Source organism: Brassica napus, chromosome C4 (genome assembly GCF_020379485.1).
Source record: "Brassica napus cultivar Da-Ae chromosome C4, Da-Ae, whole genome shotgun sequence".
NCBI lineage: Eukaryota > Viridiplantae > Streptophyta > Magnoliopsida > Brassicales > Brassicaceae > Brassica > Brassica napus.
In genome coordinates, this window is record NC_063447.1 from 27,855,549 (window position 1) to 27,927,637 (window position 72,089).

General features: G+C 33.9%; 3 protein-coding genes, 2 long non-coding RNA genes and 1 other non-coding gene across 8 annotated transcripts; 4 read left to right on the forward strand and 2 right to left on the reverse strand.

The window, feature by feature from the left end:
- Positions 1-18,698: 18,698 nt before the first annotated feature.
- On the forward strand, positions 18,699-18,805 carry LOC125586536. Its single transcript, XR_007323072.1, has one exon. It is a non-coding gene; the product is annotated as a small nucleolar RNA R71 (small nucleolar RNA).
- A 5,486-nt stretch (positions 18,806-24,291) lies between these two features.
- Positions 24,292-29,244, forward strand: LOC111205032 (homeobox protein HD1). Its single transcript, XM_048753797.1, has 5 exons — positions 24,292-25,489; positions 26,358-26,478; positions 27,968-28,167; positions 28,312-28,443; positions 28,905-29,244. Exons 1-5 carry the CDS (start codon positions 25,199-25,201, stop codon positions 29,043-29,045), a joined length of 885 nt encoding a protein of 294 aa, XP_048609754.1. The 5' UTR covers positions 24,292-25,198; the 3' UTR covers positions 29,046-29,244.
- A 9,856-nt stretch (positions 29,245-39,100) lies between these two features.
- Positions 39,101-39,472, forward strand: LOC106420867 (bifunctional dTDP-4-dehydrorhamnose 3,5-epimerase/dTDP-4-dehydrorhamnose reductase-like). The gene has a single exon (XM_048755701.1). It carries the CDS (start codon positions 39,101-39,103, stop codon positions 39,470-39,472), a length of 372 nt encoding a protein of 123 aa, XP_048611658.1.
- Positions 39,473-41,747: 2,275 nt separating this feature from the next.
- LOC106420911 lies at positions 41,748-44,217 on the reverse strand. Of its 3 annotated transcripts, none has more exons than XR_007322119.1 (4): positions 43,062-44,217; positions 42,889-42,966; positions 42,478-42,658; positions 41,748-42,038 (listed from the first exon to the last, which is right to left on the reverse strand). It is a non-coding gene; the product is annotated as an uncharacterized LOC106420911 (long non-coding RNA). The 3 variants fall into 3 exon arrangements; XR_001284081.3 differs by having other exon boundaries at positions 41,748-42,658; positions 43,062-43,483; positions 43,613-44,213; XR_001284077.3 differs by having other exon boundaries at positions 41,748-42,658; positions 43,062-44,216.
- Positions 44,218-46,190: 1,973 nt separating this feature from the next.
- LOC125585194 lies at positions 46,191-47,051 on the forward strand. The gene is made up of 3 exons (XR_007322120.1): positions 46,191-46,702; positions 46,776-46,843; positions 46,930-47,051. It is a non-coding gene; the product is annotated as an uncharacterized LOC125585194 (long non-coding RNA).
- A 5,808-nt stretch (positions 47,052-52,859) lies between these two features.
- LOC106420995 (DNA-directed RNA polymerase IV subunit 1) lies at positions 52,860-59,970 on the reverse strand. Its single transcript, XM_013861840.3, has 19 exons — positions 59,837-59,970; positions 58,808-58,904; positions 58,578-58,698; positions 58,376-58,497; positions 58,255-58,293; positions 57,946-58,164; positions 57,698-57,850; positions 57,510-57,605; positions 55,563-57,440; positions 55,317-55,486; positions 55,183-55,249; positions 54,986-55,104; positions 54,751-54,899; positions 54,410-54,672; positions 54,159-54,332; positions 53,958-54,095; positions 53,619-53,875; positions 53,436-53,547; positions 52,860-53,360 (listed from the first exon to the last, which is right to left on the reverse strand). Exons 2-19 carry the CDS (start codon positions 58,889-58,891, stop codon positions 53,178-53,180), a joined length of 4,344 nt encoding a protein of 1,447 aa, XP_013717294.2. The 5' UTR covers positions 58,892-58,904; positions 59,837-59,970; the 3' UTR covers positions 52,860-53,177.
- Positions 59,971-72,089: the final 12,119 nt, after the last annotated feature.

The window sequence follows — 72,089 nt, forward strand, 5'->3', positions numbered from 1 at the left end:
TTGGTTGAAAATCGATATTCATATTTTTTGGGATTATTAAAGTGATAATACAATGTAAATAATTTATTTTATCGACTTCATAAATTAAAATTTTAAATAAGGCATGGGCATTTGAATGAACTCCAATATAATTTGTACATCGGTAAAATTTTCTTACATACGTTATAGACGAATGGTTCATGGATTTAATAAGTTGGGTTTACACTTCACACGAAATAGGCTAAAATTGTTGGGCTGAAATGGTGCTGATATTTTGATTGGTCAAGCTTACTCTTGTTTCTGATTGGTCGAGTTATAAATGGTCGTAATTCATTTTTTTTTAAAGGAAAGACAGTGGCATTCCCTTGTAATTAACTTGAAAAACTAAAGGCATAATCCTTACTGGGATTCTGCCTTTAATAGTATAAATAGTGTATATGTTGTTGGGAGTTATGGGACATACGTAATTAGTTGGTCTTTTTTTTAATATCATTAAGTTACAACTTACAAGTCACAAATGAAATTATAAGGTAACATTATTAATTAGTGTAATCTTTTTTCCTCGATTTAAATTTCAATTGATGATAAACTAAACATTACACAAAAAGGTGATAACCAAATCCGACGAGCAAAGAACGCCTCCAGAGAAAAAAAAGAAAAAAGAAGAAGAACATTTCCTAGAAGCTAAAGCCAGCGCCCGAATTAAAAGTCCTAGGAAACCATGAACAAAGCTAAGAACTTAACAATATAGATCATATCACACAAGATAGAGAAAGATAGTGTCAACTATAAACTGGAAGTACGTTAAATAAGGCCCAAAAACAATAGTAGTAACTTTTTCCCCAAAATCATCTTAATAAAAGAAGAGATTCTTTCAGATCTCTATTTTTGTCTAAAAGGAGATAAAAACAAAAAAAATGATATGCTAATTTTATATAGTTTCTAACTGTTGTTCAAAAAAATATAGTTTCTAACTATAAAGGCTGTAACACATTACTTTTATTGGCCCAATAGGTCCAAACTCAAAATATTATTAGGTCATCTATAAGTTACTGATGAGTATTGTATTACACTAATATTAACCCTTCTTATAAAAAATAAAAAAATAAAAAAAACTTTCTTTTTATTTGGTAGTGGTTGCATTATATAAGTTGAGAAGTAATTTTCACTAGGAATAAGACCACACACTGTTTTAGATGTGAGATGTCTTAAATCTTAGACTTACGACACCGACAATACAGTCCCATTTTTTATTGGGGTGAATTTACCAAATAACCAAGTTTGCAATAAAAATTAAGCCAATAGCATTGATTTTGACATTGTTAACCTAGTAACATTTTGTCCATGATTAATCGGTTATACCATCTCTTTGGACAGGTACCCGGTGAAAAAAGAAGAGTGTGGATGACATCATCAATTATAGTTATGGCTAGAAATGAAACACAATTATTATAATTTCATCACGTAGTGAAAACTACACCAAACATTTATTTACCACATACTTATTTATTATAGTATGCAATTTATGACAGTGCAACTAAACTTTACTATAAACTAGACCCCTAAAGTATGCAATTTATGATAGTGCAATTTATGATAGTGTAATTAACCATGCACAGTAAAGCGTGAATAAAATTAAAACATCTTTGCAATAAATGGTATATTTCATTACTTACTAAACAGAAGTGTTCTATTTAGTATAACAAAATAGTATAAGAGAACAACTCTATCCCAACCCCTAAATAATAAATTTTATCCCAACCTCACCTACTCCAAGCCTCTAAATACTACACCCTAAATACTAAATCCGAAATCTAAATACAAACCCTAAACCCAAATACATAATGTATTTCATATCACCGAAATAGTATAGGACTCTAAGTCTCTAACTCAGCACACAACTCCTAAATGCTAAACCCAGACCCAACTTTTGAATACTAAACCCTAAATTGCTATCACTAAACCCAAACCTCAACCCGCACCTTCCAAATACTAAACCCTAAATCCTAATAACTAAACTCTAAACCCAAGTATATAACCTAAACCCAAATAGAATAAAACAAAATACATAGTATAGTACATATTGGTGAACAAAATAAAATATTTTTTATTAATCATCAAATGGAACAATACATGATAGGGTCACTAAACCCAAACTTCAACCCCACTTTCTACATACTAAACCCTAAATCATAATCACTAAACCCTAAATCCAAGTATAAACCCTAAACCCAAATAAAATAGAACAAAATATATAGTATAGTACATACTGGTGAATAAAATAATACATTCTTTATTAATCGTCAAATGGAACGATACATGATAAAAAAGTATAGTAATTATATACTATTTTGCATTACATAACATGAATAGCACATTCATAATACATATTACAACTCTTAAATACTAAACCCAAAACAAACTTTAAAATACTAAACTCAAATATAAACCATAATTATCATCCCAAAATCCAATTATCAAAATCTGAAAATAGTATATAATATTGTGTAATATTAAACTAAATCCAAACCTAATTTTTGAATAGTATAGGCTCTAACCCAACACACAACTCATAAATGCTAATTCTATATCTAACTTTTGAATACTAAACCCTAAACTGCTATCACTAAACTCAAACCTCAACCCCTAACTTCCAAATACTAAACCTTAAATCTTAATCACTAAACCCTAAACCCAAGTATAAACCCTAAACCCAAATAGAATGGAACAAAATACATAGTATAGTACATATTGGTGAAGAAAATAACACCTTCTTTATTAATCATCAAATGGAACGATACATGATAAATAAGTATAGTAACAGACTATTTCACATTACATAACATGAATAAAACATTCATAATACATATTCTTTTACATTTCTATTCCATACGCATAAAATAGAATAGAACACAATGTTACAAAAACTGTTCATCTTCTCCGATCAATTCAAGGACATTAACAACGAGAAAGATATGTGTAACTGGCAACATCTGTGGGAATAGTACATGTAACCGCCTCGTAAACTGAAAAGATTAAGGCGATTGAAGGAAGAGTTGACGAACCTCGCGGCGGTGCCGTTTACGTTGTCGGCGACTCTATAGATTTCAGATACGCAAAGCTTCCCTTCGGTAGCCAAGCGAGCCGTTGTAGATAGCCATCTCCTAGGCAAAGCTACTCCAGAAATGGTTTTGGTGGTTACACAGCAAATCAAAAATGGAGAAGAAACAATTCACGTTGTACAAGGTATGTGATTCTCCAAAGGCCACGGGTGTGTTAGGTAAGTATTATTAATTTAGTTTTTTTTTTGTCTACAAATTTTACCGGTTCTGTAAGAAGGCATAGTAGTATTATTATATAAAAGACTAGGGCCGGGCCGCCCTACGGGCGGCATATATTTTATTTGTGATCTTAATTATTATTTTTATATAATTTTGTGGTTTGTGTTTTAGATTTGTATTTGCAAGTGATGTGTATGATAATGATTTTTGTCTTTTTGAAAATTTTAGGTGAGAATTGATTATATATGATAAGATGTATTTTGCTTATTTACAATAGTTGTTTTTTATATTAAAGAGTTGTGACATTGATATGATGTAAAGGTTTCAAATGGTCTTCATATTGTTTCCTTTACAAAAATTTAATCCCATATTTGGTGTTATTTGTTGTTTGTAATATTTTAGGCTCATAAAGTTTGGATTGTGGGTAATTTTTTTGTTTATGTTATAAGAGTAATTACTGTTTATGTTGAAATCATAGGTTGTTACTCTGTTGACATGCTATTGGAGTGGAAGAGTTGATTATTTGAAGTTAGATAAAGTAAAATGTTATCTTGAATGCAAAAAAAGTAGTAAAGCAAAGCTAATCAAAATTAAAAAAAAAATATTAAAACTGGAAAATGTGAAAACTGAATAGTCGTTGATGAGTATAGGCACTTGTTAGCCACTGTAAATCCAACTCTAAGAATTCTCCATTTGTTTATAGTAATAACAATCACTGTATTGATTTTCCAGATGATTGGAATGACACTTTTTGTATAGATTAAGTAGATATTTTTTTACTCAGTCTCATACGCACCGATTTTAATGGTTAGTGTACCTAAATATTAGTGAAATTAAGGGGAAAAATAGCATAGTTAAATTTAATATTTATTCTAGGAATTTTCATTTGTTTGGTTTATATGATAAATTTGGTAATTATTTAATTATTGATTCATGTTTTGTTAAGATTAGTGGAGAATGATAATTGTTATGAGATAATTATGTGGGTTGAGACTTGAGATTCTCTATTTTAGTTGCTTTTATGATTTTTTATTTATTTGTTGAATGAGAATGAAAGATGTTTTTGTGCATGACATTATACAGTAACGTTATTACAAAATTCAAATCTCAATGAAGAAAATAATATAAATAAATATTTAATTTCTTTTCAATAAAATTTTAAACTAACATTAATCTCAATGTTCACTACTTATTTTATTATTTTTAAATTATATATATATATATATATATATATTCTGAGAAAGAAAAATTATATCTTTATCATTAAAAATACATGAAAATGTATTTGTTTCACTTTAATATAGAGATTTGTTATATTTTGAATTTGATAGTAAGTACATTGAATTTTTAAAAGTATAGCTGATTGTGCTTAACATGGGAAGATGAATAATTTTTATATGTTTATTTCTTCAAATTTAGTATCACTTTCTCTTTTATAGATCTTCCTAGAAAATTATTAATTTAAATAGTGAAAAAATAATAGTTAATTATTAAAATAAAAAATCATTTATATTATGTGGGAAACATGAACAAACCTTCCTTCATCCCTCGATAATCACAAAACAGATGTTTCTGTATATGGTTCCAAGTGTTTTTTTTAATCATGGGCCGGTAATCTTTTTCAGCCTATTAAGTCTCATTTCATATAAAAGAACTTCTATTATCGTAACATTATTTATTCTAGACCTAGTTATTATGAATTTTGTTCATCTAGCCTCTTTTACGTTTGGCCCAAACTCATTTCACCTAATATGTACATCGTTATCATCGTTCTCTCGCGAAATCAAATCGTTTTCTTCTGCAAAACTAATATAATCTTTACAAAGAACTCATTTTATAAACAACCCACCTTCCTTTTTTGGTTTAAAAAAAAACATGTTCTTCTATCCATCCATAAACACAAAAAATGAATACCAATTTTCATTTGATCCAAAAAAAATAATACCAGTTTTCTTGATATACATTTTAAATTGAATCATTAAATGGTGAAGGAGGTGGAATGATCATAGGGATTAGCGGTGAGGGACGACGAAGAACCACCGCCTATTCTGTCTTTTGATGCGGATGAGCTGACCAAGTGGTCTTTATACAAAGCTTTTGTCCCGGAGTTCTTAGCCACTTTTCTCTTCTTGGCGCCACTGTTTTGACTGTCATCGGCTACCAGATTCAGTCCGATACTAAGGCTGGTGGCGACCACTGTGGAGTCGTCGGAATCCTCAGCATCTCCTGGGCTTTTGATGGCATGATCTCCATCCTTTATACCGGTTCGATTAATATCTTTCTTAATGAAATCGAAACAGAAAATAAGAAAGGTTTACTGCCAGATCTGATTTTACTCTTGAAGAGGAGCATGTCGACACCGAACTTCGACGTTGGTGTTACATTGGACTTCGACGGTGGTGTTACAACATCCTGTCTTCAAAGCCGCTAGCGACCGGAAAAGGTTGCCATTCCGGATCATGGGATTGCAATGATTTTGAAGAAAGCGATGATCCTCACAGCTCCAAAATTTGCTTATTTATAGGCTCAGATCGGCAAGCAAAAAGTCGAGAGGTGTATGAGACGTCATGGGTTAAGTGGTTCGATGATGTTAATGACAACATTAATTTTGTTCATTGAATCAAATCGACAACCGTTATCGTCGTGACTACAAAGGTATTGGACAGAACATCTAACGACATGAAGGCGGCGAGGTTGTTTAACGGGGAGAAAGAAGAAGTGAGTTAACTGCACGAAAACACATTCTTAAGAGCCACGTGTCGGCTTCACAGATCTTGATTTTATGACGTGTAATCCAATATGTACCATCTGGGAGTGAAGCAAATCTCTACTTTATATAATTAGATACATGGTGTATTGGTGTATTAGGATATTTGGACATATAATGAATTATAATTTGTTTGATGGTTATACAGCCAAATTTTTTTTTTTTTATTTGTCTCGACCAACTATGCCCCCTCTTTATCGTTGTTTCTTTCATTTTTTCGACATCCAACGCATATTGTTGATTTCATAATTTTCATTGCGTAAAACAAAAGGTATTTTGTAAACAAAAGAGAAAAGGAAGTGAACTTTTCACTACTGGTAGAAGGCGTGTATCTTTTCTCTTTCTATTTAATTAAAAACCAATGCAAAATCATTCTTTTAATAGATGGTCTTTATATTTATGTAATTTACTCACAAATTTTATGCTATTGCTTTATTTCAACCATGTTCTTGTTGTTTTCTACCAAATTCTCCCAGACACCCTCATCAGAAATTAGAATGAGATTTATAATATATATATATATATATATATTTATTGTAAGGAAATTTCTTTATAAATAATTGATTTTAGTTGAAATAAATAAAACTCAACATTAATTTTAGAATAGAATTTTATAAATTTAAAATTTTAAAATACTGATGTTTTAATTAAAAAGTTTTTCAAATTTTAAAACCTTTCTGGAGCTTTTATAATTTTTGAAGTTGTATTTAAAAATATATATATATACATATATAATTTTTTCAAGTTTTTATTATTTTTGTTGTTTTATAACGTTTTTATGATTTTATTAAACTTTTAAAGATTTTTATACAACATTAATTTTAAGTTTTCATAAAAAAATGTTAAGTTTGTTATAATTTATAAAACGTTTTCTGGTTTCTAAAGTTTATCAAAATGTTTTTCACTTTTTTAAAAACTTTTTCAATATATAAAAGGTTTTTATGTTTTTTGTTAGATTTAATAAAATGTTTTTCAATTTTTAGAAAACGGTTTCAATTACAAATTTTTTTTAAAAAAAACTATTAAAACGTTTTCTCTTTGTCCTAAAATATTTTCAATTTATAAAACGTTTTATGTTTTAAAAAATTTATATAAACATTTCTTATAAACGATTAAAAATTATTATATTACAAAAACGCTTTCTAATTTTGAATTTTATTTTATTTATATATAAATAATTAAAATATTTATTATACACGATTTTTAAATTTTTTATTTAAGTAAACAAATTTTAAATAAAATTTGTTTTATTTTTTTTTTAATTTCCAACGGATTATATTTCCGTCGGAATTTCGTAGGAAATTTGTCCGTCCGAATACCATTGAAAAATTTTCCACCGAAATTTCGTTAGAAATTAGTCATAAAAACCGACGAAATTCCGACGAATTTTATTTTCCGACGAAATAGAACCGATGAATTTTTTTCGTCGAAAATGACTTATTCCGACGGATTTTTGACGAAATCGTCAGTAAGAAACAAGCTGTTTTCTTGTAGTGTAAGTGGGATGAATCAATGTTGAAATTAGATAAACATGTTAACATTAGGGGTGTCAAAATGAGTTAGCTCGCTCAATTCAGCTCAGGTCATAATAAGCTTGAATGTTTCATCAGTTCAATATCATATTTTATTGAATGGGCAGCCGCGTGGACATATAGTTCCTCAAAGAGGTTTACGGCAGGGGGATCCCGTATCCCCTTATCTATTTATCATGTGTAATGAGGCTTTGATTGCAAATATTAAGAAGGCTGAAAGGAGTAATCAATTCACGGGAATGAAGGTTGCCAGAGCTTGCCCTTCGATTTCTCATCTGTTGTTCGCAGACGATAGTTTTTTTTTTGTAAGGCACAGAAGGAAGAATGTCACACTATCCTTAGGATTTTGAAGGAATATGAGGTGGTCTCGGGCTAACTGACTAATTTTCATAAATCCTCGATTCAATTTGGACATAAGATTGAGTCCACTAGACAGGAGTTGAGAGACATCCTAGGGATACATAATTTAGGAGGGATGGGATCATATCTGGGTCTGCCGGAGAGTCTTGGGGGATCCAAGATACAAATTTTTGGATTTGTTCAGGACCGTTTGAATAATAGGGTGAATGGATGGACGTTTAAATTTTTTTCTAAAGGTGGGAAGAAAGTAATCATTAAATCAGTAGTCACGGCTTTGCCTAACCATGTGATGTCGGTTTATCGGTTACCAAAGGCAACGGTGAAGAAATTGACGAGTGCGGTATCAAAATTTTGGTGGAGCCCAGGGGGAAATACAAGGGGTATGCACTGGAAGTCATGGGACAAAGTATGTACAAATAAGGACGAATGAGGTATGGGTTTTAAGGACATAACGGATTTCAATACGGCTATGCTTGGAAAGCAATTGTGGAGGCTGATAGAGAAGCCTTCAACTCTTTTTGCTAGAGTTTTTAAAAGACGGTACTATAGGAATGCCTCACCGTTAGAACCGATCCATTCATACTCCCGTTGTATGGTTGGAGGAGTATTGTATCTGCTAGATCTCTGGTTAGCAAATGACTAATCAAAGGGTGGGAATGGGGTCCTCTATCTCTGTATGGAGTGATCCATGGCTCCCAACCACTCGCCCGAGACCAGCAAAAAAAATCAACATGACACTTATCAGGACCTCACAGTGGACTCTTTGATAGATCCAATTTCACGAACTTGGAAGTCGCAAGAAATTCGGGATTTGGTGGATCCCCAGGATGCTCAAATTATTGAAAGTATTCCTTTGAGTAAGACTCAGATGGTGGATAGGAATGGATGGCACTTCACATATAATGGGAAATATTCAGTTAAATCAGGATATCAGTTAGAACGGGTCTATCCGGACAAGGCAAAACCATCAGTGTTTTATGGTCCCACAGTGGATATTCTGAAAGCGTTCTGCTGGGAGGTGAGATGCCCTCCGAAGATTAAACACTTTTTATGGCAAATGGTATCCGGATGTATAGCTGTTAAGAAGAATTTGCAAGCAAGAGGAATGAAGGGAGATATTTGTTGTGTTAGATGTGAAGCTGAGGAGGAATCAATAAACCATGTGTTTTTTTAGTGCCCTCCTGCGCGTCAAGTTTGGGCTTTGTCAAAGATACCGTCTAACCCAGCCTACTTCCCCACTAGTTCTCTATTTACGAATATGGATCATCTTTTCTGGAGGGTACTCCCGAAAATGGAAGATCATCAGTTTGCGTGGATATTATGGTATATTTGGAAATGAAGGAATAATAAGGTTTTTAGTAATTTGGATATTGATCCAAGAGATATACTTACGCTTGCAGAAACTGAATCAACACTTTAGGCTGAGGCTCAGGTGATGAAAACTAAGCAGGTACCACAACAGACTGAGGTTTTAAATCGCCAGCCGCGGGTTGGTCGTTGGTGCTTTGTAGATGGTTCCTGGAAAGATAAAGAACCTTATTCAGGTCAAGGATGGTATAGCATACTCGAGGGCTTTCATGGATTGATGGGTGCAAGGAATTCTAGGGCATGTATTTCACCTCTTCATGCAGAGATGGAAGCACTGATATGGGCTATGGAATGTATGAGGAAATTACATCAGTTTCAGGTTACTTTTGCTACAGATTGTTCTCAATTGGTGAAGATGGTTTCGGAACCAGAGGAATGGCCGGCGTTTGAGAGTTATCTGCACGACATAAAGCTATTGAAGACACGTTTTACTAGCTCAGAGATTATTTATGTACCCCGGACGGAAAATCCAAAGGCGGATAGTCTAGCACGATGTGCCAGAAAACAATCGTCTTTCGTCGTTCACATGGATGCGGAGTTACCAGATTGGTTCGCAGAGTCTATATGAGTCTGTTTGTTGATGACCAAAAAAAAAAAAAAAAAGCTTGAATGTTTCATGAGCTAACTCAGCTCATCACATTTATTATATGAGCTTCAATATGTAAACTCGAACTTAGATCATATAGATCATGAGTTAAATGAGCTAACTCGCGATCAAACATAAATAAAATAAAATAATTTTCATAATATATTTAAAATTCAAATACTAAAATCTAAGACATTAATATTAAATACTAAATAAATTAAACACCTAATAATAGGTTAACTTTAGAAGATAATATGATTAATATATAAACAATTTTTCTTTTACATAAAAAAGTAGATGTCATCAATATATATATATATATATATATATATATATATATAAGTATATATAAAAACAACCAGTAAAAAGTATATGTTTGAAAACAACCAGTTATTAGGTTATAACTCATTTTACCACTCCTAGTTAACATCACAAAACTAGATATAGATATTGATGAAATGTTTGAAAATGTTGGAGAAATGCAAACCCGTTAATAAAAAGTTTCTCTAAATTTATTTTAAATAAAGCATTCAAGTCTAAAGTTAGATTCAGTCATTTTATCATTTAGGGTTATACTCTAAACCTAAATGATCTGCATCCACAAGTTTTTAATATGCATATTTCAATTTGGTTATTCTCTTATAGTTTATTGTTGTCTTGTCCAAATATATCACCAAATTAATATTTCAATATTACTTGAAATAGGAAATTATAGTACATCACCTTTTGTTTAATCGTTGTTGCTTTCTAACTAAAAGGGGAAATTTTATTTTAACCACTTTCATGGTACCACTTCTCATTTTTTACCACTACTAAAGGGATATTTTCAAAAATACTTTATTCATTAAGTGGCAAAAGACTCTAATACCCTTGTTATCTATATATATAATAAATCATTATTTAAATAAATAAAAAGCAAAAAAAAATTTAAAATTAAATTTTTTTTATGTATTCGAATTATACTTTTTCAAATTCGAACTTTTTCTAATTTTTTTTTTTGATTTTTTTCGAATTTTTTTTTATTTTTTTCAAAATTTCTTTTTGAAAATCGAAAAATATATTTGAAACTATTTTTAAATTTTTTATATATTTTTAAGCATTTATTTATATATTTCTTAGAAACCTAAATTTTACATTCCAAAAACCTTACTCCACCCCTCAACTTTAAACCCTAAGTCTAAATTAGTTAACCCTAGGGGTATAAATGTCTTTTACCCTTCATTAAAAGTAAGGATAAAATGGATTAGTGTAAACATGAAAAGTGGTACTATGAATGTGGTATTTGTGGCAATTTCTCTAATTAAAACTAGTATTAATATGTATTGTTATTAAAAAAATGATTAAAAATAAATGCATCAATTACATATAAAAAAAATGTTCACATATCTTAAAATTTTATGATACCAGATTTTAAATTTGGATTTGTTAGATCCAAAATAACAATTATTCATATCCAGATCTGCCTACATAAAAAAAAAAGATTTGCCTACATAAAGATATCATATATATAAATGAACATAGATAATTAAATAATATTACGGAGTTACAATTTTATCTTCAAAAGAGAATATAATGGTGTTGATTGGTTCGACTGTGCCTGTAAATTTTTTGATATATAAATTTAGTTGTAGGTAAATTAGTTGTTAAAGTTTTTACTGTATGCTTTTTTTTTGCATAGACTTTTGTTGTAGTTGAATTTGTTGTAGTTGTAAGTTATTGTTGTAGATATTTTAAAATAAAATATTTTAAATAAAATATGTCATGTATATATATAATAATTATTTTTTTAATTAAGATAATTTATATTAATATTTTTTTATAAATTATCAAAATTTACTGTTATTTAAAATGCAATATTTAAATAGTATTTATGCTATTTAAAATATTTCAGTAATTTAAAAAAAACCTAAATTAAATTAAAATATTTATAGATATCTTTATCATGATTATCTAATTTATATGATATTATAGATAATTTGTTCATTTTACAGATTCTACAGCATATATAAAAGAAAATGTAAGTTTTTGGCCTAAAATACATAATAAAAAGTTTGCTTTTATTTTTTACTGTACCTCTAAAAGTTAAAGTAAAAATGGTTAGTAAAATTTAATAGAAACTTGATATTGGTTTTAACTTTTAAAAATAAAGCTATATTGTGATTAGTAAAGTTCAGTCACTTAAAAATAAATAAAACTAAAGAAGGAAGACAAAACCCAACTAATCTCCCATTCACCCCTAGTACGTATTTTTAATAAGTCAATGTTCACCGACCAAGCAAACTAAAATCTAAAACCAACGTAAGTTTAATGAAGTATTTTTTTCATTTTTGGAGAATATTGACTTTTCGTTTGCCGTCCAGAAAAAGGAAGACTTTTTTATAGCAGTTTTCTACGCCCAATAACTAATTACCAAAAGGTCCAAAAAAATTAGGATTTTCTTGTCATTTAAAGCGTCTATGGATGTCCAAAGAAAATCAAACCCATGACGGAAGCTCTAGCTGGAACCCCTTTACCACTAGCCCAAAACCACTTGGTTAAAAAGAAGACTTTTCATGTCGAAAAAAAAAGAAACTTTTCATTTGATCATTCCATTAGGTTTCTTCATTTCAAACAACGATGCCAGAGAACACCTTCATCGGCTGTAGTTGTCTGAAAAGCGGTCACAGTCTCAATCCCTCGGAAGTGGTACAGTCCCTCACTCTCACGTTCACCCGCTCCAATCAGCGTCCTCGTGGTGCGGTCCTGCAAAACCACAAGTCTATTAGTAACTTGGCGAACAATAGATTGATCAGTTAATAGTTATCCGAAAGATATCAGGTTTGTGTGAAACCCATCCACATAATACACGTTTTTCAAGTGTATATTGGATGTTAATTGAATGGTGCCTTGTTGATTAGACAAAACGTCGGCTCCGGCTGGTAGTGTCACGGGAACTGGTGCAACTGGTCGAATGTCTTTGAGAAGGTCAAAGCGGCCAGTCATGTGATGTGTGGCCCTTGTATCCAAGATCCAAAGAAGTTCATCGTTCTTACCACTCAGACGTGTATCGGATCGTGTCTTTTGCGAGTTCATGAGAGTCACAAGCGTATGCCATTGTGCGTCGGTTATGCCAGGAAGTCCTTGTCGATCTGTTTCGGTTAGAGCAGAGTTTACTTTGATTTGAGTCGGTGAAGCAGCTATTTGGGAGGAGTTTGCTTGTGTTGAGTTTGTTGATTCCGTTGATGGTGTAGTGTTCTGTCCTCCTTGGTAGTTGTTTCTGTTTCTTGTTCTGGTTCCCCATCATTCTGGATATCCAATTATCAGAAAACATCATGTTGCTCTATGACCAAGACGGCCACAAGTGGTGCAAGTAATGTTTGCGTCTGGATTGACATATCGAGGTCAAGAACCATTGTTGTTTGAGTTTCCTTGTCGAGAGCTGTCATAGCTCTGGTTCGATTGTCGAGAGGTTGAAGATGAAGTTGAATGCACTGGTGTTTGAGCTGCGAAGCTAAGCACGCCGGTGGTTCTTTATGTGAGTTGATCTGGACGGTCTCGTTTTGTACTATGGTCAGATAAACGGTGTCAAGATCCGGAATAGGAATTTGAGCGCAAATTTGTGAACGAACTGGATCGTGAGTTGCGTCATCAAGACCGAAAAGAAAATCGTGTACTCTGATAATATCACGTTCTTTTTTTTGAGCTTCCATGAGATTGCAGTCGCACTTACCGCACTTGCACGAGCTAACTGTTAGACACTCAGCCATGGAATCCCATATTTTGGTTAGTCGACCGAAATAGTCTTCTAACGAGGATCTAGACTGTCGACAGGTTGCAAGAGATGCTCGAAGTTGCTGATATCTAGCTCTGCTTTTAAGTCCGAACCGGCGTTTGATGTGATCCCATAGGTCTTTAGCTTCTTCCTTATGAGAGATGTTGGACCGTAGCTTGGATTCGATAGTTAGTTTGATCCAAGTGACAAGAAGATGATTATTCGCCATCCAATCTTCATAATCAGCAGAGTCGGTAGTTGGTTTTGGTATGGTGCCATTGATGTTAGGAGTTTTCAAGGCTCCTAAGACAAATGTTGTAGTATAGTGATTGTCGAACCAGTTCTGAGGGATATCAAAGCACTGAGAATGCAAGTACTCACTTAATCTAAGTGCAACCAATGATTTAGATGAGTTTTAAACTACTACTAATACTAGAAAGCAATAACAAAATGATACTATCTTGACTAAGGGAAAAGAGAACTCATGGGCATAGGGATTAGACCTTAGGTGATCAAGTATCGAACTAAGGATGGCAAATGATCAATCAAACTATCAATCTTAAGCCTAGACACAATTCTAAGCAAGCTCTATGTCTAGATAAATGCTCATTTGCTAACATATCTCAAACATCAAATGTCTTTGGTTGAATAATATGAAAGCAATCATTACTAACAAGTCTATTAGCTATCTTAGCACCTTTAACAACAAATGTCTTTGGCAAAGTATACTAAAAGCCTAGGAGAGTTGTCTCAGGCATTTCATCAAACACCTTTCGGGTGGGAAATGCCTATTGATCAACTTTTGAGTGGCCAACTCAGAAGATGCATTAGGAATACTCTACTAGCAAGGAACAAGAATGATCTACACTAAAACATTCTAGAACTAACCTAATCACCCTTAATCTCCCTAACCCATGAATTCAAAAGGTGATTACTCACTAATCTCCATGATTCCTCTTAAACCCATATTGGATTTCAGATTAACCATGTAGAGAAATAGATAAGAAATCAACAAGAACACAAGATGAAAGCAATGAAATCTGAATCAAAAGAGGTTTTTTACTAGTTCTTCTCTCCAAAAAAAAAGAGATTCTCTCTGGTGGCTTACAAAGGTCCTTAAAAACATAGGTTTTCAGAAGTAAAAACGTGCATAATGAAATGACCAAAAGGCCCTTGAGAAATCATGAATTCGCCAAACAAATAGATGCGGAGCGACCTCGGCACGTCGCTGCGAGAGGTCGCTCCTGGGTCGTTTCTTCGTGAGCGACCTGGCTGTGTCGCTCTGAAGACGTCGTTCTCGGGTCGTCTCCTCGCGAGCGACCTGGCTGTGTCGCTCTGAAGACGTCGCTCCGGACCTCGTTGGATGTCGTCTCGCCATGGAAACGCGAGCGACCTTGAAACGTCGCTCTGGCAAGTCGCTCAGGGAGGGGTGTCTCGCGATAGAAACGCGAGCGACCTCTCTACGTCGCTCTGGCAAGGTCGCTCCGAGATATGTGTCACGGCGACTTCATGTAGTCGCTCCGGGAAGTCGCTCCAGGCAGTGCTCGTCCAAAGATCACTCTAATCACCTCCCTTGAGTTCCAAATGTACCCAAATGTCTCCAGGAACTCCATGTGGTACTCCAATACCTAATAGAGACATATGTATGCAAAATGCAACCTAGACATGGCTAAATCCTAATCTATATGATGAAAATGCACATGAATAAATGGATAAAGCAATGTGAATATGCAAGATATCAACTCCCCCAAACTTATTCTTTTACTTGTCCTCAAGTGAACTTTCTAGAACTCATAGGGAGAGAGGTTTGAAGGTGGGAGCTCATAGCCAAAAGAAACACACAAAGCACTCAAATCAACATTTACATTCAGCATTAGTACACCCTCTCTTATTATACTCTAGCTTCTCTAGGCCTATCTCAACTCTTTTCATCCTTACATTCATCATCATGCATTCACACATGCAAATCAGCCAACTATCAAGTTCATTAAGCATAGCATCAAGTGAATTCTTGCAAATGGTCAATTGGTCCAAATCATTTGGTTGAGTAAGGGAAGGTTTTTATTCAAGTAGGTCAAGAGGTTCAAAATCCATGATCTTTTAAAGTGGTTTACTCTCAAAACAAGTAGTCTTGACATTGCACATAATATATCTAAGAAAGGGACCAACTCATGCATACAATGCTCAATCTCCATTGTTCTACCCTTTTTCCAAACATACAGGTTCCACAATCACTTCCCAATGTCAAAACCCAACTCCCATCTCTCACCAAAAGATCCCAAGAATACTTTGCACATAAAACTCTTTTTCTTTGAAATCTATAAAGGATTTTCTCAACTTCTAAACAAATCTTAACTCTAAACAACTTTGCTAGCTCCTTTTTTCTTTCTCTTTTTTTTTTTTTTTATATATATATTTTTTTTTTTCGGGGCCAAGACTTTTCATAAACTCGAGCTAGACGTTTATCTATTAATTCCAATAAGATTATCTATTTGAACACAAAGAGTCTATTCTTTTCCTTTGAAATTTTCATGCTTCCAAACCATAGTCACCACACTCACCCCCACCTATAGCTAGACAATAGAGTGCCTAATCTAGCAAGAATGAAGACCAAGCATTGTCGTTCCCGATACTCTCAACATTATGCACATGTAAGGCTTTCCGAAAAAGGCCTCACTCATCAAATAATGAAAGCTTAAAAGAAAGGAAAGGTTTTGGGAGTGGTCTACCACTAGAGTTTGTCAAAATAAGATTGGCATAAAGGATGTGACAACTCAAGTGTGTATAGCCATGACTCAGTACACAAGGGACCATGAGCAAAAAGCATTAAGTTCGTTCAGTTCAAATAAGGTTGTAGTTGGCTTCAAAGACTGAGTTTCAGCAATCAACAAGTTTCAGGAAGAGTCTTCAAGGCTCGAAGCGTACAAGTGTTTTTGAGAGGTGCATAAGCTATTCAGGTGCAAAGTAATGTTCTTTACAAGGCATTTCAAATCATTGCTCCCAATGCAAGTAAATGCAACCTATATGCTCTAGACTCTCCTAGAAATGCCAATGATGCAAACTAAATGAATTTTTTTTATGCAAATATATATGTATAATGCAATGCATGAGACTCAAAATCATCAAAGCAAACGTGATCAAATACTTGGTACCTCCCCCAAACTTAAATAACACAGTCTCTGTGTTGTCAAGGAGAGAGAGATACCCAAAAAGAGAAAACTAATATGCAAAAATGAAATGGTATATACAAGGGAAAGTAGTGGGTTACCTTCTATGGAGAATGAGTAGAGGGAGATGATCCCTCCTCGTCGTCCTCAGGTGGTAACTCTTCAAGGTGCTCATCAGTAAGAGTGCCCATCTCTTCAATGTAGAAGGCTTGCCCGAACACAGTTGGTTTCTTCATTTTCTCCTTGATGTCAAAGTGGAGAACATGCCCTTTACCCAAATGGAGATCAATCGTGCCCTCTTTCACCTTAACAATTGCTCCTGCTGTAGCTAAGAATGGCCTTCCAAGAATCAATGGGTCCTGAGCCTCCTCACCCATCTCAAGCACCACAAAATCTGTAGGTATCTCATACCTTCCAATCTTCACAGGTAGGTCCTCTAAGATGCCCACAGGGTACTTCACTGAACGATCAGCTAACACCAGAGAGAGTTTACACTTCTTGTACTGAGTGAATCCAAGCTTCTTTGCAACAGACAAAGGCATCACGCTGACACTAGCTCCCAAATCGCAGAGACATTTCTCAAATACCATAGGTCCAAGAGCACAAGGTAGTGTAAAGCATCCTGGATCCTCTAACTTCTCTGGAACATCAAGCCTTTGGATGATGGCACTGCACTCATGGGTAAGAATCATCATGCTTTCCATTTCCTTCTTCTTTGCAGCTACAACATCTTTCAGGAACTTGTTGTATTGAGGAATCAACATGAAAGCATCGATGATGGGCATTGCAACCTGAGCTTCACTCATTTGCTTCTCAAACAAAGCCTTGTACTTCTCTAGCAGCTGCCTCTTGAATCTACCAGGGAATGGTAGTTTGGGTTCATAGGGAGGAGGAACAAAAGAATTCTCACTTGCTGGAGCAAGAACTTCACCATCTTTCACTGTTTTCTTCGCTTCCCCAACCTTTCCTTTACCCTTGGCTTCCACAATCTTCTCCAAGATTTCATCATTGATTTTCTCATCAACAATCACCACTTCATCATCTAAGTTGATGGCCACCTCTTCACCTAGTTTTCAGCATCCCTGGTGAGGGTTGTAGGAGGTAACTGCTTACCACTCCTAAGGGTGATAGCTTTGGCCTCCTTGGGGTTTTGGTCAGATTTTCCAGGTAGAGATCCTTGCTGGCGAGTCTGGTGAGTGTTCATGGAAGCAAACTGATTCTCTAAATTCTTGACTGTAGAAGCAAGATGTGAGAACTTGTTGTTGAGCTCATTGTAGCTCCCATCAATCTTGGAATGAAGGTTCTTCAACTCATAACCAACATGCTTCTCACTTCTAGTCTGAGACTCCAAGATTTGTTTCAGCAGGGTGTCAGTGCTGCTCTCTTGAGGAGCAGAGGAACCAGATGAGGGGTTTTGCTGAGGTTGATAGCTGCCTTGCTGGTTGTTTCGAGGCGGATAACCACTCTGTTGGTTGTTGGGATAGGATTTCTGTTGGTAGTTGTTGTACTGAAAGTTGGGCTCTTTTTTGTACCAGCTACCATTGTTGTTGATGAAACACAGCTCTTCCTGACCTTCCAAACCTTCAACCTCATGGACAACAGGTGGTGTCTCTTGGCTTGGGTTACCAACAAAGTGCAGCTGCTCTTGTGTGGCTTTATCAGCAAGGAGGATGTCTATCTTATCCTGTAGAGCTTTCAACTCCTTCCTCGTCTGCTTATCATCTGTTCGACTGCTTCTGTCGTGGTCTCCACTGTAGACTGCATCACTCTTTACCATGTTGTCAACCAGCTCCTCTGCATCTTCCTCAGTTCTCCCCAAGAAGAACCCATTGCTAGCTGTATCCAGTCTGGCCCTGTACTTAGGAAGAGCACCACGGTAGAATGTGCTCAGCAAGCTCTCCTTAGAGAAACCATGGTGTGGGCATTGAGATTGGTAGCCCTTGAATCTCTCCCAGGCTTCACTGAAGCCTTCTAAGTTCTTCTGTTGGAAACTTGAGATCTCATTTCTCAGCTTAGCAGTTCTTGAGGATGAGAAGAATTTCTCCAAGAATGCTCTCTTGCACTCATCCCAAGTAGTGATAGAGTCGCTGGGTAGAGACTTCTCCCACTGACGTGCCTTATCCCCCAAAGAGAAAGGGAATAACTTCAGCTTTAAGGCATCCTCAGACACACCATTGGTTTTTGACAACCCACAGTAGCTGTCGAACCTATCCAAGTGATCAAATGGGTCCTCTAGAGCCAAGCCATGATACTTGTTGTTCTCGATCACGTTGAGGAGTCCTGACTTGACCTCAAAGTTGTTGGCTGCCACAGCCGGTGCTCGGATTCCCAGTCTATGACCATGAATGTTGGGCCGGTCATAAGCACCAATGGGTCGAGCTGCCCGTGGTTGGTGTTCTGCCCCTTGTGGTGGATCTGCCATATCAATATCCAAGTGTGCTTGGTGTTCTTCTTCTCTTCTAGCTCTAGCACACTCCCTCTCTAAAGCTCTGATGTCTGCTACTATTGGAACTAGGTTTGATGGACCCCTGCTCCTCAAGTTCATAAACCTGAAACTTAAATGTAGGTGAAGAGGAAGAATCAGTAACAAAACAAAATTAAAATGACTTAGTCTCAAGCAAGTGACTAAATCTCAATGTTCAAATCTACTCAGAATTTGGCAACGGCGCCAATTTGATGTTAGGAGTTTTCAAGGCTCCTAAGACAAATGTTGTAGTATAGTGATTGTCGAACCAGTTCTGAGGGATATCAAAGCACTGAGAATGCAAGTATTCACTTAATCTAAGTGCAACCAATGATTTAGATGGGTTTTAAACTACTACTAATACTAGAAAGCAATAACAAAATGATACTATCTTGACTAAGGGAAAAGAGAACTCATGGGCATAGGGATTAGACCTTGGGTGATCAAGTATCGAACTAAGGATGACAAATGATCAATCAAACTATCAACCTTAAGCCTAGACACAATTCTAAGCAAGCTCTATGTCTAGATAAATGCTCATTTGCTAACATATCTCAAACATCAAATGTCTTTGGTTGAATAATATGAAAGCAATCATTACTAACAAGTCTATTAGCTATCTTAGCACCTTTAACAACAAATGTCTTTGGCAAAGTATACTAAAAGCCTAGGAGAGTTGTCTCATGCATTTCATCAAACACCTTTCGGGTGGGAAATGCCTATTGATCAACTTTTGAGTGGCCAACTCAGAAGATGCATTAGGAATACTCTACTAGCAAGGAACAAGAATGATCTACACTAAAACATCCTAGAACTAACCTAATCACCCTTAATCTCCCTAACCCATGAATTCAAAAGGTGATTACTCACTAATCTCCATGATTCCTCTTAAACCCATATTGGATTTCAGATTAACCATGTAGAGAAATAGATAAGAAATCAACAAGAACACAAGATGAAAGCAATGAAATCTGAATCAAAAGAGGTTTTTTACTAGTTCTTCTCTCCAAAAAAAGAGATTCTCTCTGGTGGCTTACAAAGGTCCTTAAAAACATAGGTTTTCAGAAGTAAAAACGTGCATAATGAAATGACCAAAAGGCCCTTGAGAAATCATGAATTCGCCAAACAAATAGATGCGGAGCGACCTCGGCACGTCGCTGCGAGAGGTCGCTCCTGGGTCGTTTCTTCGCGAGCGACCTGGCTGTGTCGCTCTGAAGACGTCGTTCCCGGGTCGTCTCCTCGCGAGCGACCTGGCTGTGTCGCTCTGAAGAGGTCGCTCCGAGATATGTGTCACAGCGACTTCATGTAGTCGCTCCGGGAAGTCGCTCCAGGCAGTGCTCGTCCAAAGATCACTCTAATCACCTCCCTTGAGTTCCAAATGTACCCAAATGTCTTCAGGAACTCCATGTGGTACTCCAATACCTAATAGAGACATATGTATGCAAAATGCAACCTATACATGGCTAAATCCTAATCTATATGATGAAAATGCACATGAATAAATGGATAAAGCAATGTGAATATGCAAGATATCAGCCATCAATGAAAGCAAACTTCTTCCGTGCGCTTAAAGCAACACTTAAGTTTTGTGCCCATTCATCGTAGTTTCGTCCGTTGAGCAAATGCTGAGAGATAATAGTTCCAAGATTATCATTAGTCGATAGATCATATGGAGAGATCGTTCGTCGGGTTGTTGCAAGAGTTTCTGCCATGATCGAGTATGTCGAGGTCGAAGGTCGAGAGAATCAGTTTGATTAAAGGTCGTAGAGTCGTGATAAAAAAAGATCGTTCAGGAAAAATCAAGAGAAATCGAGTTTTAGTTTCGTGGCTCTGATAGCATGAGAAGTTCTATAATTGATAATCATTTATGTGTTACTAATCCTTGACCTAAAGATCTGTTTATATACAACCTATAGATTTTTTATAAGTGATATCGAAAGGATATCTTTCCATTCCTATTGTCATTAGGACATTATTAGATATGGAAATATTACATAAAACATTATAGTTATCCCAATAAGACTTGGTAAAACGAAACTAGAAAAACTGCTATCATGTTTGGTTCCACGATATTCTCCTTCGCGTAAAGTTATGATGAGGAAAGTACTCGTTGATAACGTGATTTATACAACTATACTTGAGAATCTAATATTTTATTAGGCAAATCTTCAAAATAGCACTTTTTTAAGTTTATATCACAAAAATAGCACTCAAAAACTAAAATAACCAAAATAGCACCTTTAAGTTTATCCTTTGAAAATTTTAATTTTTTTATTTTTCAAAATTTTAAATCTTATCCCCAAAACCTCATTTCTCAACTCTAAACCCTAAACTCTAAACTCTAAACTCTAAACCCTAAACTCTAAACCCTAAACCGTAAACCCAAAACCCTAAACCCTAAACCCTAAACTCTAAACCCTAAACCCTAAACCCTAAACCCTACACTCTAAACCCTAACCTCTAAACCCTAAATTCTAAACCTCACCCTTTAACTCTAAACCCTAAGTTTGTGACTTTTGATAAAACATTAAGTGCTATTTTTGTGACTTTTGATCTTGAGTGCTAGTTTGGGAACAAAAACTTAATTTAGTGTTATTTTTGTCTTTTTCTCTATTTTATATGTATAAAACGTAAAACGAAAGTATATCTCCTCTCTAATGAAAGTACATGCTTTTTTCTTACCTCGACAATGATTTGAGAAATAACAGTGATTTAACAACAACAACAACATAAAAATTAGTTGGAAATTATAAAAATGATGAGATAAAGAAAATATCTTCTACCTTTAACGACGGGACCGGTAGACACACCTAATCTTCTTACACCCACTGCACTAACAACACCAAATTAATAGTACTACTAGGTTAAAATCGGCGCAAGGTAAATGTTATATATAAAAACAATTTTTTTATTATTATTTATTTGTATTCATTTACGTATTATGTATATAATTAAATTAGAGTAAAGATATAAATCAAAACCATACATTTTGTATATTTACGATACATTTTTAGTAAATAAATCAAAACAATCATTTTATTTATTTTATATGGTATATAACAAAATTTCAGTGACATGGACATAGATATATAGTATATTTTAATATAAATATTTATTATTGAGAATTCATACTCATATGATAAAAACAAAATTTCTAATGTGCGATTTTCTGAACAAATTTCAAAATTAAAATATTAAGGTCTCAATACTTTTTCACTACAAATTTAGAAATTATCATATTTAAATATTTTTCTATGTTATATAGTTTAATTTTAAACTATATTAATATATAAAATGAATGTCTAGTAAATGAGACTTCATATTCATACGATTTATGATCATTTGTATCTTGTTATTACAAAAAAAAAAATTAAACCATTGATCACAATATTTTAGTGTGAGACATTTAAAGTTTTTAGTAATTTATAGTCATTTTAAAAATTCAAAACATAACATATAAAAAAAATTTAAATTTTTTAATTATATGGTTAATGTGGTTGTTTAATATCATTTAAAAATATAAAATTAAACAAAAAAGAGCTAAGATAGAAAAATTATAATCAAATACTTTTTATTCATAATCATTAATTTTCATATATACGTTAATCATATTAGGCAATTCTGTAGCTTTTATTTAAGGAAAGTGCGAAATTATTCTTTTGTATACTATTTATCAATTTAATAGTTAGTTTAGTAAAAAGTATAATATAAGTTAAGATGAACCAACATATTTCTCTAAAAATTCTGAATTTCATTCTCATGGTGGCACGTGGTTACAAAACAATGTTGTAATATTTCTCAATTAATATATAAGAGATTCAATGGAATAAATACAGTTATATATATATATATAATATACTCATCCAAAACTTATATGGTCACTTATGAATTATGACTTATGTGATACAGATTTATTGCACCATTTCTTAGTCATATAACATCTAAAACAGTAAAACTCAGATAGTCTAATTTTCTTTTACAAAAATTATCTGAATAACTCAGTTCTGAATTAAGAAAATTCATTTGCAGAACTTTTTCCCAGTTCCTACACATTTAGAAAAATCAGGGATTCTAATTTTTAAACAAATTTAAAAAATTGAATTGAGGCAATAGTCAGATACTTGAATTGCATGCTAAAATGGTTACTCTTTTCTTTTCACTGATCTTGATTTTTTCTTGCACTCTTCACGGTTTTCTCTATTTAAGTTTAGGCTTGCTTCCAACTAGAGGTAATACAGAATTCTGATCATCTGGAGGTATCGTTTAGATTAGATAAGAAATTATAATCTTACTATTTTCTTAATAATTAGAAATAAACAATTAAAGTTACATAGCTTATAATTTCTTATTTTATTTCTAACTTTATTATTGTGTTTATTAGTATAACTAGATTTTGACCCGCGCTTTCAAAGCGCGGAATTATCTATTTCTTAAATATATTATTTTATAACATATTATATTTATAACATTCATATTTTTATAATTGTTTTTTTTGTTATATGTGTAGTAGTTGTTTTATATATTTAGGATGATATGTATTGAGATATAAATATAATAATATATATAATGACTCGCATTTTAAAAGCACGAGATTTGTTTCTTTGAAAGTTAAATATTTGTTAACTGTAATATTTGTGTTATTTAATAACTACTTTTTTAATAGTGTTGATGTTTTATAGTCATATAAAGTAATTCCGAAGAGTTGTTTTTTAAAAAGAGTTCCTTGTATTAATATTTTTAGTTTATTGTAAACTATTAAATCCCAAATATCCTTTTTGTAGCATATTTTAAAAGGTGATTAAAAGAAATACAAACAAAAATTTGAATCCATTTTTATGTTTTACTGTTTTAAAATATGTTTTCTAATTTTTTTTCAATAAAAATCAAGTATTTAAATGAGCTTCGGTCTATAAATTCGTGAAACCCACCTACAAGTAATCCAACTTCTTCGACGGTCTTACCAAAAAAAAAGAAACGAAAAGAAATAATAAAAAAATATATTCAGATTTTGGCATGGCTAAAGTGGCAATACAATGTAAATAGCATATATGTTATAAATCGATTTTAGTATAGATCTTTGAAGTATACGTAAAAATGATTATAATCTGATTGAGTTTTTAATAAAGTCGAAATGAGCTTAAAAATTTCAGCTTTTTTAACTGCCGAAATGAGCTTGTAAATTGGTTTTTAGATACTTGTTTCTGACTGGGGCAATTAATGTGGCCGAAAACCATTTAAATTTTCAAAAAAGTAATAGCAATTTTTGTAATTAATTGAAAAAATCAGGGGCATAATTCTAAGAAAGATTATGTTTTAATAGTATAGATATCAATTTGACACAAAGGAATAGCAATACTATAACTTTGACTCTATGTACCAATAATAAATTTATTAATAAAATTGATTAAAGTAAAATTAGTATATACACCAATGTATAGAATAATCTCCACTCTTAACACATTTATAGTAATTCGAAAAATCAGTACTATCTCATAAATCTCACCAATTTTTACTTTAAATTCATATATATTAGTACAGAATGCTCAACTATATTTATATGGTATTATCTATGTAGATTTTGTATTTTAAACTGTTTTAAGTAATATAAATCTGTTGAGAAAAGTAAAAATAAAAATTTGATACAGAATTAGGTCTGCTCAGCCCAGCCTTTTATCAAAACTCAAAACAATGTTTTCCGGATACCCGAAACATTGTTTCAATTTGTACAATAATTCTAAATAAATAAATAATACATATTTATAAAAAGGTGAAAAAGTAACATATAAAGGGGAAATAAACCAGGATAGCTTTTATATAAGTTGATTTCTTCCGATCTCTCTCCCTCTTTCTATGTCTATGAGCTAATCGTACAGACAAAACGGGTTCAAGAAGTAGGGTTCTCAAGACAAAACCGTGTCTTGCTCTGTGTCTTCGATCAAGAATATGGAAGAAGCAATGTTAGGTATGATCGGACCCACAGTAGGCGGAGGAGGAGACGGAGAAGCAGCCGTGGCGGCGGAGCAGAATAGACAAATGAAAGGTGAGATAGCGTCACATCCCATGTACGAGCAATTATTGGCCGCACACGTGGCATGTCTGAGAGTGGCAACTCCTATCGATCAGCTTCCGATCATTGAAGCTCAGCTTTCTCACTCTCATCGTCTTCTCCGTTCTTATGCTTCCATAGCCATTGGATTCTCGCATCACGATCGTCAAGAGCTCGACAATTTCTTGGTACGCTGATTAGACTAATTGTTGTAGAAATTAGACTTCAGTTTGATTACTTGTGTTTGTTTAAAGGATTTCTTTAAAATGGAGCAAGAATGAATGATTTTTTAAATTATTCTTGTTTGGAATATATGTTTCAACAGAAATTATTTTTCACTGATTTAGTGGTTACTCTAACATAAGTTTTTGTGAATTCAAGATATAAACTTTGTTAATTTACATGGAAAATCTATGTCGTCATAAACTTTCTTAATGATTTGCTAGTGGACTAAATATGAGTGGGGTTATAAAACTATAAGTACTAATCATTCTTGTGTGTGTTTTCTTAAACGATTCATGTTTTCAACTATGAATGGAGTTATAAAACTCATGTTCCATGAAATTTGTGTATCTTGACAAATTTTCACATCTATTATACACACATACATGCATATCGTGTAGATTTAGCTTTAAGTGGTCTCATGTTTATGTGCTAAAATCAGAGTTATTCAATTGAAACTGTCAACTTTATAATTAAATTTAAATCATCTATTAAAATTTCGATTATTCATGTTGATTGAAGCCGGTTACTTCTACTGCATTAAAGTGGAATTGATATTTCAACTACAGTTTTGGAAATAATTTGCGCTTATTACACATATTTAAATTTATATTTATTGACATTGAACAGGACTACAATGATTTAAGAGCTTAAAACACACCACACCAGATGCACGTATTTATAATTTTATATGTATGTATACATATATACACGGAAATGTTTATTAAACGTAAATGCTTTGACTATTTATATTAATGTATGGTGTTTAAAAAAATAAAAAATATATTAATGTATATATATGTTGGTACAAATAATAATAAAAATTGGAAACAGGCACAGTATGTAATGGTGTTGTGTAGCTTCAAAGAACAGCTTCAACAACACGTGAGGGTTCATGCCGTCGAAGCTGTGATGGCTTGCCGTGAAATTGAGAATAACCTCCATTCTCTCGCAGGTTTTTTTTCTCCTACATTTTCTATTTATTCATGTAAAATTTCAAGAAATTTCAATAAATTATTTAGCAAAAACAAAAATTTCAAGAAATTCTTTGATCAGTTTAGCCTTTTTGAAACTTATTTATTTATTTATGAGGGGATCAGCTGGATACTAAGAATAAGACTTTTGAATATCATATGCTTATTGTAAATCTCTTAGATATATGACTAATAATATTAGAAACCATATATCCCTACACAATAATAAATAATATTATATACAATTATAAAACGCAAGGGTTCGAAATACAATAATAACTCATGAAATTAATCATCTGTGGAATCGATCGGAAAAATAATCTTCTGTGGAAAACAGGTTATTTTAATACAAATAATTGAGTTAGGTATCAAAAGGATCTTGTTGATCATACCAGAAACGAAAAGCCAGTAAACATAAAACTAATATACAATTAAATTTCTGCGCTCGGTGATGATCATGAACGTAGGAGATGGATTACATCCCTCCACAAGGCCCATCGAATAACAGGACTTAGCTCATCAAGCTGGCCTAATTTATTCGGCTCGGCGAGTAGAGTCGTCAGCTTGGCCCTAGAGTGCTTTTAGCTGTTGGCAAACCCGACCAAAAGCACCCGGCTCGGAGGAACTTCACTCAGGTCCGTATACTCTGTCTCCCCGAATTAAAGCCCAGAGAAGATCAAGGAGAGAAAGCCTATAAAGGAAGAGAAGGGAACAGAAAAAAAGGGATCGACATTTTACACACATACACTGAGCGGCTAGATATAGGGTTTTTAGTCTCTCTTCACTCCTAATCGCTATGTATCTCTTCCGGTTTGCTCCTCGAGCTCCGGCTTGTTTCCTTGATCTCCTGTCACCCTTGTAACCCATTTAATCGGTCTAATAAAACGTCTTTGGTCATCCTGTTTCGAATTCTTTCAACCTAGTCGACTGAATCCCGTACAAACAATGAATAATATATAGATTTCACAATTATATATAGTATATGATATAGCTTTCAAATTAAATATAAGATATGGATATGGTTACTTCGTGCTTAACTTTATATGATTATTCGAAAGATGTAAATGTTTCCAGAGACAACAAATTCTTCGGGATAGATCAAAGGAATTAGAATCTTTAACCACTTTTTCCTTTAGGCTTTAGATCATAAAAATGCACTAAAGAGTACGTGTGTTGGAACGCAATTTTTGGAACAGTATGACACATTTCCACGTAGCTAGTCTACATGTGTAGCCGTGGGTTTTTAAATTTTTAATTTTTGTCATGACAACTAAATATTTCAACGTGCGCAAACATCCAATGATCCAAATTATCAAAATTCAGATATACACATACTTGTACATGTGTTTAACATGAAAGTGATGATTTTATATGAAAGTGCTTTGGGCTTAGTCCATCCAAATCAATGTAAATCTAGTAGTTGGACTGTTTAACATTTCGTTTAAACTTATTATCTATATATTCCCGTAGGAGCTACATTAGGAGAAGCGTCCGGTGCGACAATGTCCGAGGACGAGGAAGATCTCCACATGGATTTCTCATCGGATACTTCCGGCGTTGGTTTTAGCGGCGGACACGATATGACGGGATTTGGTCCATTGCTTCCGACTGAATCTGAAAGATCTCTTATGGAAAGAGTCAGACAAGAACTTAAACTCGAACTTAAACAGGTAAGCTATGTATATCTTAAGACTCACAACAACAGTATGTTTGTCTTATCTATTTTATTTATTTTTGTTCTTCTTGTTAAACTTGAACTTACTGTATTTTTTTTTTTTTTGGTAAAACTTACTGTATTTATTTATTTATTTAAGGGTTTTAAATCGAGAATTGAAGATGTAAGAGAAGAGATAATGAGGAAAAGAAGGGCTGGGAAATTGCCTGGAGACACAACCACTGTCTTGAAAAATTGGTGGCAACAACATTGCAAATGGCCTTACCCTACTGTGAGTACTATACATCTTCTTATATTTATACGAACCAACATACATATTTGGCTAATAATTTAGCTTTGTCTAGTGATTACTGTGGTAAGTTTTTTTAAAACACCATATCTGGGTCCAATTATTCGCTTGCCTTTGCATTTACGTTTACGTTTTATGTAATAATATTCTAATTATTATAACATGAAACAGCAAATGGAAATGTAAACGCAAAGAAGCAATTTGGCTCAATTTGGAAATTCACTCAATAGCAACGCATGCTGTTTTTTCTTTCTTTTTATAGCCAACATACGATACATACTTATTTACATACAATTTGAAATGTATTAGTAAGTATATAATTGGATCTACCATAATGACCGTTAGAGCCGGTCTGAACATTATGGGAACTATTCAGATTGAGAACTACGAAGTAAGTGACAACAAATTATAGTATAATGTAAAAGATCATGTGATTTGGACAGGAAGACGACAAGGCAAAATTGGTGGAGGAGACAGGATTACAGTTGAAGCAAATCAACAATTGGTTCATTAATCAACGCAAGAGGAACTGGCACAACAACTCTCATTCCCTCACTTCCTTGAAGTCCAAGCGCAAACACTAATCTCTTCTTACTAATTAGTATATAGTTACCACTATAGTTTCATATACGAACTAGTTACATTGCGAATGCTGTTCATGTATTTGGTAATAACGAGGTGTGATTATCAATATCATATACTCACTTTAACTTATTTTACATCGCAACTACTAAATGGTTTCTGCTTTGAATGATTTACTTGTTGTTACTAGATTGTGATCCATTTTCTTTTACTTTTTACTGCGGTTCATCACAACTCTCGCTCCGTCACTTCCTTGAAGTCAAAGCACAAACACTAATCCCTCCTTGCTAATTAGTATATACGTTTTCATACTAAGTATATTTCTTTATCATGCATGATATATGCAGTTCATGTTATTTGGTCATAACTAATAACTATATCTAATCATTATTCTTGTTGTTGTTACTACAATAACAATTAAAAAAAAAAAAACAATAACAAAATTTGGAAATTAATAATGTTAAGAATATAAGATTTTATTAACATACAATTTAATTCATTTATAAAAAATATTTAAAATAATATAATAAAAGTTTTTATTTATTCATTCAGAATTATTCATTCAGAATTATTCATTAAAAAGAATGTTTAGATTATATTTTTAAAACAAGCAAACACATATCAAGTCTATTAAATAAGAACCAGAAACCTAGCAAAATAGGTAGTTAAAATATTTTTATATAAAATTATTATATAACACAAATCATTTAATTTAATTTGTTTTGAAAATATAGTGGTTAATTGATAATAATATATAATTTTCACTAATAAATATAATTTAGAATAAATGTTCCAAAATCATCATTAAAAATACAAAATGTATATTATTATTTTAAAATAGAGTCATATATTGTATTGTATATGATTTTTACAATTTATAGTTTCATACTATCTTATCTAATTGTGTAATATTTAGGATAAAATTTAGAAAAATTAGTAATTATCTGATATTAATTTATGGCATTTTCATGTATTGTAAATTGTTTAATTTTTATTTTCTATTGTGTATTCAAAAATATTATTTTGGTAACCTGAATATCATTTGGAAATATTTTCATGACTTGATAAAAATTTACAAACATAAAAATTTACAAACATATATAAAAAAAGGCTTATATTTGAGATTCCGCTGTTCAAACTCTTATAAGGTTTAATATTTTTGTAAATCCTTACAATATATGTCTTTCAAATGATTAGATTAACTTTTATATTTATCATTTGTCCTTATAATTTTATATTCATAAATACTTTACATATAAAAATATCAAGAAATAAGGTAATATATTATTTAAAGTTCTTTAATTGATCATGTATTAGAACATGACAAAAGTAGTTATATTTGAGTAATTTGATATTTCATTTATAATTGATGATTTAGTTTATATTTTTAACCTTTATTTATTATAATATAGCGTTAACAATTTTTGTAATACTTTTTAATGTATGTTTTATTAGTTATAAAGGTTTTGTAATTTTGATTAATTTTAGAACTGTAGTGTAAATAAAAATTATTTTAAAGTCAGATTTAAGATTTTCCTAAGTGAAGAACACCCTCAAATCTCAAATTTGAAGTTCACCAAACCTTAAAAATAAGGATGTTTTTAGAAAAGCTCAAAAGTTGATCCGAAAAAATATATATATGAACCATTGTGGAAGTTTGTCTGTGAACAGTAACACAATAACAGTAATAGCATAAATTTTTGGCTTGCATGGGGTGGTCATTTCTTTTTAAAAGTTTACATATTAATTTTTTTTGAGTTTTTTTAACAAATACAGCCGGTAACAAAAACAAAAAAAGAGTAAACCAAAACTAAATCTAAACACAATCCCGTCAGTCCAGACTAGAGAAACTCTAGAAACCCAAATGACTATGGGACGAAATAGAAAACGGCTACCCAAGCCCGCCGAAGCCGAAGAGCCATGTTGGCTAAACCCAATGCCGTAGGACATCCCAAGAGCCAAACCGGACGGAGGAGAAACTTCCGCCAAAGAGCTAAGAACCAGAGAGATTGGGCGAAGCGAGACCACAACAACCACAAAACGAAGGACAGAGAGCGCCGGTTCGGAGAACACGGGAAAAAAGAAGAGAAAGCACATGGACGAGACAAGCTTGCTAAATTGACCGGTTTCGCCGGTTTGGAGCCGACGAGAGGATATGTCTAAACCGCACTCCCCCCCCCCCCCCACCCAGCCCAACCAGCTTGCCTCCATCACCACCAAAGAACCCTAACCGGAGCTACGCCGCCGTCCCCATAGCAGGTGCAAGCTGAGAGAATCCCCGGTGGTTTCAATCTGAAGCCAACATGAACCCTACATAGTGCCTCTTCCCTGACAAAACACCACCACCTTAACGCCATACTGGATCTGCTCGAACCACCGTGGATCTGCAGAGAGAGAAACGAGGAAGACTTGGGGGAACACACTCAGATCCGCCCCCACAAATCGGAAACGTGAAGTTTGGACCACCGCACCATCGGAAACCACCAAAACATCAAATCACCGCCTTAGACCTAAAATGCTGAAGTCGCCAGATAGAGGAAAGGGTCACCTTTTAAAGCAGTGGGATGAAAAGAAACAGAAAAAGGAGAATGATCCTCTCCCAACCTCCGGTAAAAACTGAAGCTTGAGAGGCAAAACAACGACAGAGAGGGTATCTGCAAGATAAAGAGAAACTACTCAGTCAATTTAAGTTTATATTTTTCTATCTTTTTTGTGCAACTCAATATTTCAAATTTTCATATAATTTACTAAATAAATGATGCTGAGAAATCTTTAACAAAAAAAAAAGATGCTCAGAAGTAAATTTTTTGGGGACAACCCTTTCACTAATCTTAGAGAAAAAACAAAGTTACTCATCAATCCAAGGAGACTTCGACAAAATAAAAGTATACATAATCAAAGTAAAAAATATGATCATATTTTGTAATGTAATAATTATTCATCCTTTAAAAAAGAAAAATAAAATAAAAATAAAGAACAATAAAAAGTAAAAAAAAATTAAGTAAAAAAGTACATCTCTGACTCGAGAGTGAGATTTGGATGTGAGCAAAGACATTTAGTCACATCACTTATGGTATCTTCAACTCCATTCCATTTTTATTTTAAAATGGAGCAAAAAAAGTATGGAGTAAAAAATAATTCAACCCAACTTTATATTTCACTACATATTTAAGTAATCTATTATTTGCTTGTTTGTTCATTATTCCACTATGGAATGAGAAATGGAATTGGCTTAGAGCATTTTTATTTTATATTCTCCTTTACTCTATTTTGGAGAAAAAAATAGAATTTTACATCGACTTACATCGAAGATGCTTTTATCACCACGGCGGAAAAAGAAGTTCCAATCATTTTATATATAAAAGCACATCCTTTGGTACAATCTTTTCAATCTGTCTGTAATTGGTAGGTACCACATCCTTTGGTACGGTACCCTATTACGTCTCCGTCCTTGCGGCTTGAATCGTGGCTTCTTGCAGAATCGACATTTTTCTAGCTTCTCATCATCTCCCCAATAGATCATGCAGTTGTCGATGCAAACATCTATCATCTCCGAAGGCAACCCAAGACTATAAACCAGTTTTTGAATCTCATAATAAGAATCAGCAGACACATTGTCTTCCGGCAAATACTCTTTAAACAAGTCCGCCCATTCGTTCATGCAACTTTCAGGTAGATTGTGATCAGTTTTAATATTCATCATTCTAGCAGCTAACGACAATTTAGAGAGACCTTCTCTACAACCACAGTAAAGTGGTTGATTCGCCGCGTTTAACATTTCGTAAAACCTTTTTGCATCTATATTAGGTTCTTCATCTTCATCATGAGCTACGAATGCATCAGCTACCATATCATGAACCCTATCATAATCTACCATCTCCTCCTGATGGTAACTATGTTCATTATGCAAATGATGATCAACCGGTTCTTATTCCTGAAAATTGCTATTACTACTACTAGCTTTGTTCTGATCATAATTAAAACCTTCTCCATGTTGAAACCAGATATAGTAATTTGGCGTGAAACCTCTATTTATTAAATGCTTCCAAACATTTTCACGGTTTGCCAGTTTCGAATTGTTGCATTTCCGACAAGGACAGAACATCTTACCACTTTCTTGGGCGAGCGGTGTTGAATCTACTTGATGCATAAATGTCTCCAGGCCCGCAAGGTATTCTTTCGTCACTCTCCCGTTAGCATCTCTATGCATATACATCCACTTCCGCAACTCGTAGATAGTCCCGGAGCCAGCCATTTTTTTTTCTTTCACGTTTTTTGTTGTTGGTGTGTTTAAAATGATGTTCAAACATCCATATTTATAGGAAATTTTGAATCTGGTAGTTGTAATTTTCCTATGAATTTACGACGAAAATTAATTAGGTGGCAAAAAAAAACGTGTAACACCTACAAAGTTGGTGGATTCAAAATTTCCTCGCTAAATACACGTAAACTATTTCCTCGTAAATAACACGCGAAGTTTAAGTCGTATTTACGGGGAAATAGTATTTCCTCGTAAAATACTCGTCAAATTACATCCACTTTACGATGAAACGCTTTTGTCGTTACTTTACGAGGAAATAACGATGACATTAGTTTTCCACGTAAGTTTCTCGTAAAATCGACGTAAATTTACGAGGATTGTTTTTCCTCGTTAAATTTCCTTGTTAAGCATGTGTTTTCTTGTAGTGATGTACTATTCCAACTGTATACAGTATATATATATGTGTGTGTGTATCTTCAATCTGACACTCATATTATACAGTATACTAATTAATTGTTGATTAAGAATGTTATACCAACTAACTAACTAAACGAGATATATTTTCAATAAAGTGTATAATGTTTAAGATTTTGTACGCTAAAAATATTATATGCTTGATATGTCACATGTTTCAAATGCTTGATATGTCACATGTTTCAAATGCTTAATATGGTAATTGGTTAAACCTTGATATCTTATGAATTTGCATGATTTTAGCCATTCATCCTTGTACATTTTGATCATATAGACTAGGATTTAGTCATCTTTAGGTTGCATTTTGCATACATGAGTCTTTATTAGGGGTTGGAGTGTGCTATGGAGTTTTTGGAGGAGTTTGGAGACATTGTGGTCCAAAAAGGGGGTGAATTATGATCACTGGACGAGTTGAGTATCAGAGCGGGCTCTCGCAGCGACCTAGAGCACCCGCTCTACACAGAACAACACGGAGCGGCCAGCCGGAGCGGGTAGGAGAACCCGCTCGCCATTCTTTGAAGACACGGAGCAAGGAGCTGGAGCGACCCTCCGTTGCGGGGTAACCAACCCGCTGCAATCCAGAGCGACCATCCGGAGTGGGATGACGAATCCGCTCGGCATTCCTTGGTGTAACAGACGACATCCAGAGCGACCTCGTGGAGCGGGGTCTGGAAGCCGCTGCGAGATAGAGCGACCTGCTGGAGCGACTTGAGCAACCCGCTCGCCTTTTACCACTTACTCGAGTTTTTATGTTTTGTTGGGCCTTCTCAGATTTATTGACTGAGCCCACTAGGTTTTTAGAAGTCCTATAAATACTCTTTAAACCTAAAATTAGGACTTATCTTATTATCTATAAAATAAAAAAGCCACATTTGGGTGAAATATCTAATCTTGATCAATTTCTCTTGTGTTTACTTGATTGCTTTGATCATTAATCATGTTTAGACTTAGATCAACTAATGATTTAGTGTCTACCATGATAATAAGTGAGTAGTCGTCTTTGGATTCATGGGCTAGGATGATTAGGATGATTAAGTGATGATCTAGAATGTTTTAGAATAGATTAATATGTTTCCTTGCTTGATTGAGTGATCTTAATGCTAATCTGGAGTTGGCCATTTTAGATTAGAACTCTAGACATTTCATTGCCCGGAAGGTGTTCGATGAAATGTCCGAGCCAACTCAACATGCTCTTAACTTACCCTACCAAAGGGATTTGATGTTAGGGGAGTTTAGGAAGTTGAATGATTTGTTCTTAATGATTGCTTGATTGACACAAACCAAAAGAATTTGATGTTTGATCAATGAGAGTAAATGAACTTTTGTCTTGGAAAAGAACTTGCTTAGAATTGCTGCTTAGAATTGCTATCTAGACTTAGGGAAATGTGTTGATTGAAACCTTGTCATTTTAGATTAAATCTTAGTCATCTGAAATCGAAATCCTATGCCTATGATTCTTCCTTTATCCTTGTGATAGAACCTTGTTAGCTTGATTGAATCACCTCATCATATTAATTGCATTTAGCTTAAGTATGAACCTGAATTCTCTTTGCATCAAAACTCTTAGAAATGGATTGATATCTTAAATAGTACATGATTTGAATTAGGATCCTTAAAAAATCCAGTTCAAACCTTATTCCATTTCAAACCTTATTCAGTATCAAATCACTTACGATTAATATAGAAAAATTACAACTTACGGTTTTGACATTTTAAAGACTTGAAGCTGAAAAAAAAAATTGGCCACGTTTTTATAAACACAAAAAAAAAATTATTTCATAACATGGGTTTGAACCTGGGTTGCCTGGTAGTATGTAACCTATTACCTAAGAAATGAGCCACTACGCTACAAACATTTTCTATTAAATCTGGCCGATATTTATCTTATTATAAATCGGCTGGAAGCATGTGCTTCCTTTGCTTCTACCAAGGGCCGGCTCTGGCACCATATAACGTGAAATCTTTATATGTAGTATTGTTATCCACGCATATGTTATTATATTAAGTAAATAGAAAGTATATATACTTCTTCAAATAGTTACTTAGATGACACGGTTGTTGACAAGACGGATTATATTGCCAAGTTTAGGCTTTGTTCTATAAACAAAATCAAACGATTTTTTTTGTCAGATTTAATATATTACTTTTAATAGTTTAGAGTTCATTAGTATTTCCTGTTATATATTTTGATTACTTTTTGAGTGACTAAGAGTAAATTATCCTAACACAATTTAACTATGTAACTTCTGAGAATTTTATCATATAATTAAAAAAAACATAACAACTATGACAATTCCTGTTTAATAATAATTTTAAATCATAAAAATCGGTTTTAAAATCTTTAGGATAAAACCCTTTTTCAAAAAAAAAATCGATTTTATAGTGGATTAAATATTTGAACTTCTCATGGAGTGAAATTTCACATCCAACCTCCTTCACAGATCTCTGTCCTAAGTCAAGGACAAAACAAATAACCTATTACAAAACCATTCAACCACGAAAAATAATAACTTAAGGTAAAAAATTTCCATTACCTCAAGATTTGATATATATGTATAACACCTTCATATTTACAAAATGTAGAACAACACCCTGACGATTTTTTTTGGTCATTACCACCCTAATATATATGACTCAAAATCAGAAGCTCCAAAGTAACTTTGATAGATAATATTTTAAGAGTTGTGCAAGCGTGGAAGATGAAATCGTGAAACGACGGGTAATTTATAATAAAAAAGCAGAGAACAAGACAAGGGTTAGTTAGTCTATATATTATAATTTGTATCCTATTAAGAATTTGATATTTTTTGTACGTGGGACCAAGTGTGATCCAAGCGGAATACACTGGAGTGGAGTCGAGTAATCTGGTTCACACAAGGAGTTCCGCGTTTCTATTTTTTCACTTGGCTGGCCACAGAGCCGTGCTTCCTTTATGCCAAGAGAAACATTGGCTTAGGGCATCACTTACAAAAATAGCACTTAATAACATGTATTTAATTAATTAGTAATCATAACTAATAAAAATATATTTAGGCTTAAGTTTAAGATTACTATAAAGTCAAACTTGGGCCATAATTAAAAACAAGTTTATTAGTCCATTACTAGTTTAATTAACAATCTTTTGTGAAATTTGTTTGTCTTAGTAAAAATTATGGGGCAATCTGATTGTCGACTTAACATCTTATTCTACTACGATCACTTCCAGAAATTGAATCTTATTTATTGACAAAGCTTTTCGTCTCACTTTTTCACAAATCATTATAATTAAGTTAATATTCTCCTTCTTTCCAGTTAATTTTTATTTACTTTTATTTTATTGAATAGTTTTATATGGTTTGTTAAATTGGAATAGTTATCATAATCTTAAATGTTGCTAGAAAAATGCAGTTTTGGTATATTTGTCGAAAAGAGTTTTTCAAAACTGAAAGTCTGAAACTGATAAAAAAATTTATAGTCATTCGAATATGTCACAAAAAAAATTAAGTGATTTGACTATCTTATCTATTAAAAATAATTTTTTAAGAAATATTGATTTTTAAAGTCTAGTCAATGAGTTTGTAGAGAAGAAATGATGAGAAAATGTTAAAAAATATTATTTTTGTTTCTAGTTTTTTTTGTAACAATGATATTTCTAAGATATTTTCTTCTGAATGAGGGCATCAATTTTGTTTATCGCTTATGTATACAATCTGTGCTCGCACGGCTCTGGCTGGCCATAAAGAACATATTATCTACCGGCTATGAGGTAATGGGCAATGGTTCAGGGCTGTGAGCTGTGTGGGGAAAAGGGTGAGACAAGGGATCATTTTTCTTTGCTTGTCCTTATTCCGACACGGTGTGGGAGAGCCTTGCTCGGAGATTAGTTGAGAACAGCATCAACCCGGACTGGCAATGGACAGTGCATCGTCTTCAGAAAATGAGCCCGTCGGAAGTAGACACCATTTTGGTTAAACTTCTGTTGAAGACTACAGTTTATCACATCTGGAGAGAGAGGACTGCAAGGCGCCATCAGCAAAGCAGAGTGTCCATGGATCATATGCGTAGACTCATTGAGAAGGCAGTGAGAAATAGAATTATTTCACTCTAAGTACAAGCCAGATCATAAATATCAAGGGATACTTAGAAGTTGGTTCCAGTTTATACCTTAACGTGCAAATTTTATTCAACATTATAGAATAGCCACATATTTGTTAATAACATTCTTTTGATAGATCAATGAATTTGATATTTCATCAAAAAATATTTTTTTGTGATATTTTTGATGCTGCCCATAATTGTATAATAAAATGTTGGAACTTTAACTCTGGCCGACATTTGCAGGGAGAAGGGACTCGTTCTGATCAACTATACCACTGGTTGCATATTCGAATACGATATGAGTCATCCTCTCGGGTCGGGTATTGGATTCAAGGAGGAGGATACTCCTAAAACCAAAGGAATGGTAAGAGTTTTGTCCTAACATTTTCGATCCCTTCACTATGAAACTCTCCAAATTTGATCCATCTCTTTATTTTTGCTCAATAAGTTCGAATTTGTGGGATTGATTAGGTTTTAAAATGTTCTTTAAGCTCCAAATTGTTATGAAGATGAAATGTAGGTGTTATAGTTCAATGTTCCAGATCCGTGAGAGTTTCTTGTAATATCATTTTCGATCCCTTATTTTAAGTCAATCTTCACATTGTATCCATTTCTTTGTTTTAGCTCTTTAAGTTTAAATTAGTGATTGATTAGGTTTTAAGATGTTAAGTTAGGTCCCAAATTGTTATACATATGAAATGTTGAGGCTCTAGTTCTTTTTGGGTCAAAATAGGTGTTATAGTTCAATGTTCCAGATTCGTGAGAGTTTCTTCAGTTTTATTTCGGATCACTTTGTTTAAAAAAAACTGGAGATTAGATATGTTTCTTATTTTAGCTAATTAAGTTCCACTTCGCGGGATTGATTAGGTTTTAAAACGTTCAGTTATGCCCCAAATTGTTATAAGAAGAAATATAATTGTTATAGTTCAATGTTTCGGATTCGTGAGAATTTGTTATTCATATTGTAAATCCCTTTATTTATGGAATTACTTCAGATTTAACCCGATTCTTTATTTATTTACTATCTGATCCAAATATTCAAGAATTTTGTCTAACAAAGATCTAATTCGATTGATTGCTTTGATCTTAGATCTTGAATTAGCTCTCAAAATGTTTCATCTGCTCCGAACTATCATCATAATAGCTACGTTTATTGATTGATGGAATCTTGATTTGATCTTGGAACTCTATTAATAGGTGGAAGAGCTGCTCAAGAACTATGAAACATGTGCACAGTGAGGGCGAATGCCCATCTCTTCTGATCAATCAACCCAAGAAACTTCATCGCCAAGATTGTTAGGTATGAGAAAGTTGTTGACATCCCAAACTCGAGTGACCATCCTTGACGAGCTCCTTCCATTATCGATTGAGATAGCAAAGAGGAACTTGATCGGGATCTACAATTTCACAAACCCGGATGTGGTGAGCCCCAACGAGATCTTGGAGATGTACAGAGAGTACAATGAGGAACAAGCTAAAGTGATTGTGGCTCCGAGGAGTAACAACGACCTTGATGCGGCTAAGTTAAAGACTGAGTTCCCTAAGATGTTGTCTATCCAAGAATCTCTGATCAAGTTCGTGTTTGAGCCGAACAAGAAGACCGAAGTTAAAGTTTAAAATCCTGAGAGTGTTATTTGTTAAGGTAACGGTCCTAAACTCTTAAAAAAAACGCAAAGCAAAAGGAAATTTTAAAAAATTGTATTTTTGGGTTTACGGGCTAAAAATTATTGTGTTTTGTAATTTTTGTTTTCTTCTTCCCGGTGTTGTATTGTTGAAACAATACTTTTTATACAAATAAAAATGTGTCATTTGCGTTTTCCATTCTCTTTCAGTCTTAAGTAATTTATTTAAGCTTTGTTAACCAATCATTACTAAGTGGAAGCCCTCTTAGTGCAGTGGCTCGACTAAAGGTTCATTAATGTTTCTACACTATGAGGTCTGGGGTTCAAATCCCAAAAAACGCAAATTATGTAGAATATAGAGAAAAAGGGTTACAAAATGTCTTCAACATGGTGCAATGACGTATCATCGAACATGGATCTCATATGGCGGCTCGGAGCGATGCAGTCAGACGTACATTCTCATATGATGGTAGAATTGTCGGCTGTAGAATCGTCTATGTAATATTTCTCATCATTGTAATAGCATAATTAATCAGACGTTAAAAAAAAACAATCATTACTAATCAACCATTAGTTATTACTAGATCATTTGTCCGCGCTACGCGCGAATAGTGTACAATACATTTTTTCGCTTTATCTTTTTGATATTTTGAATTATTTGTCTTTATATTGCACTTAATAATAAACAGATAATGGTAACTTGAAATTTTGCATTACTATTTTTTAGATATTATCATATTAGTTCAAATTGTTACTCATGATTTGCATATTTGCATGGATGTGTATGACAAAAGATGAATAATTATTTTTACTGATTAGTATTTGATGATATATTTTTAATAATATTTTTAATAAATGATTTGTTTTCTGAATATACATAATTTTGTAAATTTTATTATTCTTTTTATGTTTTGGTCCTTATTTTCCTTTTTAATGTTAAAGATTTATCAATTCAAACCTAATATGTTTCCTTATAAAATCTTTATTGTTAATGAAATAATTTTTTTATAAAGTTAATCAGATTACATATTTATATATATATATATATATATATATACATATATAGTATATTTCACTAAAGACTATAACATGTAAAGAGTATAGCATCTAATTTTGCATGCCACAAAAATCTTTGAAACAGAATTTTTGTCAGGTTGTGCGTTTATTTCAAAGTTATAAGACTTTAGTTTTAAAAATATAATTTTTGCATTCAAAATTTTTTTCTTTTTTTCGACTAAAAAGATTTTATTAATTAAGCTGTAAAAGAGAAATGAAAATACTTAACTAACCATTCAGGAGGTACATTAAATCTAGAATAATCATGATAATCATAAGACTTCTTAGCCAAGGCATCTGCGGCTTGATTCTTCTCACGATGAATGGAATCAATAGAACACAGTGGAAGTTTGCTCATCCAATGCCTAATTTTCGATAGTAAATTCCCCAGTTCCACACTGTCAAGTCCCTGATTAATTATGTCGACCAAACCTTTACAATCATTCTCAAACCAAACCTGTCTCCAACCACTACTCCATACAAACTGAAGGGAAAGAAGGAAAGCCGCTGCTTCTGCTTGGAAAGCAGAATGAACATTATGAACCTGCGATGTACCTACTGCAATATATTTACCTTCATAGTCCCGAAGGATCCAGCCTATACCAACACAATGAGAGGATACCCGAAAACTGCTATCAAAATTGAGTTTGTACCAACGTTGAGGAGGAGGTTCCCAATGAGTTGAAAAGTTCCTTATAATTCTAACTTGATTATGTTGAGCCTGACCCCCTTCATAGCCTTGCGCTTGAATCCATCCCTGTAAACCAAGTGAGCTCTTTGATAAAAGATCTTGTGGTTGTACATTCCTTTTATTAAAAAGAAAGTCATTTCGTGATTTCCATAATGCCCATTCCTTATAATTTTTTTTATGTTTATCTTCAAAATATAATTTATAATTATTTATAGGATAAAAGCTGTTAGCAATATTTTTATTACTCAACTGGTTTAGCACAATTGCCTTTTAATCTGAAATTGTGTTTATTCAGAAATATGGAAAATGGGTAAGGTTAGCTTCAAAATTGTTGATTGGAATATTTATTTAGTATATTGTTTATTTTGGTTATCAACCTACTTAATCCCATAAAAATTGGATTATTTTATTTGATGTTTCTCATTAAGCTCGATCTCACACATTAATTTTAACAAAATGACGATGATTTTTATCCTAATTAATTGCACAATGCATCATAAACTCAGATCTCAGTGTTTAGAAGAATTAAGAAACAATCGAATTAAACCTTACATGATGCATCTTCTACTTAAATATGAATCCGTTCGTAAAAGCTTTAAACCCAATAATTCAGAAACGGAGAAATCGTAAACTACAAAACACAGTCATGGGAAGAGCAAATAAAACCCAAAGATTTCAACTCCCGAGTAATAATATGTTTTGACTTATAAATAATTTATGATTTCAGTAGTCCTAAGTCCTAACAAAACTTCCTTTTTTTTTGAGCAACCGTCCTAACAAAACTTCATGTTTCCTTTTTCTCGTGTACTCTCTTCTGAAACAACCAAACAACCAGATAAATCAGAAATTACCAAACACATTACAAACATATTTTCTCCTCTCTGCCTCTGTCTAAGTTTTTATTCTATCTCATAGAAACTGATGTCAAATTAGAGAACAAATCGCTAAACCGGTCTAAAATATTCGATCCTTCTTTATATATACTGCCAAACAAATAAAAATTTATAAAAAATACAAACGTAAAAAAAAACAGCTTATATAATAATTCAATAAGCTAAACTTAGAAGTTTTTCAATCCTCAAACAAATTAATAACATACTTGATAACAAAAATATTGAAAAAATTTTACTATGTTTGCTTGTATTTCCTAACAGCAATAATAAATGAAATTTCTTACAAAGCTTGTAACACTCCAATTCTCCTTGTGGAATCAGTTGGATTAGAAATGATAAGAGCTTAAAAGAGGTACATACAGTTTTCCAGGACCAAGCTCCAAGGTGAAGCCTAGGTTGCCTGGATTTTCTCTACACGAACGACCACTCTGTGATAGAGAGTTGTTGACTTGTTCTCATCTCTAGCCTTCTTCCCTCGGACTAAAACCCCAATGTGTATTCCATCACTGAGTAAGGAAGTGACAGCCGCCATCACCGTACTCTGAAACCAAAATTGTTCAATATCATGACTAATGTCATTAAATAACACTTCATGTATATTGCATAACCAAATCATCTAGAAAGGACATGTAAAGAGATTCAATCAGGCGCCGTTAGTTAGCCTTTATTTTCTCTATCAGGAACTTCAATAAAAAGCTCTGGAATCTTAAGGGACTTGATGCTGAACTTTAATGCAAACAATGAAACTAACATGAGAACCACATATCATACCTGGGTCAAAAAGGTTGTGTGATTTATCAACAGGTCCAATACAATGAAGACCAACTGCGGCAGAGGAAACACCATTTACTGCTTATTAATACGAACCAAAAAAAATCATGAACTCAAAACAGGCGAAGCCAGATAATGAAGCATCTTCATATAGACTGATACATAGTACATACCTTATTCTCCATCAGAATTTACAACCAATCCTTTGTCAAACAATCTTCTCTTCATATGAACGGTCTCATGCTTCCATGGGTTGTAAGTTGTAACAACAACATTTTTTTCTTGCGGTACAGAGTTTAAAAAAAAAATCTAGACAGATATCCACAAGAAAAGTAAGAAGTGCGCAGCAACTAAATAGGATGCTTCAAAGAAAGGCACAGTAAAATCTGATATTAACTTGTTCTGGTGTAGTCTATGTTGTGGGCTTGATCTATGTTGTTGTGTGTGGTTAAAAGACATGAAAACACAGCTGCCAAAAAAGAATCTAGCACACATAGATCTCAACCCCTAATCGTCAACAGTATCTTTAGGATCCGACCATAGGAGGTCACACATAGCACCATCATGTGGTACTTCTTGCTTATGGTCTATTGGCCTGATATGACATACATGTGTAACAGATTTACCGATTTGACTTAACTAACTCTATACAGTAGTAGCTGATATAATATATCGAGCATCCTGACAGTGAGTGTAATCATAAAATTAAGAATAATGGCTATACCTTTTTTTGTTCAAAGATGAGGAGCAGTTCCAAGCCAATAAGAATCCAACATTTTTCTGTGTTTCTCAACTCCCAGAAATTCGATTAATCGGAGTTCCGATTCGGCTGACCTGGTGAGACGTCATTAAATTTGAGGGTGGGGGAACTTTCCGGTGGATTTCGCAGGTTTCATTGCCATAGCCTGATCTTCTCTCAAGGAGGTAGATTTTGGTTTGACGTAACATTTGAGGGAAGGATTTAAATAGGAGAAGGGGGAGGTGGAACAAAACCACTAAGAAAGGATTGAAGAACAGAAGTTAATGATCCAGACTTTGTGATAAATACAGATAAGAAACAGAGATTGCAGGGAATGGAAGAGCCAGACCTCGCCGTCTTCGTCGAAGAAGATTAGGGTTGGACAGGTGGGCTTCATATGGACCATGGTTAATTATTATTAAAACCAAACGAAAAAGCCCATTTTCTCGTCAGTCAACAAAAGCGGTAGTCACGTGCCAGTAGAAATCATTGGCTTATTTTTCCATCCGACGTACGCACACTTTCCTTTGAGCATATCTCACTTTTATTATTTGTTTGATTTTTTATTTATTGTCTTTTCACTATTAAATAGGTTATGGACGAAAAATTTACTTGATAATTTTTAGAATAAAATTCAAATTAGTAAGAAAATATCATTCCATTTTATATCTTTTAAATTATTGCAATTTAATAAAGAAAAGTTCTAATTTTCCTATAACTTTTGATACCATATTTCAAATTTACTTTTAAATGATAACTTTTTTTATAAATAACTTAAATTTGTGATGAAAAAAAATTAGACTAATCATCCTAAATAATTTATAAATGTTTAAATATTATTTATAAAAGCTTAAAGATTATTTATAAAAGTTTATAAAATTAAACCCACCACTTAAATACTAAACTTTAAACAATTAATAATCATTAAATTCTAAATCCAAAGTTGGAATATTTTTGATTAAAAATATCAACTATGTTTAGTTCCTACCATGGATACATGCAAGCACATATGCGACCATTGGAATTAGGAACCTTGGTGACAACAAATAATCAAACAAAGAGATGATCAAACACAGTCTCTTTATTCTATTTTGTAAAATTGGTAGCAAAATCTCTTAAAACATATCAGTAGAGAAAGTTATAAGTACAAGTAGCAACAACAGATAACAAATGATGGTAGAATAGTTCTTTTTTTTGTTTTTTTTTTTTTTTGATAAAGGGCTTAAGATGGTAGAAGAGTTGCATTCAACAGATGGTTTCTTCCCAAGTATCCTCCCAATGTTATGGTTGCATCCGCCACAACCCTAGCCAACGTTCCTGCTTCCGTGGACAGCAATCCTCTGTTGTATGTTCCTTTTGATAGCCTCGATGACATTACCCGCGATAACAACAAAAGATTCACACTTATAGACAAAACAAAAGCCATTAGAAACAGTTGCTTCTTCAAGAAAACACATTTAGACAGAGGTTTGTTTACTTGTATACCTTCGAGTATTTCAGCAGCGACGAAAATTACTAGACCAGAGATTAAGTATGTGGTACGGTGTGTGGAACAAACATGTTAAAACTGAAGAGAATCCCGATAAAGACTATGATCTCAGATGTCAAAAGGATTATTTGCCTGCAGTTAGAGATGAATGCATATCAATCACCAAGAAGCATATGATCTAGAGTTTCAGTTTGAGGTAAGGGTTCGAAGATGTACCTGTCTTCGAACATGTTACTGATGTAACTCCCGACAAGAATGTTGATTGGTAGCACTGTGAGGCCAAGGCACGTCAGGGAGATTGCAACAGAGCTTGTTGTCCAACCAAAATAGTATGAAGTAACAACACTAGACTCCGACAGTAATATCTCCATCGCGTGTTTGAGCATGAAGTAGATCAACAGTTGCAATACCTCATATCTTCGAAAGCCATTTGCTGATTACTTCAGGACTCAAGGTAGAAGATGAAGATGATTGCGATGAAAGCGAAGAATCTGCGGAAGATTCTCGCTGACCTGCAAACTCTTTTGGTGATGCATACCGTCTTCTTACTGCATCTGTTAAGGTATGAATCAACAGTTACTCCATCTATTCGAAGACCTTCCTCGACCACTCTACTGTTTTCTTCTCTGTCTGTCACTGCATATCATTCAAGAGAGTCCAATCAATACTCGTTCCTGCTTCCGTGGACAGCAATCAATACTAGTTTCAATACTCATTTATACATATGCATGAGACTTTTAGAATATTATCATTATATTAATATATGTAATTTGGAACTTAGTTTATTTTTCACTTCATTCTAAGCACAATAATCTTAAGTTATACATAATCTTACTAAAATATATTTACATATCTAAGACAACAACAAACATAAATACAAATAAGAAAATTAATCAAAATTTTAATTTATTTAAAATAAAAAATATTGTAGTTGAATTTAGAGAAATAGATGAAAATCAATATATCCAAATGATAACTAAATCGATTATAAAAATAACAAAACCGACTAGATATAGCATATCTAAAATCATATGTCTAATTAATATAATATAAAATTATTAATTTAAGTTATACATACAAATTTTAAAGTAAATTAAAATTAAATGTAAATATCAATCAATTATTATAATATATTTACTTTATAAATATCTATAATCTGTGCATGAACACGGGAAAGTCAACTAGTAAATATTTTAAAAGAAGTTGAACATGATAAAACAAAATCATTTTCTATTGTTCTCCATTTAGTAATAGCATAGAGATGGTTGAATAATTTATTACCTTCTTTTTTTACGTAATTAAGAGTACCAAAAAAAAATGTTGAAATTTTTTTTTTTGGAACACGTTAAAAATATATTTAATGGAGATTAATTACCCATTATATAAATGTCTGACTTCGAGAGTAACCAAGCGACTTCTTAGTCTAAACGACATTCAACCTGTTCATCTTCTTCCCCAGCCAAATCAAACCTCGGCAATGGCTGAATCTCACACGCGGGAGACTAACTGCGTGTACGTAGAGACCAGCCTAGACACTCATCTCCTGGTTCTCCTTCACGACCGTGAAACCATTTCCGATTTCAAAGGTAAAAGTGTATTTCACTTCAATCTCTACATACTCCATTCGATGGATCTGATGATTCTGGTTTCACCATATAGTGAAACTATGCAAGGAGCATCATCAGTGTTTTCCCCAACTTGGAAAAATTGATATATCTGCGGTTAAGGTAACATCAGTGTTTTATTACTGCTCTTGCTTCAGCCATGAATGTCTTTTAGCTAAGTTCTGGTTTTCTTTCTTGGCCTAATTTAGGTTAATCGTCAGAATACATTGGGTCTCCTTTTAGATTATCACTTGCCAGATTCTATGCTCCTGAGTATGGTTTTCAACGGCATCGGTCATAATTGTTGGTTTGTGTTTGTTGATGCTGCCGTCAAAGTCCCGAGTGAACATTGTTTAAACCATGAGTTGCTTGAGAAAGACAAGAATGATTCTCTACTTTTAGATGGATACGCTCTGGAAGCTGGAGTAGTTGAGAAGACAACAAAGACGAAGGAACTGGAACTTTCCGATGGAGAGAAGAGTTGAAAAAAACCAAAGGTTGATGATCTTAATCAATCTTCTGCTTCAGAATTTGATGTTGATGGGAGTCACGAGTTAAGTGGAAATGTTGAGGTTGAAGTTGTTGCTACTGAATCTTCACCGAGAAAAAAACTAGATGATGATACTCTTCCGGAAACAAGTAAAGGTATCCTCTGTCTATAAAAATTTGGATCAGAGAGTACTGATTGTTGGATAAGCTTGAGTTGAAAGTTTCCTTTTTCTTTATTTGAAGTTGTGTTTATCTTTAAGGATTAGGATATTATGAGTTGTGATAATACTATTAGGATTAGGAGTTATCTTAAGTCTTATATATATAGTGATGCATATTGTGATGCATAGTGTGTGAGTTTGTGATTTATGATTTGAGAACTTTGTGATTGAATAATAAGAGAAAGACTTCTTATTGATATTGTGATTCTATATTTGGTATCAGAACCAAACAAGAACTCTAAAACCGAAACAACGTGATATGCAATCAAGTGATACTATGAGTGATTTGAAAGACGAACTTGTGCTACGCAGCAAAGATGTCGGAGCAGCCTCCGTTAAACTTCCAATGCTAAATTCTTCTAACTACACTGTTTGGGCTATGAGGATGAAGATAGCATTAAAAGTTAGCAAAGTTTGGGAAGCAATCGATCCGGGAAGCAAAGCAGAAGATAAAAACAACATGGCCATCGCGTTACTATTCCAATCCATACCCAAAGCTTTGATCCTTCAACTCGGAGAATTGGATACTGCTAAATCTGTTTGGGATGCGGTGAAAGCACGTCATATAGGAGCTGAAAGGGTACGTGAGGAGAGACTACAAACTCTGATGGCAGAATTTGACCGACTCAAGATGAAAGATGCAGATACAATCGACACGTTCGTGGGGAAACTTTCGGAGATCTCTTCTAAGTCTGCCTCCTTAGGAGAGATAATAGAAGAGCCAAAGATTGTTAAGAAATTCCTAAAGAGCTTGCCTAGAAAGAAGTATATACACATTGTCGCTTCTCTCGAGCAAGTTCTAGATCTTATCTCAACAAGCTTTGAAGACATCGTCGGGAGATTAAAAGCATATGAAGAAAGAGTCACTGAAGAAGAAGAAGAAGCACTTGATGACTCTGGAAAACTGATGTATGCTGACTCGAAACAAGAAAACTATGGCAATACATACAACAACCGGGGTCGTGGACGTGGTGGTCGATCGAGTTGGCGAGGAAGAGGTTGCGCGCGTGGATCGTTTAAGCAACAAAGGGACGCGTATCGCAAAGGACGAGGTGGAGGCGGAGATGCATCTCATAGCACTTGCTTTAATTGTGATAAAGTTGGGCACTACGCCACAGATTGCCCTGATAAACTACTAAATCTTCAAGAGAGTGTCGAGAAGAAAGATGAAGAAACTGAAGAAGCTGATACTCTCATGATGAATGAGGTAGTTTATCTTAACGAAAATAAGGTGAACCTTAAGAAGTTTTAACCTGAAACAGACTCAATGGACGTATGGTATCTCGACAACGGCGCTAGCAACCACATGAGTGGCAATCGCTCGTTTTTTTACAAATTGGACGATTCGATTACTGGACAGGTACGGTTCGGAGACGATTCAAGGATAGATATAATGGGAAAAGGTTCAGTCCGTTTCATCATCAGGGGAGGAGAGAAGAAAGTACTAAAAAACGTGTACTACATACCAGCGCTGCGTAGTAACATCGTTAACTTGGGACAAGCTACTGAAGTTGGGTGTGAAGTTCGTATGAAAGATGACAAGCTAACCTTATTCGATCGTGACATACAGATGATGGTTAAGAGTACGAGAGCAAAGAACCGTTTATATAAGGTAAACTTACAAGTAGACCTTATTCAATGCTTGCAAGTAAAAGGCCATGGAGATAGCACGATATGGCACGCACGCCTGGGACATATCAGCAGGGAGACAATGAGGCGTATGGTTAGCAAAGAGCTCGTCAAAGGTATGCCTGATATTGATCGCACCAATGAAACATGCGTGTCTTGTCTAAAGGCAAAACAAACTCGGAGACCTTTCCCACAAGCAGCACTATATCGCGCAAAGGAGCTCCTTGAGCTAGTACATGCTGATCTCTGTGGACCTATCTCGCCTCCAACTTCGGCTCAAAAACGATATGTCTTTGTCCTCATTGATGATTTTTCTCGCTACATGTGGACAGCACTGCTAAAAGAAAAGAATGAAGCCTTCGAAAAATTCAAAAACTTCAAGATACTTGCCGAACAAGAAACACACACAAAACTGAAGAACCTACGGACAAATAGAGGAGATGAGTTCATCTGACGGGACTTCGAGGAGTTTTGCGAGAGACATGGTGTTAAACGACACTTGACTGCACCTTACTCTCCACAGCAAAACGGAGTAGTAGAACGACGCAACAGAACGCTCTTGGAGATGGCCAGGAGCATCCTAAAACACATGAATCTACCGAGTCATCTCTGGGATGAAGCAATAAGACATGCTACTTATCTGATCAATCGGGTCGCAACTAGGTCATTGGAAGGAAAAACACTGTATGAAGCGCTGAAGTTGCAAAAGCCAAACCTCTCTCACATTAAAGTGTTTGGATGTGTATGTCATGCAAGAACAGAGAGAGCCAGAAGGAAGAAACTCGACGACAGATCCAGAACTCTGGTCCATCTTGGAACAGAACCAGGATCAAAAGCGTATCGACTACTTGATCCATTGAGTAAACGTATTGTTGTCAGTCGAGATGTCGTGTTCGAAGAAGGAATAGAATGGAACTGGAGTAAGAACGAGCATGGTGACCCGGGAGAACTTGAAGTTGTTCTGAAACGTTTGATCAAGAACACAAACGAAAGTGAACCCTCACCTGGAGCAACCGAGAATGTTGGAGGTCATGATGAAGAACTTGATGAAGATAACGAGGACAGTGATGAAAACGAAGCAGACTCATTACCTAGACGCTCGACAAGGATCACCACCAAGCCTTCATATCTTGACGATTATGTACTTCTCGCTGAGTTAGATGGAGAGCGACTGTTGATGATTGTTAACGATGAACCTTGGGACTATAATGAAGCTAAGAAGATGAAGGTTTGGGTCGATGCGTGCAAGGACGAGATCTTCTCAATAGAGAAGAACAATACATGGAATCTTGTTGAACTACCGGATGGTATAAAGCCAATCGGTTTGAAGTGGGTCTTCAAAATAAAACGCAATGCTGATGGGACTATCAGCAAATACAAAGCACGACTGGTAGCAAAAGGTAACATGCATGGGGTAGACTACGACGAAGTGTTCGCTCTGGTGGCTCGTATTGAAACTATACGACTAATCATTGCTTTAGCTGGCTCACACGGATGGGAGATACATCATCTCGATGTCAAGACCCCCTTTCTCCACAATGAACTAAAGGAGGAAGTCTTTGTGAATCAACCTGAGGGTTTCACGGTCACGGGAGAGGAACACAAAGTCTACAAACTTAAGAAAGCCCTTTACGGTCTACGGCAAGCACCGAGTGCATGGAACATAAAGCTTAACCAGATCCTGCGAGGCTTAAACTTCGAGAGATGTTCTAAAGAACCTTCCCTCTACCGATAAGAAGAAAATAAGGAGCTTCTCATTGTAGTGGTTTATGTAGATGACCTACTTGTTGCTGGATCTTCTCTTCATGCTATACTTGAGTTCAAGAATGAGATGGGAGCTAAGTTCGAGATGAGCGATCTTGGGAAGTTAACGTACTACTTGGGGATAGAAGTTCTGCAATATGACGGTGGCATTATACTCAAGCAGGACCGATATGCTCGAAGAATCCTTGAGGAAAGCGGTATGAGCTCGTGCAACTTAACTCACGTACCTTTGGAGCAAAACGCGCAGTTTTCTAAAGGAGTTGATGAAAAGAAGGTCGATGAAAAGGAGTTTCGTAGGAACATTGGATGTTTACAGTACTTATTACATACATGCTCGGATCTAGCGTTCAGTGTTGGGGTTTTGAGTAGATATATGCAAGATCCAAAGGTGACTCATGGAGCTGCAATGAAACAAGTCCTCATGTACATTTGAGGTACTACCTCTCTCGGTTTATGTTACTCACGAGGTAAGGGGACGAGTTTGTTAGGCTATAACGATAGTTCGTGCAATGTAGACTTGGATGATGGTAAAGGCACAACAGGACACATATTTTACTTTGGTGAGAGCCCTATAACATGGAGCTCGACAAAGCAAGAGTTGGTAGCTCTTTCGTCATGTGAATCGGAGTTTATGGCTGCAACAGAAGCTGCAAAGCAAGCTATTTTGTTGCAGGAACTTTTAAGCGAAGCTATCGGAGAGACAAGTAAACGTGTGGTCATTAAGGTTGATAACAAGTCTGCAATTGCACTAACAAAGAATCCGGTGTTCCATGGACGAAGCAAGCATATTCATAGGAGATTTCACTTTATAAGAGAGTATGTCGAGAATGAGTTGGTTGAAGTTAAACACATCCCGGGTAGTGAGCAAAAGGCTGATATCCTCACCAAGTCGCTTGGGCGAAATAAGTTTCAGGAGATGCGAGAACTCATCGGAGTTCAAAATGTGTGTGAAGACAAGTTCAAGCTTAAAGGGGAGAATGTTGGATAAGCTTGAGTTGAAAGTTTCCTTTTTCTTTATTTGAAGTTGTGTTTATCTTTAAGGATTAGGATATTATGAGTTGTGATAATACTATTAGGATTAGGAGTTATCTTAAGGCCTATATATAGTGATGCATATTGTGATGCATAATGTGTGAGTTTGTGATTTATGATTTGAGAACTTTGTGATTGAATAATAAGAGAAGGACTTCTTATTGATATTGTGATTCTATACTGATCTGTTGTTTATTGAATCTAGTCATATTGTTATTGTGATTCTTGTGTAGAAACTGAGATGGGTGAGAAATCTGTCGAAGAAGACGATGAAACGGATAATCTGGTTAGCTGATACACCTATGCAAGTGTACTATTCAAAGAAAAAGCAAAGGAACATAGCGTTGGAAGCTGAAGAAGTGCCACATCAAGGAGTTGAGGCGGGAACTTCCAACGGATAAGAAAATAAAGAAGAGATAAGAAAATAAAGAAGAGAAAGACTCTGGAGCAATTGGAGTCTTTGACAGTTACATTCAATTGGACTTTTATATGTAATTGTTTTCCCATTCTTGCATCTCTTATCATTGGATTTGTGATCAAAGCTTAGCATTGGAGACTTAGGTCTTGAGGTGTTTCTCGTGTAGAGATTCGTATGAGAAGTAATCAATATCGTGTTATTATCGAGTGTTCTTGAGTGCTTTTGTGAGATTGTAACACATATACATTCATTAATATCTTATTTATATAATATACATAGATAAAAGTTTAAATGTGCAATTATTTGGGTAATAATTTTTTTTGCTAAACATACTTATTTATCAAATAACTTATAAATTATATTTTTGAACTATAATAAATAGGGTTTGGCTCCCTAAAACTTGAACATATAATTTCTCTTCATAGACTGCCGAATTGGTAACTGAGACCAACCAGGAAAAAAAAAACAGAGCATTACCGAGTAATACACTTAGCTAACCAAAATAAGTTTCCAACTCTCACAAAGGAAGCAGAAGATGTTATAGGAATGAAAAGAAATTGCATCAAAACCAATATACCGGGTAAAGAAAGGACAAAAAAACATAACCGGATATTTCATTCATAGTTAAACCGGGTACATTAAAGAGTTTTACGAACACAGAAACAGAAACAAGAAACAGAACAGAAGCCGAGCTTTGCCAGCTTTTCGTTGCTGCTTCCACTAAGTAATGAACCTTTAAGCCTTTTTAAGGTTGAAGGCAAAGGTATCACATAGTGAAAGGAGCAAAAAGAAGCTTAGAGCAAAGACAATCTATCTTTCTATCTATCACCTTCTTAATACACACACCATCCTACATTGTTCCATACTATATCAACAGACGATAGTTTGTTTTTGGAGTTTGTTTCTAGATAGTACCGGCCTGCACCGTACCGTTTCTAAGGTACTTGGCCTTGTAGAAGTTTACCCTCTTAGGTGCAATGATCTCTGTTGCTCCCAACACACACTTGTGGTAAGAGAAATCTTCTGTTGTTCCGTCTGTTCTCACCACCTCAAAGCAACGAGCATTCCCATGCTTAGAATTAGCCACCTGTAAGACAAAACCAGGTCAGAATCTTTTAATGTTTTTTCAAGAAACATATAAAGAGTTTTTCTTAGGATTTACCTTGATTCCTTGGAAGCCTGGTCCTATCTTCTCATCTCTGTTGGGGTGAAAGAGAAGAGCCATCATCAAAAGTCTTTCATCCCTCTCATTCAACGTAGCATCGATCTCGTAACTAACAAAAAGAATCTGTTACATAAATGTCAAAAGGTTTGAAAGCAAGAAAAGACTATTTTGTTTCCTTACTTGTAGAGGATACGTTTCAGTGACCGGGAAAGCTTTTCAATGTCGTCCCATGTAAAGATCATTCTGAGCTGCGACCTTGTGAGTCCTTTCCCATCTAGTGTCTTCACTGCCTTGGACAGAGCTGTATCGAGCAAGGGGAACGGCTGGAGCGTGAACTTGTCTGATTTGGGCAAGGAGCTTGCCTTTCTCTTTGGAAGCGTTGCTGTACTACTCAGAAACTCATACACGTCTACTGGTGTACTACTAAACCCATGATCCTAATCAACGCATGAATACACTAATTAAAAACCATTACAAGAAGTCGGTGATTAAACATAATGTTAAAGAAGAAGTTAATACCTTTGGGGAGATGATGATTTCGAACTGATCTCCAGTCCCGAAAGAAGGAACTTTCCCCCAAGCTAATGCGTCGATAGATCCTTGAAGCTCGTCTGTAACACCTTCCTTAGCAGCTTTGAGAAAGCATTGACTTGGGCTCTGTAGATATTTAAACCAATGTCACAACCGGAAAAAGAAGTTGGTAGAGTTTAGTTTACATACCGAGAAGCAAGCTTGAGTAAAAGGTGCAGGAGTGGACTCAGCCTGTCTTTGTTTACTCCAACCTTTGGGGTTTAATGCCACAAACTCCCCGGTAACGGAGAGACAATCCGCTACAAGAAGCAGATGTTCTCGAAGCATCCCTTTACCAGTATCAGACACAGCAGACTCCAAATCCTGCAACCATCACCAAAGAAAAAGTCTTAAAACTTTAGAAGCTGCAAGAGTCCACAAACTGTATACAAGAAACTAACCGCTAGGAAGATGCTACGTCCAGCGTCTATTCCATAAACCGAGCAGCATTGTCGGATATTATCAGGATGGCTTCTTGTCCAATCGATCATATCCATAATGGGAAGACAGGTTTCAAGAAGAGCGCTCCAGATGTTCTTTTTGCCACGAACTCCATGCATTGTAACCTTCACGAAAAGCTCACCCCCCATATGTTTCTTGTTCCTTATCGGCGCTTTTGGTCTGTCAACCCATAAGATCTCCACCTTTTTAATCTCTAGGTAGCCTGCAAGAAACATCATATGACACAACTCGTTAGAACGGTAATACTAAACAAAACAAGAACTGTCCGGGTTTTTTTTACCTTTGACAGGAGAGTCAAGAAGAAAAGGGATCAAGACAAGTCGAATAGCATCAAGTTCCAAAGAACCGTGTGTGGAGGTTTCAAGAACAGTAACTGTGATGCAGAATCTATCATCTTCCATTGATTTATCATCCCAAGAACAGTGGTTTCTAATCAACAACACATAAATATATAACAGATTAGTATTGATATAGACAGACATAAAAATGCCAATATTTTTGAGGATGTATCTTACGTGCTTTGTATCTCTAAATCAATTACATCAAGCTTCAGCTCTTTCTTCCTGTTTGCATACTGCTTGTTTAATGAAGAGACAACAGATCCGACATCCAGTTGTTTCTGCTTCAGTACTTTCTGCACATTTACAAAAAAGGAACATACATTAGAATATTATTCCATGTATGTGGTTTTGTATCAGTATGAGTTTTGTACCTTGGAGATGTGAAAATGGCAAACCCACGAGCTCATAGGCATCTTTGTGTTTGTCCTCGGACAGAATCTATTAACCAAAGATAAACATTTGTTAGGAGAAGCCATTGAAAGAAAAGACAGTTCAAGTTACCAACATTATCATAGACGTTGAAACAATCTCTGAGAAACTGAGCTTCTCCAAGTGGCTCTTGATGTCCAGTGCACCGTATTCGAACCCGTGCTTTTTCTTAGAAAGCGTTTCAGACAAATACAAAGACATCGTCTGTTCTTTTAGACCTTTCTTCGACCCACACTCTAACACATTCTGCACAAGAAGAATTACACGAAGTGTTAATATGTTATATAAAAAACGTCAAAGGAGAAGAGTAATAAGAGAGAACCTTAAGATTCAGAAGAGGCGAAGTTTCAAGAAGGCTAATGGGCTGATCAAGCGCGCTGTAAGCAGCCTCGGTGAGAGCACAAGCAGAAAGTGATCCAACTGCTTCACCGGCCATGTCTTCTTCTGCATCATCAGTCTCATAACGAAACTGAACCAAATGGTTCCCGAATGAGTTTCTCACCGTCCCGTCGTAAGCAGCGTATATGTCCCTCATAAAGAACATCAGTTTCCTGTTAAGCGCCCCCGGGATATCAGCGTTACCGCTGAATGAGCTGTCCCGGCTCGTCACTGAATGAACAAAAGACTCCAACGGATTCAGACCCGTTAGAAACGAGTTCTCAATGACACCGAACGGGACAAACGACTCATGACCGGTTTGGTCTTCTCTCTTTGCCCCGCGAAGCGGACTGTTCGGATCGTTCCATGAGGCGCAAGTCAGCTTCCGTGGGAACCCGAAGGACAACGCGACTGAAGAGTTTTGTAGACCAACGCACATACTGTGCTGAGCAAGCTTCCCTATGTTCCCTTTGCTACCAGCTTTGGACATGATGAGAAACGAATTAGAGTGGTCTCCGTACCTATACGCCAGAGATTGGACGTCTCTGTAAGCATCTTTGAATGCACTAACCGCAAGTTTGCTTAAGGTCGCTGATCTCTGTCTCTCGTAGCAGAACCGGTCAAAATCTGCAGACAAATCTTCTACATTACCCGCGAGGAAGTCTCTACGTGACTCGACCATAAGCTGCTGCTTGTTGCAGACTTGTTCAGCTTCTTGCAATCCGTAACTAATCTCCTCTGTCAAGTTTCTCCGAGACTCCGGATCAGAGGCCAAGTACAGATCCGTTAAAGAAACACTCAGTCCTCTCATCTGCAACTCCTGAGAGAACATTTCTTGAGTGGAGTACATGATGTCAAGCACTTTCTCTTTATGTTCCTTCAGCAAACCCTGGATGAAGTTTCCTTCGCCGTCACGTAACCAAGCAGACCCATCAGAGGAAGACAAAAGCTCTCCGTTGCTTACAACCACATCGTTCAGAGGGCAAGTATACTCAAACCCTGGCGGCAGAAGCATCCCAAAGATCTGCATCCCCGTCCATTGCGGCTCACTACTCGAAGCTTTGATAATCGCAGGCGGAGGAAGCTCAAAGGGACAGTACATCTGAAGCTGCTGCATCTGAGCTCGGTTCAGAAAACAGTTTGTCTCGACGTTAACAAGATAAGCCGCTGTCAAGCTGTCCTGTCCTAACGAAAGCAAGTTACGACCATTCTGTCTGTTAACAAGCTGCTTGTCCAAAGCCACAAGCTCGTCGAGCTCAACCTTGGCTTGGATCGACTGTGGAACGTACCCGTGAAAACAATCTCCATCGAAGTCGCCGCGAAAGGGCAAACAGCAGATAGGGTTCAGGGAGACAACGGAAGTAGTAGGGAGGACTTTGACAGACATTGCGATAAGCGAGTGCTGATGAATCGAAGGCGGTCTGTTCATCAACACAGTGTCTCCATCTTTCAACGTCCGCAAAATGCTGTCTCCTGTTTGGAGATCGTCGATGACGCGGATAGCTACTAAGCTACCTCCTCTTCTCACGTGAGTCTCTCCTCTCTCGAGGAGCTTGTGGAAACAGGAAGTGACGAGGCGTTCTCTGTTCCAGTCGTTGAGATTCTCTGATACTTGAAGCCTCTCAGCGATCCTCCGAGGTATACCGATCTCGTTAAGCTTGAGAGAAGGGTCGCCCACAACTACTGTCCTGAACGTGTGGTCGCTTCTTTTACCAAGCAGCACATCTTTCATGAATCTTAGACCGCACAGTTTGGGAGTGTCTGACTTCTTCTGGTAAGGGTTTGCAGATTCTTGACTCGGTGACATGTTTTCTGAAAAGAGCTGAGCCACAAAAAACAAGAATGAACAGAGGATTACAAGAAGCTTAGTCTATTATAAACCACTGCTTACTCTTGAATACTGCATGCATTCGATCACACGAGCACTCAGCTCAAGACCATTTCCTTCAAAGCCAACTAGTTTCTTGTAGATACGAGTCCGTTCATCCTAATCGTAATTAAAAAAAAAAAAAAAACCGTAGTACATATGAGGAGACATGTTACATCAAAAAGAAAACAATTCAAGATTCATCTACTTACAAAAACTAGTCGAGCCCCGGTGAACTGATTGACCATTTCGGATACACGATGACCGTTTGGCGTAACTGGAAAAGATGTCAGAGGAAGAGAGTCAAACATGGGAATATCCTTCCTGATGAGTCTCTCATCAATCCCACACAACAATGCATAAACCTGCCAGAATAAAAAGAAAGTGAAAAGTTTATTCAGACCAAAACAAACAAACAAATGAGGATATGGATATATTTTAACATGCAACTCTTGTATACCTGTGCATGAGTTAGAATCCGCCTGCTTGGTTTCAAACAGCTTTCGTCGATGTTAGAGTCTTTAGGCAGAAACTCCCAATAATCTGGAGGTAGTGATGATAGTCCCCGTTTACTGAGTTTGAACAGATTGTCGTCACTCACTTCACAGACAATTCCGGATCTCCTAAACACTTCTTTCGTCGTTACCCGAAACTTCATCAGAGGGTAACCTGTATTTGACTGAAAGTTTCAAAAAGAAAAAAAAAAAAAAACTGTAAGAAGACAACATATAAGGAGAAAGTTAGTTACGCTCAAGATTCTTCTTCTTACAGTGCAATATCTACATCTCTCAGGCCGGTCTTCAGTACTCTGTACCAAGCAAAAGGCAATATTAGTCAGACATCGTTAACACAACCCTGACATAAAAGGGTTTGTAATAAATCTCTTGAACCTGAGACTGTTTTTTCCGCATGTATTTACATCCAGGGCAGATCTTGTTCAATAGTGTAGCTATCTCCTTAAGGAAATAAGGGTTGATTACTGGGTACTTGAGGTTAATAACCCCAAAATGCCCTAAACAGAAACAACAACAATCATAAATAAACTGCAACATGATATGCAAATAATATCACCAAAACTGGATTCATTAATACCTTCGCAAACTTTTCTATCTTTGCTGCCACATGATCTGCATATAGAATCTGGATTGGGGAGCCCTAACCGGGAATCAGTAACCTGATTTGCAGCTTCAACATCCATGACAGCCATGTTTTTCTATAATATAAAGATACCATTTACATTATTAAAGTTTTGCTTAATCTCTTCTACTCACTAACAAAACATGTAACTATAGGTTATTTTGAGTATTCAGGGCAGCACTTACTCGGTCTTTGTTATTCGAAATGCTAAACCTTATGGACTTTAGAGTCCCCATGGGCACCTGAAGCTCCTCGCATTCTTCTTCCATGTTGCACAAGTACCTACAACAAGATTATTCATCAGTAAGGAAAATTGTTTTATCAGCAACTTCTAGTGATCAAATTTAATCACTAGTGACTTATCCAATGTGCAGAAGATGAACAAAAAAAAAAACAATCTTTTAACAGTTCACAAATTACACAGAACCAAACAACTCTCTCGCTGATTAAGATAGACCACAGAGAAACAGACAAGTATTGGTTGGTATGGACAAAAAACTGTGAGCAAAGTATGTCTCTCCCACTGGCCTATCAAAAACCAGATTGATTTTTTTTTTTTTAAATGGAGATTTAGTATTGGATCACATATCGAATCTAGCATGATGAACCCACAAAGGATATCTACTCTCTCTCTCTCCTCAACCCTGGAAAAAAAAACTTTCTTTTGTTCGTACAAGACACAGAAAAGAAAGAGGTTCAAACTTTGAAAACACACATTATCGAAAGTCTACAAACTTTTGGAGCACACAAAAAGATTAACTGAGTAATCTACTACAAAACCCAGTAAAAGGAGAATCTATTCCAAACAAGTACACACACATACCAAAAGGTTTTAGCTTTAACCACACATTGACACTGAAATTTTCATTCTTAGTAAAAAACAGAGCTAAAATCGAGTCTTGAGAAAACCAAGGGAAGACAAAAACCCATTTTCAAGAAAGGCTCACTTTAAACTTTGCAAAACATTAGACGATCTCGAAACGAAACAACATGCATAAGCGAAACAAGCTGAATCCCACACTATCATCGAAAATCTTTCAAGGCTTCGTAAAAGAAATTAGATTTCACATATGAAAATCGATCAAAAGAAACAAAACCAAACAAGTTAAATTCTCTCGAGAGTGATCAACAAAGAGAATCGTAAAGAGCAAAAAGAAGAGAAAGAAAGCAGAAGAATATTGAAAATTGAGAGCAATGTAGTCAAATTTGCTTACTGTTTTTTTCGAAATCGGAGGCTAAGTCGACGTTTGTTCTCCTCCCCCAAGGAAACGGCAGACAACAAAAGAGAGAGAGAGAGAAAACAAATAATCTCCTTCAAAGTCCAAACAGACTTTGGAATGTAAAAAAGAAAGGGCAGAAGATGCAATGTAAATACCTAAATTACCCTTTGACCTTTTGGGTATCCTCTTTTGTTTAGATGCGAGAGAGTTTTTAAAAATGCTATAATTTAATTGGTTAAAACCTACTTAATTTTAATTAAATCTACAATAAAAAGTAACCGAAGAACTAATTAATATCATTTACTAAATAGTTGATATTACAAATAATAATTTATGATAACTAATTGTCAAAATTATAGAAAGTGTAATAATGTTTGATTAATTATTTTTATATTTATATACTACATAAAATAATTAGTAGAACACATTTATAAAAATCGATATACTAATTTTATATTCTTATATAAAATATTATATTTGTATATACAGAATTATAATAATTATTAATATCTTATAATGTTCATATATTTCTTATAAGTCATTTATAAAAATTAAAACATTTATAAAATTATCTATCATGGCTTATAAAATTATTTTATCTTAATTTAAAATTATTTAAATTAATTTATAAAACATTTCTATAAAATTTTCCTATATATTAAACGAGAAGTCACTTAATTGACTTTTGTTTACATATCGATCATTTGTGAATTCTTAAGAAAATTGTTATTATTTGATTGATCCATAATTTTTAATTTTATTTATTTTAGTTTAGATTTAAAATAAAAAAAAATCTAGAGCCAATTAATGTTACTTGCCAAACAATCTAAATTATATTTAAAATAATGATTTATGGTAAGTAATTGTTGAACTGATATAATGTTTAATGTTTGATCAATTCTTTTATATATTTATAAACTAGATAATATAATGAGTGAGGCTTTTAAGAATTTTTAATTATTTTAATTAAATCTAAAATAAAAGTAAGCCTAAAACTAATTACTATCACTTGACAAATATCCTAAATGATATTACAAATAATAAATAATGGTAGCTAATTTTTAAATAATATAGAAAGTGTAATAATTTTTGATCAATTATTTTTATATTTATATACTACTTAAAATAATGAATAAATTTTTTTTTATAAAAATCAATATAATGATTTCATATTCATATAAAAATATAGTCGTGTCTATAATAATTATAATCTCTTATAATGTCCATATATGTTTTATAAATAATTAGACTTTGAAAATCGGAAGGATTATATTTAACGGAACATATGAAAACTTTGATTTAAAAATGTTTTGCATTTAATTCAAATAATATAGTGAATAAGGTAATGTTATGATTGAAAAGAATTCTAAAATGGATTTTTAGTTCATTGATTGTATATTTTGTATTACTATTTTGATAGAGAAATAAATATTTGGCAAAAAGGTAAAAAATTAGGAAAATATTAGAAAAGTTTTAATAGAAAAAAGAAATGATAACGAGAAAAATAAGAAGAGGTCGAAGAATATACATACATAATTCCACAAGCATTTGTTATTACTAAATATTCATCAGTTATTTTTACATCAAATTTATAGAAATTTTACGATCAATTTTCAAATTAATTGAAGCTAAAATTATATATTTTAATGTTTCTAATTATTATTCAAAATTTATGACATTACATAATATATGTTTTTACAATATTTATATCCACGAATTCACGGACAACCACCTTATTTTTTTTACTTCTTTCCTAGGTTTATTTATTATTTTATAGTTTTATTTGTTTCTCTGTGTAGTTAAATTGCCGTACTTGTATAAATTCGAATGTGCCTACAAAAAGCAAAACTTTAAAATCATCCCTCTACGAGAAATCTCACTCTTTTTTAAACCTATTTATTTTTTTGGGTCTACCTTCTGAACTATTTATAGTAGCTGTCGTTTCTTTTTCTTGAGTTCTTTCTTTTTCTTGAGTTCGAGACCAGTTTAAAAAAAACAATTAAAAAATTATAATTTTTACCTATCATTGAGGAATAAGATGTAACTTTATGTTTTTTTTTTGTAGAATTTAAGTTTTAGATTTATTTGATATACATTATTTTGCTACAGCTTTGTAAAATATTATTTTTTTCTTTGAAAATAAAACTCCCTACGGTCATATTTTAATTCTGTAGAGATTTTTTTTACTGTAAATTTTTTAAAGAAATGAAAATTCGATTGGTTGACATATATGATTTTAGACTAACATTTGGCTATCCAAAACATTTACAGTCGCAATCAATCATCTCATATATAAAAATGTTCCAGTTTGTTTTAAACTAATGAGATATTTTTTACATTCAAATGTTCATCAACGGGTTTTAAACTAATGAGATATTTGCTAAAAACAGATTAATGTTTGGAAAAGAAAATATAAATTTGACAACTTGATGGCCCCTCTCGAGGGTCCTACCTCACTTGACTAGACAACTGAATACAGTAAAACGTCTCATAACGCCAGTCGCTTGCAATCAGCAAATGGTTTTCAATCAGTATTTACAAGAGAAGCAAGTTTGATATATATACGTCGAATAATTATATTAATATGATAAATTAGCAACATAAAACGAATTTATTGTTTTTCATTGTACCTTTCCCCGAAGTCTTTAAGAATTGTACAAAGACAGAAGCGAAGTGTCACGACAGCAGTCAAAGAGGGATACAACCGTAAACTCAACAATCTCCTTCATCCCTTTTTCTTACAAAGTCATCAATTTTTTGGTGTACATTTAAATCCTTAGACTATATATCTCTGCGAAGTGATTTTGCTACGTGTCATTTTTACGATCATTTTTATAAAAAAATAATGATATGACTTATAGTTAATATGACATGGACAGTCACATTTATTACTGATATATATTTTTTGTAAACTTTATAGAATATGACAATAACTAACACATTACATTTAATATTGATTTATACTTTTGGTAAACTTCTTAAAATATGGTAGTAACTCATAAATCATCACTAAAATAAATATATTGAAATATGCATTATAAATTTCGAAATATTATTTAATTTTACTTTTATAATTATACAATTTTTATTACTAATATTTTAAAATTTTCTACATCTTTTTAAAAAATTAAAAAATTGTTAATCTTAATTTCATCAATTTCTTTTAGATATCTACAAATTTTATAAATATTGTTTAGTTTTAATTTTTAATAACTATACAATTTTATATGATTTTTTTAGTAATTTTATACAAGTTGATTTAATAAATTTAACTAAAATAAATAGATAAACTTTTTTATCTAAGATTCGAATTCTAAATATATTATATATATATATATATATATTATTAAATATAATTTAAAATAAAAAAAACTTTTTTTCTTAATTGTATGCTTAAATAATTAAATTTATATTAACTATCAGTCAAAATAATAAAATATAAAATATTAACAAATTTATTTTAAATATAATTTAACTTTAAAAATTTTTATTCCGGCACATGGAGCAGGAAAACACCAAGTTACAACTTAGATGCACTGAAACTGAAAGGGTGGGTTTACGCTAAAATAACATTACACTTTTATCATTTGCAATTTACTTACACGTGTATGTTTTGAACTCAAACTTGAGTTATAATACAAACGATCAGATTATAGTTTCTGTTATATAAGTATAAAAGTATAGTACATGCATGTACATATAGTTTGTGTTTGAAATAACCTAGCCATTTTCTATTACAATATAGTTATAGGTATTTGAACTTGAACTTTATGAATTTTTTTGATTTATAATCTAGTAACTTTGAGCAACACTATTTTTTAATTATCCAAGTTTTAGTTAATTTCTTTGAAAATAATAAAATTAGACATATCAATCGGATTAAATCCGAATAAAGTTTTCACATGGAAACCGAAATGTAGTATGATACCCTGAACAAACTAAGACTGACTAGATATTCATATATGAAAATTATAAGAAGAACTAGATTCATAGATATTTTATGGATTATTAATGCATGTTGGCCAGTTGGTCCTAGGCTTCGGTATGGATGTTTGACATGGCATATTTTTATCTAACGAACTTGTCCATCAGATTAGTCAGACTAATTTAGGTTATTAACCTCTAACCTTGATTTGATCATTGATTATATTTATAAATTGCTAGTACAATATTAAAGATGGTACGAGTTTCCATGAATGTATAATAACTTTGGAAAACTAAAATGTTGTCTATAAATCCAACAAAAGCCCCCGAATATCATATAAGTCGTATAACAAACAATTAGTCTTTATGAGGCGTAGTTTCTACGCTCGATTCTCTCTTTTTGCATTGGTACCTGATCAGCCATCAACATGAAATCGACAATTGGTATACATATTCGTTAGTTTTTATTCCTTTATCTTTATTTTTTTCCTAATTTATCAACTTCTAAGGTGCATCATTTATCATGCATCATATCATACATTTGATGAGACGGATTCATTTACAATATGGTATTATTAGCTAGCTGATTTTGGAAAGAAATAAGTATACACTTATAATATAGATCAATTTAAGAAATCAATTCTGTGTTCAAAAGAGAAACAATTTTTGAACCGACACAGAAGATACATAGTTGATTACAAGTTTTGTAAGCAAGTCGTGGTAGGAAACAAAAATATGAAGGGCCTACTTTTTGTAAAGCGACATATAATTTTCCACTAGAATCCCATGATCTCTGGTGTGCAGGAGGTACTTTGTTCTTTTCAGTTTGAATATTTTCTCCTTCTTTTTATTCGAACTTGTAAATAATATTAAGATTCTTATTTCACTATTTAAAGCATTTTCATATCTTTCTCTGTATACATTGCTTCCTGTCAAATTTTCCTTTTTTTTGAAAAACTGTCAACTTTTCTTTCTCCTTTTACCACCTGAAATGTGTATTGAAACAAAAAATTTAAGATACAAAGCAGGCAAACGAAAAATAAATCTTCATAATCAAAACCAAGTTTCCTTAGAAACAACGTATTAGACAAGGGAAACAAATTTCATATTCATATTATATGTGTCAGACACTTAAATGATGTAACTTTTTTTTTTTCTGATAGGGGTTTGGAAAGATAACATGAGAAATATTCAACTTATGGGAATGCAAAACTTAAGAAGGCGAGAGACTGCTTTACATTCAAAAGTGAAAGCACTGCGATGGGTAATGGAGAACATGCTACAACATATGTCATGTCAGAGCTTTAGGACACATTGTAAGAATTTGATCGCGATGATAGAAGAGCCTCAAGCTTGGCTAAGTTTTGCAACTGAGTTGGAGGCGACAAAGACACTGAAGATATGTTTTCCGGATTTCAAGATAGCTCATATCCCAATGGCACAAAATGTAATTTCAGACTCTTTAGCTAAGATTGCGAGATCATTTAATAGAGATTTTGTTACATTGGATGTTCTATTCCAGTCCGGTTACCCATACCACCTCAAATTTGAGTAATAGAATAGCTGTTCGTCGTAAAAAAAACATCTAATAACATATAATTCCTCTAGAAAATCGATATGGTTTTTATGAATTTAGTAGTTTATAATGGCTTTTAAAAATTCAGAATATAATAGAAAAATCTAAATTTGTATTATAGAATTAATGTGATTATTAAATTTATTCAATAATATAAAATTAAACAAAAAATGATAGAGAAAATAAAAATTATTATCAAATCTATATTATTCAGTATCATTAATTGTCATATATATTTTAAATCACATGAGATAATTCTGTAAATTATTTTAAAGTAAAATGAATATTTTTTTTTTAAATTACTAATTAATTTTATGGTTAATTTAATTAGTAGTGTTGTTTGGATAACCCAAATAATGAATGACATATATTGTAACTATTCTTGTAATTTAAACATATTTATATGTTGCATTTAAAATAATTCTAGTAATAACACATTAAGCATGACTCATGTGTTAAAATCCTTCTCAAGTAATATATAAGAGATGAAACAATCAAAATTAATTCATTAACAAAATATTTTCATGTTTTAAGTAGAATTTAATGGATTATATCAAAAAGACATTAAATCTAATACCCATAAAATTGAATAACACAAAAATTAAACATAATTTAAACTAAAATGTCCGCCTCTCCATATAAATTTCCAAACACATTAAACCAAACTCAAAACTTATGCTTATCTATCTTATTCCCTATCCTTATCTATCCTATTCCATAATTAAAGTTGATTAGTTGGCTTGAAAATCTAAAGATTGGATGCTATTTCTTCTTTGTAGATTCCACTTTGTTAGTTTGGGTTGAAATATCTGGTTCCTAGCAAAATCATTTAATATTTGATTTGATTTTTAAGATGGTGAGATTTCCAAATCTAGGTTTATAATATCCTCTAACTTAAAAAGTAACTCTCCATAATAAATTAGGTTTATCAAAGATTTTAATTTAATGTAACACTTCTAAGAAATGTCATTTAAATCCATAACACAAGAACATCAATATTTTGCATTATCATTAGGCCACCAACATTTGTTAAAGAACAAAATTGTTATAATTTTTTTTAATATCACTATTCTCTTAGATTATAGATTTTCTCAATTTATCTTTTATATTGTTACAAAATAAAATTGATTTTTTTAATTGCAACAGTTAAACCACATAAAGGAAAACGAAAAAATTCCAATTAAAGAAAGAGAATAACCAACTATCTTTTAGAAAACTTTATAGGCTAATATAAAATTTGTTATGATCATATTTCATTTACTATTTGTTTGTTATTTAATTATTCTCATATTTCATATACTCTTCGTTGGTTATTATTTATCAGATGGAATTCTAAAAAGAGAAAATTAAGTTTGGTTTATATTAAAAATTAAGAAAATTTAGAACCTATAACCATAACAAATTTAAAATTCACAAAGTAATCGTAGCAAACTGATGGCTATGATATACTGTATATTATTGATAAAGTAGATAAATACTCTTTCTCATATATCACTACCACTTCTAGTCGCATTTGATATAATTCTTCGAAAAAGTAGATGAAAATTGATCCGTTAATGGAAAGTCGTTCATGGAAATTCTATGAGTATGGTTGAGTTTGTATGATCTGGATAAAGTTACATAGTTTTTGAGGGGTTAAGAATTTTGATCTTCGGTATAATGGAAAATTGAAACGATGATGAACACTTACCATTTGGTGTACTATTATATTTTGTGACAAAAATATAGAATATAAATAATATTTCAAATTAAAAGAATATGAGTTATGTTAATATTGTTGAGTACTAGTCTGTTTTATTAGAAAAACATACATCACATCTCACAGTAATAGACTAAACTTAATTTTCTCATTTTATATTAAATAAACTTAATTACTATTTCTTGGTTATTTATTTATTTTTACTATTTCTTGGTTATTTATTTATTTTCATACTTCATATACATCATTTGTTTTTCATGACTTCTCTATGCTCTCAGCAACCATGCAAATAAGTCTTTATCTACTGAATCAATTGAAGAAAATGAATTATGTTTCTTTTCTTTTGCATCTTGATTTTGCTTTGATTCCTAATTTCAGTATTAGCTCCACCGTAACATTGTTACAACCTCCACCAATTGTTTCATCTTTGTTTTGTCTTCTCATCCACCACCATTGCCACCAGTTGTCTCTTCACTTCCTCCCGCCGTCTCTTCTTCTCCTCCTCCACCTCATGTGGTGGTTTACTGTCCTCCTCCATCAATTCCGGCGATAACTCCACCAGCTCCTCTGCATATCATATCTCCTTCTCCCCCTCCTGATTTTCTTCTTCACTATTCAAGCAACTCCACCTCCGGCCATTATGCTTAGTTCCACCTCAGTCTCCTCCTCCATCAATTACAGCAATAACTCCACCAGCTCCTCTGCATATCATATCTCCTTCTCCGCCTCCTGATTTTCTTCTTCACTATTCAATCAGCTCCACCTCCGGTCATTATGCTTATGTCCACCTCAGTCACCTCTATATGTATCATCAGGCTCACCACCACTTTTTTCATTATAGCCACCATCTTCGCATCCACCACTTATACTTGTTGTATCCTCACCTCTTCACACCATTTCTTCTTCTCCTCCATGATCTCTTCACATCTTCACATCTTCACATCTTCACTGTACTATACTATATGTTTAATAAGTACAATATAATATAGTTTAATCAATGCTTAACATTGTGTTTCATTCAAAATTGGTTGAGGATTTCCATATATGCAAAACTATGATTCTCTCTATTACTATTTTCTTCATTTCTCTCTTCTTCCTCTTCCTCCTCCTCTCACTCTCCTTCCTTCCCATCATCCTATGTGTTATAGTTGTAAATTGATTTTTCTATACTAACTATTTAAAAAATATAGTATAAAATTATAGAACAAATAGCATTGACAAATGGTCAAGCACGGACAAGTAGAAATTTGTCCATTTTCATGCTAATTTTTTATATTTTCTTATATATCCAAGCATGGTTGTATTCTTAGTTTTTCCACTATGTTGATATCATGAGTTATTTGGGCTTTTGACCATGCTACAAGTCCAATTTAGAATATTTTTTGGTATTGTTCAAGTCTTGTTAAGTCATTGTAGGTTCAAATACGTTTTGGACAAGAGCGTCGAGCACAATGGAACACGAGGAGCATTATAGCGGAAAAGAACAAGTCAGATTTTAATTTTTGGGCTTGGTGTAGATCGACACCACCCATTGGTGACAGTTGACATTGAACGCGCACAACAATTTTCCAAGAGTTTTAACAAGTTTCAAGAAATAGAAGATAGACCCAAAGTTTCCACTTATTTAGAAAGTAGTACTCTTCGTTTTTAGACTATATTTAGGTTTTTAAAAATCAGTAGACTTGATTATTATCCATATACTTTAGAGAGAGAGATTGCTTGACCTTTTAGAGAGACAAATACAACTAAATTTGTAGAGAGAATATTTTAAACTTCCATATTTCTCCTTGGGAAAATTTTTTTTTAGACCAAAAAAACATGTACATTGTCCCATTATGCTAATTTCAAATTTGTACCATTTTTCTGTATAATGCCCTTTCCTATCTATAAAAATAAACCAAATAAACATTTTTACAAACCAAAAATTAGGAAAAATAAGAACTGCATTGTAAACACCTATACCAATACAATGGTTTTTTTTTTGGTTGAAAAATGTTTAAATAGAAATTTCAGAATTTGGTTATGCGGACTGTAGAATTAGCTGCGTTGATTTCTAAGGCTTCAAAGGCTTATAGAGTGGCTGATTTCAGAAGACGTTTGCTGATGTTTGCAATATCAGTCCAACAATTGGAAAATATCTTATGGAAGCATATGTGAAAAAATGGACCCAGAAGTCAATTTCTTGGATACATATATGACTTTAGGACAACCAATCATGTTGAGTCTATCAATGCTGCCTTGCGTTCGCCGAGAGCGATTCCCGTAATTCACTTGTTCGAAAGTATTAGAGAGATGTTGACTCGCTGGTTTTTTAAGCGTAAGAAATTAATTTCAAAGCAAACACATGTGGAGGAAAAGATTGATAGGAAAATCGAGAAGGGGAAAACTTTTGTAGTTTACCTCGTGAATGATAATCGACTGCTAGTTAGAGGTGATACAATTGATTGTTTAGTTAATTTGGATAAACGAACATGTTCTTGTGGGAAGTACGACCTGTTGAAGATCCCTTGTAGACACGCCATAAAAGCTGTTTTCTTTGTTGGCAGAGAACCCCACATATTGACTGATTTGCTGTACATTAAGGGATCTTGGAGAGAAGCTTATCACAAAAGCATAAATCCTATTGATGTTCTTGAAGATGCTTGCTCCGTCCAAGAAGATGTCAAATTTTCTGAAGTGATACCGCCTGAGACAAGAAGGTCTGTTGGAAGAAAAAGAAAGCACATATTTGAAACTGTGAAGACAAAATTCGATCATCACAATGATCACAAGGGGGGTCAGCTTCACAAGTGCAGTAAATGTGGCGTGGCTGGCCACAACAGGGCAACATTCGAGATTCCAATACACTCGCTTCTTTGCTGTGTGTTTTTGGCATTTTTTTCAGTTTTACAGACTACATTTGCTTGATTTCTAGTAACTTTGATTCAGTTTTGCGCAACTTTGATTCAGTTTTTTCAGACTACAAGAATGATTTCTAGTAACTTTGTTTCACGGTTTAAGCAAATTTGTTTAAGTTCTGTTGTTCATGACATTTTACAATTGCCTATACATCATTCTTGAACAAAAAAAAATTGATTTCATTCATAAGCTTATTCCAGTATTAGAGAAAAATTTGGTTACATAATCTTTTCTACTATGAAGAAAATAGTAAGAACCAGTAGACCGATTTCATTCATTCATGGCTACAGAAATTTCCAAAAAGCCATAGAAAAGATCCTAAACAACCTACTTCCATGGAATTTTTACGCTTCCAAACTTCTTCCTCCACCGTCTTCATCAAACTCCTTTTCACATCTTCAATCTCTTATGCAATTCTCCCTTGTTCAACATCTACCCTTCAAATCTCATCAAGAAAAGCTTCATCACACCACTTAAATAAATGGTTTTCCTTCTTTTGCTACATCAAAACCCATAAGCTAATCAAATCGAGTCAAGTTTAGAACCGAAATCACGGGGAAAAGAATCGTAATACGAATCAAGTCGAAACTAAAGGGGACACGAATCGAAACAAGGATGGGAAAAATCGAAACCTGTAACCCAATCTCGCATCTATAGAATATTTTGTATGCGTTCTCATCTGTTTTTGAGTAGAATATCACAACCCCATGTCCACACCAACATCTAGATGGTACTCCTTCAAAGAACCGCCTCTGTGTATTCATGTTTGAGAGAAATATATTGGAGAGAAAGAGGAAACTCAGACAAACGAGGATGCATAAAATGGTCTGAGACAAATAGTTCGGGGTTTAAGCTTAAATATGTCCGGTTTTAGGTTAGAGATGGATCTCATTCAGGTCGGGTTTTAGGGTAAAAAGTGGGTTTAGGGTCGGGTTTTATGAGGAAAAGGCGTTTATGATATTGCATAATTGTTGTCTTCTATAATAGATTAGAGTCGGGTTTTATGAGGAAGATGGTGTTTACGACATTGTATAAGATTAGAGTCCGGTTGTGTTTGTTTGGTTTATGATCATGTTATGGTTTTCTTTAGGGTACATGCTCTCGTTTGTGATCCTTCAAAGGATATCTTGTTTGTGGTTTAGAGACTCGTTTAGGGTATAGATTTTCATTTGTGGTTTAAAGATTCCTCAAACCATATCTTAGCGACTCGTTTGTGGTTTAGAGACTCGTTTAGGGTATAGATTTTTATTTGTGGTTTATGCATTTCATTTAACAATCACTTCTAAAAATCATGTCAAAAATCATTGCAAAATCACAGCTAAAAATTATCACTAACGATAAATCGACTTTGGATTAGTAGTCAATCCTAAACTGTTAGTTTAAAATCAGACAATCTCAATATACTTTCCAGACTTATACTAAGGAGGCTCATACTTTGTCATCCTCTCAATCAACTCTGGATCACTAGCTGCTTCCCAAAGATCCCACATAATCTTTATCCGAGTTCCCCATATGTTATCATCATCCACCAATGACATGTCCAACCCAAGCAAGTGGCATTTGATGTATTTTAGAGTGTACACACCACAATGAAAATTAGATCGGTTAAGACCACACATAGGGACACATGAAACAGTGTATGGAGTGATATTGAGATGCTTCTGCATTCTCAATGACTGAACGGCCTTGAGGATCGAAGGAACAAAATGCGTGAATGCTTCCACTTCGTTGATCTTCTTTTTACCCCCACAGCAAAACACCTCGATGTGCCTATTCACGAAACTGATGCATAAAGCGATCCAATGGTTGAGATTGACGTAGACAGGAATGTACATCCGATCCACATCGATATTCCACAACTTGTGTGTTCCTCGACAAGCTACGATCAGGCTCATCTTCACCAGCTAGCTATATCTTTCAGTCATCTAATTCCGTTGTTGACATCTTCAATGATGTTCCAGATTCCAGCCTGTCCAATGGATCTTCTATTTTAGCTTGAGAAGTATCGAAACCTTTAACGAATGTGTCTTGTGAAAGGTTCTTCAAGCTACTTTCCAAGTAATCTTCTGTATCCATCTGAAAATCAAACCTGATGATTGAGTCAAGTTTACTCCAGGTAAATTGACGATCCGATCATCAGTGTTTAAATC

Bases quoted from the DNA above. Each gene is read 5' to 3' on its own strand.
- LOC111205032 (XM_048753797.1), top strand. From the start codon at position 25,199: ATGGAAGAAGCAATGTTAGGTATGATCGGACCCACAGTAGGCGGAGGA. The intron at 26,479-27,967 runs GTTTTTTTTCTC...ATATTCCCGTAG, and splicing joins TAACCTCCATTCTCTCGCAG to GAGCTACATTAGGAGAAGCG. The intron at 28,168-28,311 runs GTAAGCTATGTA...TATTTATTTAAG, and splicing joins TTAAACTCGAACTTAAACAG to GGTTTTAAATCGAGAATTGA.
- LOC106420995 (XM_013861840.3), bottom strand. From the start codon at position 58,891: ATGGAAGAAGAATGCGAGGAGCTTCAGGTGCCCATGGGGACTCTAAAG. The intron at 55,250-55,316 runs GTTGGTAACTTG...TTTGGTTAATAG, and splicing joins GTTTCAACGTCTATGATAAT to ATTCTGTCCGAGGACAAACA. The intron at 54,673-54,750 runs GTAAAAAAAACC...TGTTTCTTGCAG, and splicing joins TCTTGACTCTCCTGTCAAAG to GCTACCTAGAGATTAAAAAG.
- LOC106420867 (XM_048755701.1), top strand. From the start codon at position 39,101: ATGCCCATCTCTTCTGATCAATCAACCCAAGAAACTTCATCGCCAAGA.